The sequence below is a fragment of the Helianthus annuus genome, chromosome 1, assembly GCF_002127325.2.
Source record: "Helianthus annuus cultivar XRQ/B chromosome 1, HanXRQr2.0-SUNRISE, whole genome shotgun sequence".
Taxonomy (NCBI): domain Eukaryota; kingdom Viridiplantae; phylum Streptophyta; class Magnoliopsida; order Asterales; family Asteraceae; genus Helianthus; species Helianthus annuus.
The window spans coordinates 996,886-1,068,010 of NC_035433.2; the positions used below are offsets into that span (position 1 = coordinate 996,886).

The 71,125-nt window shown below is 34.7% G+C and overlaps 8 protein-coding genes across 10 annotated transcripts in view; 4 read left to right on the plus strand and 4 right to left on the minus strand.

Annotated features, from left to right (window-relative positions):
* The window catches only part of LOC118481187 (replication protein A 70 kDa DNA-binding subunit A-like), a 2,743-nt gene extending 1,162 nt beyond the window's left edge, over positions 1–1,581 (plus strand). Inside the window, exons 5-10 of the mRNA XM_035976478.1 lie at positions 74–158; positions 260–398; positions 483–694; positions 800–1,112; positions 1,216–1,293; positions 1,389–1,581. Coding sequence (XP_035832371.1) covers positions 74–158; positions 260–398; positions 483–694; positions 800–1,112; positions 1,216–1,293; positions 1,389–1,556 — 995 coding nt within the window. The 3' untranslated portion in view covers positions 1,557–1,581. The remainder of the gene's footprint in view (positions 1–73; positions 159–259; positions 399–482; positions 695–799; positions 1,113–1,215; positions 1,294–1,388) is intronic.
* Positions 1,582–21,219: 19,638 nt separating this feature from the next.
* LOC110941987 (serine/threonine-protein kinase AtPK2/AtPK19) lies at positions 21,220–24,967 on the plus strand. The gene is made up of 7 exons (XM_022183687.2): positions 21,220–21,325; positions 22,253–23,100; positions 23,195–23,277; positions 23,793–23,913; positions 23,994–24,167; positions 24,267–24,374; positions 24,507–24,967. Exons 2-7 carry the CDS (start codon positions 22,516–22,518, stop codon positions 24,807–24,809), a joined length of 1,374 nt encoding a protein of 457 aa, XP_022039379.1. The 5' UTR covers positions 21,220–21,325; positions 22,253–22,515; the 3' UTR covers positions 24,810–24,967.
* A 261-nt stretch (positions 24,968–25,228) lies between these two features.
* LOC110941996 (mannan endo-1,4-beta-mannosidase 6) lies at positions 25,229–27,163 on the minus strand. The gene is made up of 5 exons (XM_022183698.2): positions 26,995–27,163; positions 26,411–26,915; positions 26,192–26,314; positions 25,897–26,108; positions 25,229–25,811 (listed from the first exon to the last, which is right to left on the minus strand). Exons 1-5 carry the CDS (start codon positions 27,138–27,140, stop codon positions 25,379–25,381), a joined length of 1,419 nt encoding a protein of 472 aa, XP_022039390.1. The 5' UTR covers positions 27,141–27,163; the 3' UTR covers positions 25,229–25,378.
* A 4,573-nt stretch (positions 27,164–31,736) lies between these two features.
* Positions 31,737–34,957, minus strand: LOC110941971 (thioredoxin H-type). Its single transcript, XM_022183676.2, has 5 exons — positions 34,781–34,957; positions 34,195–34,251; positions 32,368–32,490; positions 32,152–32,274; positions 31,737–32,077 (listed from the first exon to the last, which is right to left on the minus strand). The coding sequence occupies exons 2-5, from the start codon at positions 34,213–34,215 to the stop codon at positions 31,925–31,927; spliced, it is 420 nt and encodes a 139-aa protein (XP_022039368.1). The 5' UTR covers positions 34,216–34,251; positions 34,781–34,957; the 3' UTR covers positions 31,737–31,924.
* Positions 34,958–39,934: 4,977 nt separating this feature from the next.
* LOC110941957 (M protein, serotype 24) lies at positions 39,935–44,636 on the plus strand. 3 transcript variants are annotated; one of them, XM_022183667.2, is made up of 11 exons: positions 39,935–40,310; positions 41,080–41,353; positions 41,478–41,522; positions 41,629–41,691; positions 41,794–41,856; positions 42,024–42,086; positions 42,164–42,226; positions 42,781–42,840; positions 42,917–43,054; positions 43,800–43,895; positions 43,960–44,636. In XM_022183667.2, the coding sequence occupies exons 2-11, from the start codon at positions 41,144–41,146 to the stop codon at positions 44,416–44,418; spliced, it is 1,260 nt and encodes a 419-aa protein (XP_022039359.1). In that variant the 5' UTR covers positions 39,935–40,310; positions 41,080–41,143; the 3' UTR covers positions 44,419–44,636. The 3 variants fall into 3 exon arrangements, with proteins under 3 accessions (XP_022039359.1, XP_022039350.1, XP_035833556.1); XM_022183658.2 differs by having other exon boundaries at positions 40,096–40,234; XM_035977663.1 differs by having other exon boundaries at positions 40,102–40,306.
* A 975-nt stretch (positions 44,637–45,611) lies between these two features.
* Positions 45,612–49,487, minus strand: LOC110941951 (integrator complex subunit 6 homolog). The gene is made up of 5 exons (XM_022183651.2): positions 49,112–49,487; positions 48,234–48,339; positions 47,833–47,956; positions 46,852–47,679; positions 45,612–46,075 (listed from the first exon to the last, which is right to left on the minus strand). The coding sequence occupies exons 1-5, from the start codon at positions 49,302–49,304 to the stop codon at positions 45,725–45,727; spliced, it is 1,602 nt and encodes a 533-aa protein (XP_022039343.1). The 5' UTR covers positions 49,305–49,487; the 3' UTR covers positions 45,612–45,724.
* An 11,703-nt stretch (positions 49,488–61,190) lies between these two features.
* Positions 61,191–66,033, plus strand: LOC110941941 (histone acetyltransferase TAP1). The gene is made up of 8 exons (XM_022183643.2): positions 61,191–61,348; positions 61,422–61,498; positions 61,710–61,773; positions 62,311–62,494; positions 62,669–62,777; positions 62,928–63,037; positions 65,518–65,611; positions 65,789–66,033. The coding sequence occupies exons 1-8, from the start codon at positions 61,308–61,310 to the stop codon at positions 65,866–65,868; spliced, it is 759 nt and encodes a 252-aa protein (XP_022039335.1). The 5' UTR covers positions 61,191–61,307; the 3' UTR covers positions 65,869–66,033.
* Positions 66,034–69,245: 3,212 nt separating this feature from the next.
* LOC110941935 (serine/threonine-protein kinase Aurora-3) overlaps positions 69,246–71,125 on the minus strand; it is a 5,800-nt gene continuing 3,920 nt past the window's right edge. The window contains exons 3-6 of the mRNA XM_022183631.2: positions 70,598–70,693; positions 70,157–70,371; positions 69,987–70,059; positions 69,246–69,527 (exon numbers count right to left, since the gene is read on the minus strand). Coding sequence (XP_022039323.1) covers positions 69,426–69,527; positions 69,987–70,059; positions 70,157–70,371; positions 70,598–70,693 — 486 coding nt within the window. The 3' untranslated portion in view covers positions 69,246–69,425. The remainder of the gene's footprint in view (positions 69,528–69,986; positions 70,060–70,156; positions 70,372–70,597; positions 70,694–71,125) is intronic.

Sequence of the window (71,125 nt, forward strand, 5' to 3'; positions counted from 1 at the left end):
CATAACTATACTGTTTATTTCTGGCAATATAAAGACAGGTATACATTAAATATCTATATACTTTTCCATGTAGGTGAATATACTGTTCAAAGTGACAAGTTTGCAACACGAATTTTTCTGAATCAAGAAATTGATGAAGTTGATGAGCTAAGGAGGAGGTAATTGTTAATATAATTTCTATTATATATAGTTGGTAAAGTCAAATACTTGGTTTCATGTCATTTGTATACTAATTCTAATCATTTGTGGTATTCAAAAGGCATATATTGAAGTTTGGACAAGGGAGTAGTTCTACTTCTCAGACGATACTATCGTCTCAGAGTATTTTTCCATTACATAAAGAATTTGTAACTGAAGGTGTGAAGAAACATGTTGATGAGATTAGCGAGATAGAAGAGGTTTCACTTCTTTGTATATAGTTTGGTTATTTGTTTGGTTTGTCACCTGCGTGTTTTTACATGAAGTGTGTTGTGTTTTTACAGGAAATGTCTTGTGTTGTGGTTGCGACAATTAAGATTGTGCAAGAAGAGTATGGTTGGTTTTATGCTGCCTGTCGTAAGTGTTTCAAGAAGGTGATGGGTAAAAGTGAATACTTGCAGAATGTTGAGAATGTTTCAGATGATATTCTTCGATTACCTGCGACTTCTTTGGTTTGTATCAGATGTCATACTGAATGTACATCGATCACCACAAAGTAAGCAATGATGATTATTTAGAGTTATATTTATATAAGTAACATTCTAAGACTCATATTTGTATATAGTTTTGCAGTTTACTTAGTTAGTTGTGTATATTTCAGGTTCAAGGTGCAAGTGCGGGTGCAGGATGAGAGTGGTAGTGTTTCTTTTGTTATGTTTGATAGAGATGTTCAGAAGCTTATTGGATTAGCAGCGAGTGACATAAGAGAGAGGCAGGTTAAGGCCAATGATACTGGATTCCCTCATGAGATATTTCGATTGGTTGATAAGAAGGCTGCTTTTAAGATTGATGTTTCAGAGTTCAATCTTAAAAATGACTATCGTGTTTATACTGTGCAAAAAACAACTAGGGATCCAGTAATAATTGCTGAGTTGGTTGGTGGAGATGGTAATGGTGATGAAAATACTGATGAGGTAGCATATAAAATTACTCTTTCAATCTATTTATTTTTCTTTTGAGTTTTAAACACTGGATTGTGTACTTTTTTATATGATATCATATATTATGATCCTTTAGGTTACTCAAGAGGTAGCTGACGTTAAAGACGTTAACCTTTCAGACTCTTCTCAGGTGTCTGCTGAACGAACTTCAAGGGTGAGTATTTATTTTTAAAGTATGTTTAGTACGTTTAAAAAGGGTTCATTATTTTATTAAATGAGATCAATAGTTGTTTTGTGATCTGTTGGAAGGATGCTGTCTCTGTTACGACCGACTCTTCAGTCGTTGAAGTTGAAAAGGATTCTGGATCAAGTCCGAATGGAAAGTGGATGGCTCAAGATGCTGATGTTGCCAACGTTGGTGAGCTATCCACTAATGTGAGAAGAACCCGGAAGAAGCTGACTAAGGTTAACTATTAGATGCTTATGAAAAAACAATTGTTATGAGAGACAAGTAGAAACCACTTATTTTTGAAGAATCCTTGTGGTTTTTATTTATGTCTGTTAACTGTTGTTTTAACAAACTGTGGTTAAAAGTTTTGTTTGTAATGGCTACAATGATGAATATGTTATGTAATGTCTATTGGTTGAATATCAAGTAAGGTTAACCTTTACTATACATGTTTGGTGATATTGATGGACTGGATAAGTAGTAGGGTTGTACATTATTGTAAGATTGATGAATGAAAATTTAATCAATTGTTTAGTCGGAAAACTGTTGGGGTCTGAGATACATTAACATCTATTAGAGGCTAAGCACTGTTATAGTATGCTAACATCTGTTAACCCTTAAGCAGTGTTAAAGATCTGTTAAAGGTTAAGCATTGTTATAGGGTGATTCAACAGACTATATGAGCTGTTGATCATCATCCGTTAAACATCTTATATTATAAATCTTTTGTTCAATTGTGTAATATCTGTTGGTGCATAGCAAAACTTAGGTTCATCATACATTTTGCTTCATCAGCAGAGGTTATAGCGTGCTATAACGTGCTAACATCTGTTAACCCTTAAGCACTGTTAAAGATCCGTTAAAGGCTAAGCACTATTATAGCGTGCTTCAACAGACCTTATGAGCTGTTGATCATCATCTGTTAAAGATCTTATATTATAGATCTTTTGTTGAATTGTCTAATATCTATTAGTGCACAACAAAACTTAGGTTCATTATACATTTTGCTTCATCAGCGGAGCTTATCTTTAGCAGACTTTTGCTTCAGCAGTCTTTGTGTTAACAGACCTTTCGGTTCATCGGCAGAGTTTGTTTGCCTCATGTGTTGAGGTTGTTTTGTTTAAGTAACAAACTTTTCTTTTAACAGTGGTTGTCTTCAACAGATGTTTTGGTTTGCAAAGTTTAGCGAAACAGATGTTGAGTTTGTCCCTTTGGTAGGAGCAGTTTTTAAAACACTGTTATTTGTAATTCCAAATTGTATACTATTTTATTAATTTTGAGTGTTATATTTCTTTTTGTTGAGTGACCAGGAAATGTAATTGAAAATAGTAATGTTTAGATGCAAAATATAGTAATTTTTACTTAAAAAATATAAAAAGGTAAAACCACAGTTTTGAAAGTATATACTAAGACTACATAACTTCATTCCTAAGTTAGTTTCCAAACAAGAAATTTGTCCATCAAACATGTCAACTAAAACATAAATTATACAAGGCTGAAAAGGTGTTCAAAGATCATGTCAAAAAACTTCAAAGTGTATTTTATCTCCTCTTACACTTTTTTCTTCGACTATCTCAAACCTCAGCTTTTTCCCCACAGATATTCCCGTTTCATCCATGATACGCTGCCAGTCTGTATGCATCACTAGATGGTTGTTGTCGTCAGGTGTTCTAGGATCTCTCCTAACAACCAGCTGTACCAAAAACTTCACATGACCAAATGACAGCACAACTTTACGATAATCATTTAGCTGGTGTTCTCGAACAAAGTTCCTCGGTATTGCCTGTAAAGGAAAATTTTTTCTTTAGTTATTCATTCAAAATAGCATATACTTTAAGTAATAACAGATAGATCCAAGATTATAAGTAAAATCAACTATATTAAAAGTGGATATGTAAATACCAAGTTGTGTGTCTGTAAAACATGGTATTCAAACTGTTTTTTATAATGTGGACACCTTTTGCGGTGTTGGTGATTGGTACAGCTGCAGTGATGTTTTGTCTCTCCGTGAAGTGCAATCTCGTCTTTGTTAAAAACCTTCAGAGTAAAGTTAAAGTCGTCTTCAGGAGTACTTCCCATTCATTGAAACAGCAGTTGGTAGCTTTCCTCAATATCATTTTCGAAGCAAAAAGTTGTCCATCCTGGTCCCATAAAACCAGCAGCTAATCCCTTTTTGTTTTCAGGAGAGAAAACATAATGGACATCAACTTTACTACTCTGCTTTGGTCCATGTACTTTGGCAACCAAGTTATCAATTTTTAATCTCTTTTGCGACAACAGCTTCAGCAAATCGTGTGGTAAATGCTATAATTTTCATAAATTTTAGAAATGTCATATTCGATTTTATATAGGATACAAAATATAAATTAGAAGTTTTGGTAACAGTTCAAAAGATACACTGGCAATATATAAAAATAAGTATGAATTTTTAACCTGCTTGCAGTATGTTTCTTCTTCAACCTGTATCAAGCATCCATGAACATAATCTCTGTTCGATCCATCTTTTCTAATCTCCAATCCCTCATTGTCCAAAATATTTATCTCAAATTTTGCTTGCTTCAATTTTTTTAAAAACATCTTGTCTATGTTGTTATTTCTATGAGTTTCAACGAACCGGGTCCATTCTGGCCCGTTTATCCTCTTACTTTTATGACCAATGCTCTGTACTGCAATCTTATACTTAAAACCCGTATAATCAACCAACCTTATCACTTCACACTTTCTTGGTAATTGGTTAGCCATTATCTTTGGAAGTATCTATGTATATAAAATACACAATATTTAATATATATTTAGTTATATAAATACATTTTTTAGCATACAATTGTGATTTGAGCTAATTTGTTCTAAGAATATAGCTTACCAATCCCTCATTTAGGTTTGCCAATTGAGAGATGTTGATAATTATCATAAACTCTATCTGAAAGTAAAAAATACAATAACAGTTAAATACTATAATATAAAATCAATTGTAACTGAAAAGCATTCTATTTAAGATATAAAAAATATCCAACACTGTCTATGACCAAATTTATATGTTGTGTATTTCAATATGGTCCCTACAACCAACAATATGAATCTAACACTATGTACTTAAATGGAATGAATCAAAATGTAACTAAATAGGTTGATATAAATCTTATTATAAAATAAAGAAAATAAGTTCATATAAGTTTATCTATTTTAACATCAGTAGATTATGATTTTGATGTTTATATAATTTGAAATGAGGAAACTGAAAGGAACATGTTAAAGCATACCTATAAAATACACAAGAGAACAAAAAAATACCTGATCTAAAACTTCAAACTTCTGATCGTCAAGTCTGAGGAAGAAGAAACTGTAGAGTTTTTTCGCCAGAGAAGAAGAGGTGAGATTGTATTGGGATTGTTGAAAATAAGATATTTATCTATTAACTTGTAATTGTTTATTTATTTAACTTATAATAATCTTTAATATATGGATTTAAAAACTATTTTTAATTATATATATATAAATATATTAAATTAATAGATAAGTTTTTCGTATTTACCAATATAAATTTATATTCAAACAGTGGTTATTGTTGTCTAAAAATTGCGATGTTTCAATGTAAAAGGGGGTAAAGTATAAATTTTACAAAATTTAATTTCAACCAACCAGTATAAATGTAACATCTGTATTAACTCCATTTAATATACTTTTCAACTCCATTATTGAATATAAGCTCCAGAAAAGATATTCGGAAGTTTTCTCAAATAACTTTCTTATCAAAATCGGTAAGGTTCTATTCCATATTATACATTACATGCTATAAAATCAAGTATTGTTTTTTTTTTGAATTTATTGTTTGTATTATATATGTTAGATTAATCATTATTTGATGTTATGAGTATGTGTTTGTCACTGACGGCTTTTCATATTCTCTCTTGAAGCAAATAATAGTTTCTGTAATCAGGTGTATTTTTATTGATTAAGTATTGCATTAACTTAAATGAAGTTACTGATAGCATTCTCTGTCACAATTTGTGCATGCATCTTCGTGATGTTGTCTTCTACTATAACGCCCATTTTAAAATTTTCCATATTGTATGATTAAAGATTTCTTAATTATATATAAAGCACCTAGGGCTACATAAATACAAAATAAAAGTTTTCAAAGTAACACCTACTAGTCATCTACCGACTAGTTTAAACATTCAAAACATGGTTAACAAATTCATTTATAACAAAAGTCATTGTCTAGACAAAGTTAAGTTAAAGCGGAAGCTTTCAAAATGCGTGTTCGGTTCTTGATAGCATGCTTGATCATCATCCGGATAGTTCCCATCATCACCTAGAGTCAAAACCAGTCAAAATGTTAGTTTTGACATTTAAATGAAGAGCATAAACGAGATTCAGCGTCAAAATTTAAGAAAAATAATTATTTTTCAAAACTAGTCCTGCCGCGTGTCGCGGGAGATTACCGGTAAACCGTCGCGTATCGCGACAGCTTCCGCGTGTCGCGGGGTTTCTAATGGGATCTTCTGCGTGGCGCGGGAGAATCCCTTTTCCAGCAGGTGCAGGTCTATTTCCTGCACATCTGCCCAGCTCCGGAAATTTACTATTTTCCAACTTTAAACTATCATAACTTTTTACTCGCTAGTCCGTTTTTACCGATTCTTTTTCCTATGTGTCCGTAATAAAATTTTGGATCTAACCATATAACTTTCACATCACGGAAACGGAGATGTCAACTATTTGTCCCCGATTTCCTTGTTTCGTTTATCCGACCCATTAACAATGGTCGCATTGTGCCACTTTTAGTCCCTTAATACACTTGGCATGCTTACCCATTATCCCGGGCTTATAACCTTAGTGTAGTTGCGCCATTCATGGCTTTGTGTTCTCTTAGAACTATAGGCTTATTTCTTCGGAATCCAAACATTCCGTTTTAAGTGACAATTGTACTTCTCTTTGTTTGATCCAATATCCCGGATTTACAACTTTAATGTATCAAGGCTGAATTCATAAATGTAATGTAATCCAACACTTAACAATATATAAGACTTTCAAGCCGTTACTTTCACAATTCATTTTATGACCACAATTTAATCCGTTGGGCTACATAGTGAAAACCATCACTTAACTAGTAAGCCAACCTAATTTCTAAGCCTTTATTTTGACCCGTTTGATGGTCGGGTGAACTTCGTCACTTTAAAGACACATCAAACGCATTCATTTCACTACGACTCCATTACACATTAGACCCAAACGAATAAGCATAATTCAACGGGACTAAAGTCACGTACCTTTAAAGCACACCTTTTCCACGAGTATCCCCTCCGGCGTGTCCACTTGACATCCCGGATTCCTTGCCTAAAGAGTTCAATTCATAACAAATTTAGAACTCTTTTATAAGCTTTAACGCATTATTTCTTAACATAGTCAAATCTGCGTTTTCACCCAACCTTTAACATTTTAACCCTCTTTTAGGCGTTTTATCAAACACCTAGCGGGTCAGATTTCTACATGATTTAAACCAAGTTCATGACTTGAAATTATCACTCAAATTAACTTCAATTAGACCATATACACATATTTTAACATCAATAAATTTTAGATATCATCTCATAATTTCAATTTACTCTAAAACAAGAGTCTTAATCCTAGTGTTTATCAAGTTTCTACCAACACATTAATCACCTAAAATGGTGATTATGAATCTTACAATTTGCACGCAAGGCTTTAACAAGAATTCACCTAGGGTTTATCTCTAGACATCATATTTCCTCTATTTTCATCATTACAACGTCAAAATCAAGCTAAACATTCGATTTTCATCATATGCTAGAGATTTGAATCGAATCAAAACAACCCAATTTTACATACCTATGATCCTCTTGACGAGGTGATCATGATTCTATGTTCAGATTTCGATTTTGACTTGGTTTGAGCCTTCAATTTGAAAGATTAGTGAAGGTTAGGGTTTTTGAGAGTGGGGGTCGCCCTCTCCTGCCTTTTGATCGAACCAGGGACTCAAAAATGGGGTATTTTGTTTTTTTATTTTTACTAACTTAGTAATTTAAGTTTCAATTTTGACAACCTAGGCCCCTACATTCTTGTTTAGTTAATATCTTTGGCTTTTAACTCATTCGTGTGTTACTACAAGACTCCTAACTAACTGGGTTATTTATCCTAGTTAGCTTATTCTTGTTTATTATACACTCTATAATTCTTATGTAATGTTTTATATTTTCGGGGTGCTACATCTACATACGATTGATAAATCAACTATATAATTTTTGGTTAACGCTCATTTGCTTAATTTTTGTGAGAGATGATGAAGAAACACTAGATAAATGGTCGGAACCGAAATATCTAGGGGGTTTGAATCCGCATAAAAGGTTAGTTTCCACTCGACTGATTCAGATCCGATTGACCTTCTTCTCCGATAATTCTGCAAAAAAGAGCACCGTTAGCCTCGCCAAGGGGAGAAAGGGGTTCTCTCCTTGACCCGACTCCGTGTGAGAATAAGTATTGGTATTGAAGAAGGAAATGTATTTAGTAAGTGTGTGTAACGTGTTTCATACCTGGGTTTCATCTCTTATTTATAGTCGGTAGTCATTTGGGCAGGAAAACCTGTTAGTGAAAAAGTTAACGGAAGATGCTAACCCCGTAAGCGGTTACATTTCCTTCCGTTAAGCTTTCTGATCTGACGTGAGAGCACACGGATTGTGACTTAGATCGAAGGATGGGAATCTGCCACGTGGAAAGTGATCAAGTGGAGATTGCTCTTCATTTGCATGCTTCTGTTGTGACTTCAGGGACGTATGAGATGACGACACGTGTCCAGTCGGTTGTAACCGTCTTGGTGGTGCACGATTGTATTCCTTCTAGAAGATTACTGCTGTAATCCGGTGTGGCACCTTATCGTGTGGAGACAGGTGGATAAATAATTCTCAAGTCTGGGTAAATAATATCCAAGTCTGGATATAAAGGCGGGAGTATTTATCTCAGGATTTTCATCCTTTGTTTATGGGAGAAAGCGCAAAGGTTTATGATTTCCTTTGGGCGCGCGGGTGTTGATAGTTTGACTGTTTTTTAGATCTCTTGTTTGTAAGACCAATGTGCGGTCGCGCAAGGTATAAGGTTTGATCAGTAAGGTTTTGGTATGGTTCCCAGCACCTTTTATGGGGTTTTTGGGACCTTACCCCTTCAGATGATGATTTTCGTTTTGTGCTTTGTTTTTATAATACCTTAAGTGTGTGAATATACCACTTGATTTTTATAATAACTTATAAGTTTAAATTGTTTATTTGCAGATATGAATCTATCCAATCAAACACCATCCTTTTTACAATTCTTTAATGAAGATGATATTATACTTTTGGTATGTTTTCTAACTTTCTTGCTACTATTAGGAATCTACGTTAATTTTTGATGTAATACTGTTGCAGAATATACCACTTGATTTTCAGACTCTGTTGTGGGGCAAGGAGGTCCCTTATGGACGACTCGTAGAGTTACTTGATGGTGACAAATCATGGTTAGTACGAGTAAAGAAGAGAGATGATCATTGTATATTTACAGATGGATGGACAAAGTTTGTTAGAGATTGTTGTTTGAAAACGAAAGATGTTGTATTGGTGAAAGCTATTGGACATTTGTCGTTCGTTGTCTCCTGTTTTAAAGATAAAGTGTACGAGAACTCTTACATTTAAGCAAATATTAGCCTTGGAGTTGGAATGACTGTAAGTAACGATATATTATTTTGTTACTTACTCTAAATATTTTATGCTATCTCAACAGCTTGCTAACATCTATTTGCCCTAAAACGTCTGTTTCCTTATAATCTTAACATCTATTGACTAACCTTTTTTAACTTCTGTTGACTAAGTCTTTTAACCTCGGTTGACTAACATCTGATATTTAAGATCTGTCCACGTTGCAACATCTGCTGGACATAATGGATGACAGTTGTTACGAAACCTCTGTTGGATAGCAACAGAGGTATGTAATAGTTGATAGCCAAACAGTGGTTAGGTTGTGTGTAAATACTGTAACTACTGTTGACTAACCCTGTTGAGTAATTATCATTTTAACTTTTGTTGACTAATCCATTGTAACTTCTGTTGCTCAATAGTTCATATCAAATTTGCAAGTCTGTGCTAAATATTCCTTTGCTTATTCTATAGCTAATTGCTGACAAATTTTGGAAACAATTCTATGGTAAAAATTACGAGTATGGGATGGCAACTATCTATGTTGGCGAAAGGTTTTGGAATGTGATGATGAAAGGATGGACTGATGGATGCGGATTTACTGATGGATGGTCAAAGTTGATTGAAAAAGTTCCCATACCAGTTGAATCTTGGTTGGTTTTCACCATGATTGCATCTAAAACATTTGTGCTTTCCGTTTTTCATTCCGAGACTGGAACTGAGGTTTCTTTCAAGAAGATTGATGTAGTTGTTTTGGATGATTCAGTTTATGGAGATGATGGATTTGATTTATTGGCTGCGGTATAAAATTTTGATGATATAATACATTGTTTGATAACATGATGGTGATAAGTGACTTTTATTATATTATGCTAATAACTTTTGAAATCTCATTTTGTAGGTTAAACACAAACAGCTTTTGGATTCAAGGGAAGTTGCTTTGGATGATGAGGATGCTGGAGCTTTGGTTGGTAATCCTAAGCAACTTACGAGTTTTGAGGATATTTTTAATGTATATATACACATGTAATATTTTTATATTATTATGATTTAAAATATGGTTTCTTATATATGATTCTTTTTATAAATATAGTTTGCTGATGATGGGCTATTTGATTCAAAGATTGCGTGTCTGGTTAATGAGTCAGATGTTAAAAATGTTGTAAATTTATAATTTTCTACGCATATATTTTATTGTATTATAAGTATAAGAAGATTTTTTTTAAATTTTGTTGTAGCCTGAAGATTAATCTGTAAAAATAGCTGATGATGTTAACGATCGTCAACTACAGTCTAAAGATTTTTCTGTTAGTGATATTTCTGCTTCTTCAAGTGTTTCGAAAGGTTCGTTTAGTATCATCCACTTCAGAATCAGTTTACAACATCTCAAAAAACCAATACTGGATTCAACTATGCTGTTGTTGGATGGTCTTCTTATCTGAGATCTTGCAATATTGCTTTTGGTGATGAACTTTCGTTAGAGTTTCACAAGTCTACTCAATTGCTGAAATTAAAAAAAGTTGTACATATAGTGACAAAGATAAAGTCCTCTTAGTTTCATGTCATGATTATTTGTGGTTGTACATTTGATTCGTTGCTGGTACTAATTTTGCTTCTTAGACATGTTCTATATGTAGTTATGTCTATAAACAAGTTTCATTGTCAATGGGTGGGTGCTACTTTTTTTTATGGATAGTACAATGGAAATACTCATATGTATATTATATATTAACTGATGATGCATGTCTATAGTTGTCTTTTACCTATAATAGATGTCTTTTAGCTATAATAGATAACACGTTTTGGTACAAAATCTACACATATGTATATGTTCTATCAATATTTGTTTATCTATCCATCTGGCAAGCTCTGTTGGAGATAATGGAAATACTCATATGTGTATGTCCTATCTATCCATCTGGCAAGCTCTGTTGGAGATAATGGATGACAGTTCTTATTAAAGTCTGTTGTAAAGCAACAGAAGTTTTTAAAAGTTAGTAGATAACAGTAGTTTGCTATCAATATAATGGAATTGCTGTTGAATAAATCTATTGACCATTAGTGTATATCAATTTTATAAGTCTGCACTAATTATTTTTTTACTCTCTGTTGAATTCTAAATGAGATGTTGACCAAAAGTCTAACAGATGTTTACCAAAATGTAACACCTCGAAAATTCATGTCCAATAAAATAAAGACACATGTCATGTAAGACAAACGTGTCAGGAACCCGGATCAAATAAAGATGTATGGTAGGATTTAAAAGGGGAAACATGTTATTAAATTACCTCTGAGCGACCCAAGGGCGACATGTTATTAAAATACCTCTGATCGACCCAAGTTATGAATCCCAAGATCCTTGAATCGTTTTGATAAACATCTGATATATAGCCGGTTGTTCTAAATAAATAAAATTCCATTTTTATATGGAAAATTGGATTCTATGAATTATTACTACAACCTTCGGTAAATAAATTCTGGATTAAAAGAATTACACTTGAAATGTTATTCATGTCCAACCCTCAAGAGAATCCAAGATGAATTCTTGGAAATTCCGTCATTTCAAGCTTGCCACAAAGATCCAAATGTGAAAGTTCATGCAAGGCATGCAAAAGCCTGCCCACATGGTCCCCTATTGCAGAGCATGCATGAGAATTCGTCACTACACAATTGCATGGTCAAATTTTGGAAGTTTGCATGATTTTTGGCTTCTGGCCATCGGTTACGGACCGTATGGCTTTAAGCTTACGGTCCGCAAGGAGCATACCTGGGCACATCAGACCAGGGTCGATTACGGACCGTATCCGTATAAGCTTACAGTCCGCAAGGGGTGAATACGGACCGCAAGGCATTTTGCTTACGGTCCGTAAGGCTGTCGCTGGCAGCAGGTTTTGGACAGCTGCCTGTTCAACCTGTTGCACCGCCTTATTAACATGGTTTTCAAAATCAGGGGCTTGATAGGTAGTATATAGCCACATAGGGGCACCTGGGATCATCTCACAACAATTGTAGAGTTTCTTGGCAAAATCTTGTGACCTTGGGTGCACTATATAAGAGCTTGAAGTTGTGAACTTGGGACTTGCTCATTTGCAATTTATTCAAGCATCTCTGGAGCTTCTCTGGACAGCAATCAAGTCTATCTTAAGTCCCTAATCATACTTAGGACCATTGTAAGTGTTCCTAATCCTCCTTAATTCATTTTAGCTTAGTTATTTAGCTAAAAGTCAAACCGTCGTAATTAAGGTTTGACTTCAAGATTAGTCAATAATTATCCAGTAAGATCTTGAATTAAAAATACCTATAAGTAGGTAATTATGTGGGTAACAAACCCTTAATAGGGTACTTTCAGATTCCCACTCTAACTATGTTAATTGTCGAGTCAAAGCTTACTTTAAAAAGTCAACATAATGCTTTATTCAGTATTAATGCAAAATTAGCAATGTAGGATATATGCAACCTGTTTGATCACTAATATAACTTGGTAATTAATGTAAGAACATGTCTAAACATGTTCAACTCGACAATTTTCAGTTTAGGCTCGGTTTGGAACCGAAAGTCGCATAGTTTGACTTATGCTTTGACTTTCAGTTCTGACCCGTTTAAGCCAAGTTTAGGATTTTCTTAGAGCTTCTTTTGGACCTAATTACATGTTAGTATAACCCTCTGTGATTATACAACTTGGTGCATTAGACATCTAATTCACATGCATGTTTCCGTTAAATGCTATTATGTTGACCATTATGCCCAAATGACTTTAAAATACGATTTTTGGAAATGTAAAAGGGTAGACACCTTAGCTACTGATTCATAAAATTGTATCCAAAATTTGAGATCAGATTGAGGTCTAGAATTGAAGTTAAGCTCATTAGCGTAATTAGAAGCCTTTTTAAGGAATAAATGGCATAATTAGCATATAGCCTATCTAAACCCAAATTTTTGTACAAAACTTTTTACCTACTGATATAAATTAATATTTTGGGATTTTTAGAAATTTTTATTTATTTTTAGGCTGAGCATAACATAGAGTTCTTAGCTTATTCGGTTAATGCCGGTTTTGCCCTTTTGGGCTATAAAATGAGTTTTATGAATCCTTTTGACCTCAAACCTTTTTCTACTGATTTATTATGTTAAATAAATTATTTTGAGCCTTCTAGAATTATAAAAATATCAGCTTTCTATACCAAACCCGGAAATGGCTCCAAATCGCCTTTTTAAGCGTTTTTAACACATAGTATGTAATAAAACCTTTTTAAACATATGGGGTTGATACCTGCTGATGTATTCAGTAAATTTTTATGTTTTTAACAGTAGACAAATGTTTTAAACTCAGAATTACAGTTTTGACCTTTTAGGCATATGTGAAATTACCAAAATGACCCCTACGGTGCATAGTATGGTTCTAAGTAATGAATTTCACATATATTTGATACCCTACTGTTATAACTTAATAAGTTAAGTATACTTACTGATTTATTCAGACCTGTAACTCAGGTTACCAATTTAGCTGTTTTATATCCTTTAAAATGACCAAAATGCCCTTATGAGGCATAGTTTGAGTTTAAAATCATTTTGGGCATAATAGGAGACATCTTACTGATGTCACAACATATTTGAGGCATACTAATTCAGGAAACTTGTATACGACTCTTATGGTTACTCGTTACGCACTTTTCGCGTTCGGATCGGCTTGTGTAACTAGTTTACACATATTAGCCGAAACGGGTCAAACCATATCATTTTTGTCTCAAAATCCAGAATGTGATTAAGTTACCCATATTAAACAAGTATACAAGCTTGTCGGGTCAAAACCACATTCTAATACGGTATTCGCTTATTTATGCGGTTAAACCGTATTCGTTCTTTAAAACTAACCGGTCTAAGCTTAGGCTAAACTAAAGACCCGTTAGGATTCTAATAGGTTATTATAAACCTTCGTTCCAGAATAGGAGATCCAGTAAAAGATACGTGCACTTGCTTATTGTGAATTATACTTGCAAAGGTAAATACTTTTAACTTATTTTCCCTTATACGGGCTTGGGGTACGGTATATAAAATACCGCTTGGTCGGGCATTTGACCTTAATCGATTAGTGGTTAAGTATTATCAAGATGACCCGTTTGAAAATTTGTTTTGTTTGTTTTACGCCTTTGGGAGTTTAATGACCATGTCCCGGATATCCTTGGCATCATTCATGTAATGGCCACGACCTTAACACGCGGGTGTAGCCATACACCCGACAGTGTGTTTATATTTATTAAGGTATACCCGCTGGTTTCCCACCACGGGACTATACTATGTGTTGTGTCTATTAATCTTAAACCCGGCACGCACCGAGCGACTAAACGTATAACAAACATGTAATTCTTTTACAAGTTTAAATTTGATTAATTATCCCAAGTTATAAAAAGTTTTGTGCCATGTGCATTCAAATCAATTTTTAAAACATTTTCAAAATGAGTCAGTTAAATTGTATTTACCAGTGTAAACTGACGTATTTTCCCCAAAAAGATTAAGTGCATGTACTACACGTAATAGGCTGGCCTCTCCTTAGCATCGTTTAGAGTCTCGCAAGCTTGGATGCAATAAATCTGTTGGACAATTCTCCTTTTTATTTTGATCCGCCTGTGGATCTGTTTCAACTACTTTGTGATACTTGAATATTACATTTTGTTTGGTTGAAATAAATCTTTCTTTGCTTCCGCTGTGCATTTATATATTGTGTTGTTTGACTATGACGATATCAACTACGTCACTATACCCCCACCGGGCCCACCGGTGACACGTGGAAAATAGGGGTGTGACACAAAAGTCAAACAGTTGTTAACCGAAAATCAAATAGATGTTGACCAACAGATAAACAGATGTTGACCAAAAATGAAACAGATTTTGAACCACTAAGAATCATAGTTTTGCCAACAATGGTTTGACTTTGGTCAAACAGAGTTTTTAAAAACAGTAGTTTCACTTTAATCAATCATCAATGGAATTGGTCAACTTTATTTGCAAAAATTGGTTTTAACTTTATTTGAATTTAAATTACAAATACCGTATATTTCTCATTCTTATTGCAAGAATTATCTTCGATCTAAAGTTAATAAAATATAGTATCTCAGATGGTTTTGAAAACAGTGGTTTCACTTTAAGCTATCCATCTGGAAAACTCTGTTGGAGATAATAGATAACATTTTTTAGGAAAGTCTGTTGGAAAGCAACTGAAGTTTTTAACAGTTAATAGACAACAGTAGTTTGCTATCAACATAATGGAATTGTTGTTGAATAAACCTATTGACCATTAGTGTATATCTCTTTTATACGTCTGCATTAATTATTTTTTTTACTCTCTGTCAATATGGGCTATGCATGGTTTTCTAAGAAACGACCCGTGTTTGCACACGGGTCTTACCGCTAGTCTACTATAATAAAAGAAAACCAACATTTGGACACGTGTCATTCATTGAAGCTATCTATTTTTATAGATAATTAATATCAATTAAAAGATAATTATACAATTAAATTTAAAATAAATTTAAACAATTCATATAGGAGATAAATATATATAATATTTTAAAATAGAGTAAATTACAAAAATCATCCTTTATGTATGTCACTTATTGCAAGCTGTGTCCTTTGTCTTCAATAATTACAGAAAACGTACTCGATGTTTGCAAACCCTTGCAAGTTATATCCTTTAGCCCTAACTCAGTTAATTTAAATGATTTATTTATTTTATCGAACTAAAATAGTTAAGGGTGGAACCTATTTCAAAAATGTTTAAAATGTGTTTATTGGTTCTATACTTATATTTTCGTGTTCAATTCTCAACTTAAATACGGTAATCACTATGTTTACGTGACATTTATAAGAACAATCACCGCAATCACCCCATCCATCGTATATCGAGTATATCCGTTAGTTTTTTTTAAGATATAAATTTTTATTAGATTCATTCAACCCCTGCAATAAACGAGTTTTTTAAAGATATAACATTTTTATTTTTTACTATACAAAATTACATTTATGCAACTCGTGTAATACTCGGTGTTTTAAAAATATAACTTTTTTTATTATGTAGTATATAAACTTAGAATTATTCAATACATATAATACATAGGATTTATAAAGATATAACTTTTTATTGTTTGGTATATAAAATTACATGTGTTCAACCCGTACAACACAACCTCCTGCGTTAGTCTCCCTAACGGTCGAACTTAGTCTCGCTCCTCAGCTCGACGAGGTTCTTAAAAATGTAACTTTTTATTATTTAATATATAAAATTAAATTTACTCAGCCCGTACAATACACGGGGTTCTTAAAGATATAACTTTTTTTATTATTTAATATATAAAATTACATATATTCAAACAATGTAATAAACGAGATTTTTAAATATATATTGTTTTATTGTTTGGTATATAAAATGGCATTTATTCAACCCATGTAATAAACAAGATTTTTAAAGATTTAATTTTTTTATTATTTGGTATATAAAATTGCATTTATTCAACCCATGTAATAAACGAGATTTTTAAAAATATATTTTTTATTATTTGGTATATAAAATTGCATTTATTTAACCCGTGTAGTACACGGGGTTCTAACCTATTAATAACGTTATAAACAAGTTCTTGTTAGCCCATGCAATTGATAGAATAAACAAAATCATTATCTAATCAATAGCAATGAACTATAATAATAAAAAAAAAAAAAAAATCATATACCTAAAAAAATATCTAAAATAGGTTCAAACTAATCTAAACCAATGGACAAAGGCAACCTAATATTGGCTGGAGAAAAACTAATATTAAGAAATAAGTGTACATCTAACCAAAAAGAGAAAATGAATTATAAATATTGATATGGGAATCAAAATATTATTCTCATCAAATTGTTTTTGATATTGGTAATCATAGTGTTCTTCTCATCATATTCTAAATTCTTCATAAAGCGTTTTTGGATCGCCTAACAGATCTTGAATCTTTCTATTCCATCCTGTATAATACATGTTCGTCGAGTGCTATAAAGACGATTATCGTGTGCCTATAGTTTCATCTCTAAACATTATTTTTATAACTATTTTACTCTTCCTTTTCTACCTTGTGTTTTGAATCCATAAAACAAATGAGAAGAACTATCATTTAGTATTTCATAAACCGTCTTAAAATTTAGTTACAACTTACAAGGAATAATTACCGTCTTATAAGTATTATATAATTAATAACAATGCAACCTATCTATATCTAGCGATGTAATTCTAAGTTGGCACAACATGAGCAACCTGGACCAACTCATTAAAAACTCAAATCATATCAAGATTAAATGACCCCAAGCCAAACTTTAAAAGTTAAGCTTGCTTAGGCTTTTGCATTTAATCAAGCTTATACTTATGTAATACGATAATATTTTTCGTAACATAAAATATAATTATACTTTTTTTTTAAAGAAGGCAATATCTCATTAAGATGAAAAACCTCAACAAGTTGCTTAAGGCATTAGTACAGTACAAAAAAGAAAATTACAATAGCATTACTAAAAAAACTAAATTCACCCCAATCTTTCCATTCAAGATCTTGGATTCCATCCCTTATTTTCATCCATAAGAATAAGAATGAGAGTATTTTGATGTCTCCAACAGCTCTTGATACTTGTGTTATCTTGTTATTAAAAATTAGATTGTTTTATATCCACCAAATAGTCCAACATGTTGCTGCTACAATGACATATACCGCCTTCTTTTTCTCTTTTGAAGAACTACAACTTTGAATATGTTCCATTAGTTCCACTAGACTGAGCAAATACCTTGAAAGAGGTATTTTTAGCCATAATGAAATCGCAACCCATACCAAATGAGTGTATTGACAGGAAATCAGCAAGTGATCAACTGATTCGTTAGCCGAGTTACATAATACACACATTACCGAGGGTATTGTGATTTTCTGATTGCCAGCGCATCCCTTGTGGGTATCCTATCGAACACCGCCCTCCATAGAAAACAATTTACTGTTTTTCGGTATCCAGTTCAACCATATAAGCACTTTTGTTTCCGGGATAGTTTGTATAGCATCCATTTCTGACCGTAAGTTGCATGCTTTGAATTCCTCGCTAGTTTCGTTGCTTTTCCATAACCAAGTGTCTGGTTTCAGCCCTACCACTCTGCTTTCCAACATATTAATGCAATTTCCCCATGCATTTGTGGCTCCATATTGCGTGAGGGGAGAAGCGCTACCCCATACCCATAAAATCTGCCCATTATTAACACTGCAACGCTACTGAACCGTGCAATATTTATTTGTTTCCAAGGTAAATAGGTTAGGGAAGCGTTCCCGTAGCGACATGTTGCCCACCCACCTATTTAACCAGAAAAAAAGTTTATCTCCACAACCCAATTACACCTCCAACATGTTTTGTACTTGTGTTGGTGCGAGGTCAGTTCACCTCCCGAAATTGACAATATTTTCCACACACCACTTATCGAACTCATTAACGGTATAGCGGGATAGCTTCGACTCCTACTATGTATTGCCGTTATAACTTTAGTCCAAAGGTGGGTATTTTTCATTTTTAAATTTCACGATCCGCTTCACCATTAATGCCTTGTTTATTGATGCTAGGCTGCTAATCCCCCCCCCCCCCATGCTCTTTTGGTGCCACAACTTTATACCAAGGTACCCAACTAACCTTATTTTTATCAAGGCAACCCCCCCCCCCCCTACAAAAAAAAAATTACATCTAATTTCTCCAAATATTTAATAACATGTATTGGTGCATTAAATAATGATAAATAATATGTAGGTAGGTTACCTAGTACCGCCCGATCAATGTCGTCATTCCGTCAAAAGAAAGTGACCTAGCTTTCCATATGGAGAGTTTATTTTCAAACCTTTCAATGACGGGTTTCCAATTTTTTACCAAACCCATATTGGACCCCACCGGTAGACCTAGATAGGTAAACGGTAGTAAACCCTTTTCACAATAAAGGATCGATGCCATTCGTGTGATATCTTCATTTCCCACCCCAATACCAAACAATTTGCTTTTCGAGAAGTTCACCTTTAGGCCCGATGAAAGATGAAAACATATCCAAAGTCTATCAAGGTTATGAAATTTTGAGTTGGACCATTCACCTACAAATAATGTGTCATCCGCATATAGTAGGTGTGAGATTGTTGGACCCAAACCAGGTGTTTTAACTCCTTTTATGATACCCGACTCAACCACACTTTTCGTAGCAACATGTAACGCCTCCATTGCCAAAATGAAAAAAAAGTGGAGATAACGGGTCACCTTGTCGGACCCCCCTTTGGATGTTGAATTCCAAAGTTGGCGACCCGTTTACCAAGATTGATGTTCTAGCCGTCTTTAAAATTCCCATCACCCATTTCCTCCATAGAGCCGGAAATCCCATTTGAGACAAAATCGAATCTAGAAACTCCCAGCTTAAAGAGTTAAAAGCCTTCTCAAAATCGACCTTGAATATCATCATTTTTCTTTTGCTATTTTTTGCCCAAGAAATTAGTTCGTTAACAATCAAATGACCTCCTAGAATGCTTCGTCCTTCAATATAGTCGGTTTGCACATCACTAACCAATGAGCCCATTACTTTTTTTCAGTTTATTTGCCATAGCTTTAATTACAACCTTCGAGATGCAACCTATCAAACTGATAGGTCGAAAGTGGTTGATATTCTGAGGGTTATTTATTTTGGGAATGAGTGTTATGAAGTTAGAATTACATACCCGATTGAGTTTACCTTGTACATAAAAGTAGTCAAGTGCCTTCACGAAATCATTTTCACAAAGGTCCCAGAAATCCTTAATAAACAAGAAGGTAAAACCATCCAACCCCGATATCTTGCCTCCTCCACAACTCCACACCGCCTCCTTTATTTCCTCTTTTGAAAATCTTTTCACCAACATGGCGGATTGAGGCAAGGTGAGTACCTTAAAACTACTGTTGATGAATTTGGGTCTATTATGATCATGTTCTTTAAAGGTAGATTGAAAATAGTTGTGTATTTCCGCCCTGAGTTCATCGGGTTAGGATATCCATACGTCATCGAAGTTCAACCTGTTGATTCTGTTGTTTTTTATGGCCTTTTATTATACCATGGAAGAACGTTGTATTTTCATCCACATGGACCGCCCACTTTACCTTAGCCATTTGTTTCGAATCTTCGATCCTATTTTCGTCCAACTCATTAACCATTTTCAGCCACGATTCTCTATATTTATCTTCTTGTTTAGTTAAAACAACCGGTTCAACTTTTAAATCCAGAATATCCACTTTCTTCCTTAATTCCGACATCATTCCGTTATTTACTTTTTTACCTCTTTGCACCAAGGTTTTAACGCGGCTTTAACCGCCTTTAATTTTAGTTTATATGGAGGATTGAACCCTATGACCTCTTCATAAGCCTTTTTCAAACGAAAAGGTGTCTTTCCAATGTAAACGTCTAAGCATAGTAATAACAATGGTCTGTGGTCCGATTTATATTTCGCTAGCCCCAGGAGTTTCGCCAAGGGCCACGAAGATAAACAAGAGTGACAAGACCTGGTCTATTTTGCTAAATCTATGTCTATCATCCGTCATATATCATGGAGTATTCTGATAGACCTGCTTTATTGATAAAGGAGTTAAAATATGATAATATTTTTCGTAATATAACATATAATCACACAATAAATATAAATATAAATCTATACTATATAATAAAACCAATGGGGTGGTGTTTATTGTTTAAAGGCAAAATCTTCAAAACACCTAGATTGGAAAATGAAAGGTTTTGAATTCAAGTCTCAAACTGGGATTAAAAAAAATTAGCAGTTAGAAAAGGTATAGCCCATGGCTTTATAGCCTAGTGGCATCTTGGTGGTGGGATAAGGCTTTGGGACCAATAGGTCCTGAGTTCGATTCCCACAAGGGGGGTTTTCCCATGTTTATTGGGTTTCCTCCTGAATTGGTGTGGCATTATGCCTAGTGAAGATGGATATGATCGGGTGGTTCCTCTAGTGACACGTTAATACTCCAGTGGTCCGTCAGTGATCCAAATTTGCCATTCAAAAAAAAAAAAAAAAAAAGTTAGAAAAGGTATAATAAAACAAATAACCCGTCAATATAGGCGTGTGGAGGCAATCATTTATTAAAAAGATAAAAGGATTTTAATTTCACATAAATCCAACCAACCATAACCCGGCACGTGGAAAATAACACATTCTTCGAAATTATTATCCTCCATAACATAAACTGGCGGCCGAAATCTTCGTTTCCCAACATCTTTAACAACACAACACCCCCAAAATTCTTCTCCCAAAAACCATCTTCAAACCACTTCAAAGGTACCAAATTTTCTTCTTTAATCTCTTTTTCTTTATAAATTCTTCTGATTTAATCTTCATATGCACAATTGGGTTCTTGTTTTGGTGCATGCATTAACGCAAAAAAAAAAAAAAAAAAACCCTAGAAGATCCGATCTGTTGCGTTAATCGTGTGGTTAAAATAAAGATTCTGGTGATGATTTTTTCTGTAGAATTGGATTTTTTTTTGTTTTTTTTTTTGTGGTGATTTAGAGTTTTTTTTTTTTTGTAAGATCTGAGATCTTGTTGGTTATTGGGATTGAAAATTGTGTGATTTAATGGGTTTAATGTTGTATATTCGGATGCAAAATTTTGTGTTTGTTTGAGATTGTGAATGGATTCATTGTCATATTGATTAATTAGATTTGTTAAAAAGTGGTCAATTTTGACCTTGAAAGTCAAAATTGGATCACTTGATATAAACCAGGTTGATTTTAGCTTTAGAGGTGGTGGGTTTGACTTTCTTGTGGTCTCATAGATATGTAACTAACATTGGTTTGTTTGGGAAAATTGTTTGTTCATCATGTTGTTAGATCTTGTAAATTTCTTGTTAATAACTTGCTGAGTAACCACCGATACCGTTCATTCATAGTTGTGTAAGTTTGTTGATTGTCTGTTTTTAGATGTTAATGGAAGTAATTATCCATCAGAAGTTTGACATTTGTCTTTTGACATTTGTGTGATAGATTGAGTTACCTTTCTTATCTTCAAAGTTTTAATTTCTGGATAAAACATAACTGTTGGTTCTTGTTTACCTTAAATATGACTCTGGAACATTAAAATATAACAACTGTTTATGAGCTAGTTAATTCCCTTTTGCGGTATGGAGTAAGTAATATGAAATAGAACCTGAAGAATCATATGATTAGAAATAATTTCTGTTTTGGACTTATGCTTTCATGTACACAGAATTGACGACAGATCTTCATGAGTTCAAAAACCAGCGCAGCAGCATCCAACGTTTCCTGCACCTCGGGAAACAACAACAACTACTCAACTTACTCCGCTTTCCTTTGCATCTTCTCAAGCTTCTTCAAGAACCCAATCATTTACTTAAACTTTCTTCTAATTAAAGCCATCGGTAGAACCCTTTCATCCGCTCGAATCTTAGTATCTTTCCATCCATAGTGACGCTAGTAAGTAATCAGAACCCGCTTGCGAGATTTTCCATCATGGTTTTTTCTCAATTAACCGCTTTAATGGAAGACAAAACATGCAAACCGTTTGCACCATCCAAGAACTATTTGCACCTCCCGTTAAACCCGCCCGACGCCACGTCAGATAGTTTCGAACTTGATTTCTCCGATACATTTGGTCCTCTACCCACTCACGGAACTTCTGAAATCTCAACCGAAACTATATACGATGACCCGGTGGTCATCTGCAACCGATCACATTCTCTAGTGGGCCCTACGCCACGTGTTAGCCACTTGCTAAACCTAAAGAAGCTAACCATATGTGAAACAGAGGAACTAGAGGATTTTAACGATGTGGCGGTTGAAGGAGTTGAGGAAAGCTGCGAGAAGGTGCAGAGTGTAGGGCTTGAAGATTTCGAGGTTATGAAAGTTGTGGGCCAGGGGGCGTTCGGGAAAGTTTATCAAGTTAGAAAGAAGGATAATTTGGAAATATATGCGATGAAGGTTGTGAGGAAAGATAAGATTGTGGAGAAAAATCATGCGGAGTATATGAAAGCCGAGAGGGATATTCTAACGAAAGTTGATCATCCGTTTATCGTCCAACTCAGATATTCTTTCCAGGTAGTTATTCTAAACTACCTATTTTTATTTTAACGATGAATTTCTAGCGTTTAGATATAGTGATTTTGATTTTGGATTGTGCTTGTGTTTGCAGACTAAGTATAGACTTTACCTTGTGTTGGACTTTGTGAACGGAGGGCATCTCTTTTTCCAGCTCTATCACCATGGGTTGTTTCGGTGAGTTATTTATTTATGAGTAAAATGTTTTTTTCGTCCTTGAGGGTTGGCCAGTTTTGCGACTTTCGTCCAAAGGTTTGTTTTTTTCACATCTGGGTCCAAAAGGTTTGAAATCTTGCCATTTTTATCCGGCCCGTTAACTCCATCCATTTTCCCGGTTAAGTCAGGGGTATTTTTGTCTTTTTTGTTAACTTAAAGGGCAATTCGGTCGTTTGAATACTCGTACATAATGCTAAATGCTTCTACATAAAGTGAAAAAGACCGAATTGCCTTTTAAGTTAACAAAAAAGACAGAAATACCCCTGAATTAACAGAGAAAAATGGATGGAGTTAACGAGCCGGATGAAAATGGCAAGATTTCAAACCTTTTGGACCCAGATGTGAAAAAAACAAACCTTTGGACGAAAGTCGCAAAACTGGCCAACCCTCAAGGACGAAAATGACATTTTACTATTTTATAATCATTAATATGTTGGAAATGTAAACTAACGGTAAAACATTGGTCACGTTTTCAGTGAGGATCTGGCCCGTATATATGCTGCAGAGATTGTTTCAGCTGTTTCTCACCTTCATGCAAATGGCATAATGCATAGGGATCTTAAGCCAGAAAATATTCTACTTGATGTGGATGGCCATGTATGTACACAAACATATCGTAATAATATTACCATGTAATGTGTTTAGTCGTAAGTTATAACGCGTGTTTCGTTTTTCAGGCTTTGCTTACCGACTTTGGGCTAGCAAAGGAATTTGACGAAAATGCAAGGTCCAATTCTTTATGTGGGACGGTAGAATACATGTCGCCCGAAATTATTCTTGGTAAGGGCCATGATAAGGCTGCGGATTGGTGGAGTGTTGGAATCTTGTTGTTTGAGATGCTCACAGGCCGGGTAAACAAGTTATTATAATTTTATTTTATGAATATTACTAATACTTTAATCACATTGATAACCCTGTTTTCTTATTTATTGGTGTTTCTTCTTGAATAGCCACCATTTCATGGAGGAAATCGAGAAAAAATCCAGAAAAAGATAGTGAAGGATAAATTAAAGCTACCTGCATTTTTGACAAGCGAAGCACACTGCCTGCTGAAAGGGGTTAGTTTACCTTTTTTTTTTTTTTTTTTTTTTTTTTTTTTTTTAACTATTTCCAATATTTGAGGTTAAATGGTTTTAGCTTTTAATTAATTTGACCACTAAAGTCAAGATACCTCTCTTTGTACTTTGTAGTTGCTGCAAAAGGATCCAAATAAGAGGCTTGGAAACGGGTCAATGGGAAGCGATGAGATAAAGCATCACAAATGGTTCAAGCCAATAAACTGGAAAAGATTAGACGCTCGAGAAATCCAGCCCACTTTTCGACCCGAAGTTGCAGGAAACCAATGCATTGCTAATTTTGATAAACGTTGGACCGATATGCCGCTATTGGACTCCCCTGCATCTAGCCCAAACGCTTCTGCAAACCTCTTTCAGGGATTTACTTACGTCAAGCCTGCAGCCTCTTTTCTCAGGAGAAACAGCCCGGTCTGCTGATCTTTTCCGTTTGTTTTATGGTTTCTTAATGTGAAACTCTGTTCTATTTCATTATCATGTTGGTCCCTTTTTACTTTTTACAACACTTTCGTGATGTGTTTGGTTGTGGATGTCGGATTTTAATGTGTTTAATTACTACTTAATTTCTTTTGTGTTTATGTTCCTTGGTTTTAAAAAGCGCGAGGCGCACAAAAGCGACAAGGTCTAAAAATGAGATGTGAAGAGCAAAAGCGGGCGAGGGGCTTTTCGTACCCAAGTCACAAGGATCTTATATAAATTTTTGAGTAAACTGCAATTTTACCCCCTGGGGTTTAGGCCAATTGGCACTCTGACCCCCTTTAACGAAATAATTGCAATTTTACCCCTGACTCTGTATTTACCCGATTTTGGATTCATAGTCATATATGACGAACACCCCATAATGATCTACCAGATGTTATTATCATTTATATGTAAAAGCATACACAAAGTAGCGCATACATGTATATATATATATATTTGTGAGTTTACATGTATATACATATCTGCAAGCTGATTCCTTGGCCTGTTTCTTGAGTGAATACTGTTGTTTAAAGCTCAGCATGGTAGTCGAACTCATCAAATCCATGTCTCTTCTTGCAACCCCAACGGCATTTCCAGTTACACAAGGAATTGAAAAGCGTAAGCCTTGTTGAGTGTCGAGATATAATCTTCGTAGTTGACGGTGATTTCGAAAGAATAATTGCATACCCATCATCCATATATTCCGTTCCATCCGGAAACACTTGCCATAAAAGGCTCCCACTTCCGCTCCCTCCTTTTCTTGCGGAATCCAATAGCGTGTTGTACACCGTGCTTATCAAGCTGTCCCTAAACGATGTATTGAAGCCCGGGTCTTTTGCGGATACACCAAACTCGCTGAAAATCACTGGCATTCCGAGGTATTTCTCTGCATCGTCGATGTGTGATTGCATCCATGACTTGGTGAACGTGATATGGGTATCGGATATTGGCGGTGAAATCCTTCATAAGTGCATAAAACATAGTATTATATAACTCTAACATCTCGTATATCGTTTAAAAGGTTTGAAGTTTTGCGTTGACTTACCAAGAGTCAGCGTAAATATGAACCGAAGCGAAATCAACACCAAGAACTTGATGGTTTCTGATGAAATCAGTTCCCACTTGTTGACAATACGTATTTGGATTGATTGGAACCTTGTTAGGTGTCGAAGGACCGTAGAATCCTTCAAGACCGATCTCCACTAGATGCTTCGGATCGACTGTTTTCACGTAATACGCCATTTCTTCTATCCATTCCTAAATTATGACACACCCTTTACTTTTTAACATTTTAAAATTTCGAAGAAGAAGTGTTTCAATTCAACCTGACCCGTCAATACCTGTAGTTTATCCCCTGAAGGATCCGACGTACATCTGGCCTCGTTAATCAACTCCCATGCAAAAATAGTTGGATCATCTTTGTAGGTTATGTTTGTTATGGTATTCACTCTATTCAACACAGTCTAAATATCCATTTGCAAAAAAAAAAAAAAAAAAAAAAAAAAAAAAATTACCATACGATCCATGATCAAGTGAATGGCTAAAGGTTAGAAACTTGCCTTAATATGGGCCTTATAGTAATCTTTAAGAGTTGGGTGAGAGAAGAAATCATCATCATTAGTCAAATTTAATCCAGCTTCTTTTCCCCATCTCACATATTGAGGTTTGCCACCATAAGAATCCCAGTTATTTGTCAATGACAGTATAAGTCTGATCTTGAATTTCTTTGCTTCACTCACCACAAAATCTAAGGCCTTGAAGACATCTTCATCATAAACAGACGGTTTTTTCTGAAGAGCGCGCCACTGACCATCGTTAAAAGCCCACGTTCGACACACTGTCATTCCCACACCCGACGCTTGTTGAAACAACTCAGTGACTTTCCCTCGTGTAGACGCGTCCACAGCAAACACCATCAGCCAGTAAGTGTTGAACCCGTTTACATAAAACGGCTGGTCATTCACCGCAAATTGTTTCCCACTCTTCTGCACCATTGTCCACGGCTCATCTTCATCTCCGTCGTCCATCCGACCCATATCATCACCATCATCATCATAGCCAATCCTGCAAAACTCACAAATGATCGCGAATTAAATAAACTACAACGAAGACAAAACATCTCAAACTTTTTGTTTCCTGGTACCTATGGTTAGAGAAATGGTGCGTGGTTTTATCGAGCATTGTGTTGGAAACATGATCTTCATTGAGACCAAGTGTTAAACAGTTGGTGTTGTTAAGATTGTAAACTAAAAGGATAGACAATAACAAGATTGTTGTATGGATATCCATTTAATGTTTGGTTTAGATTCTGAATATTTATTTAGTGAGCATGAAATGTATATATAATAACAAGAACATATGATGTGACTGGGATGATGGGATCATTGCTGTATTGCTCAAGAAAAGTGCTGGAGAGGAAACCATTCTGCTACCTTCAAAGCTAAGATGGTGTTGTGCGTTTGGTATTCTCTCTCTCTCTCTCTCTCTCTCTCTCTCTCTCTCTCTCTCTCATACACATACACATAAGATAACACACAATGAATGATTCATCTATTTAATTAAGCAATCTTTGTAATGTGAATTAACTATAAAAGATATAGGTTATACATCTTTTTCAACTAATATAGAGAAAAAGAGAAAAGATGATAACAGAAGTGTCATAATAATAGCAGCAAATTGACCTCTGGAAATAAAACTGTAGTGTAAAAGTTTAAAAAAAAAATATATATATATATATATATTTTTTTTATATTGTGATGAACTATAAGTTATATAAAATAGTAAGAGTGAATTTCAAGGATTGTCCTTTATCTTTATACCCATTTTCAGACGCTGTCCTTTATGTTCAAAAGTGACTAGTTTTGTCCTTTATGTTTTCATATCATACACGTTTTGTCCTTTAGGCCTAACCCAGTTAGTTTTTTCAGTTAAATTTGGTCATATACTTTACACGTGAGGGCATTTTTGTCAATTCAAAGGTAAGTTCAACGGCAGATTTACAACTCAAAGCTTCTGCAACCTTTGAATTGACAAAAATGCCCTCATGTGCAAAGCACATGACCAAATTTAACTGAAAAAACTAATTGGGTTAGGCCTAAAGGACAAAAGGTGTACGATATGAAAACATAAAGGACAAAACTCGTCAATTTTGAACATAAAGGACAGCGCCTGAAAATGGGTATAAAAAAGAATAAATTAAATACACTATTTAAAATAATATTTAAAGTGCGGTGCTGTCAGTGGTTAAAAAAACTTGAAACTCTGTTGCTATCTGGTGTAATGAACGGTTCTTATGCGATGCTAGACTGCTAGTTTTGGAGGTGTTTATGGTCTGGTTTAAAGTGAGGGTCGATTCGTGTTCAATAATGTTTACTTATTAAATTTAACAAGTTTTATTTTCTTAATCCGACCCAAACTGAACGATGATCTTATGGATTAGCCATACAACTAGTTGTATTAACCGGACTGTTCACTTGGGCATGGTGGACTTTCGTGTATATTCAAGATTCGGAGTAGCTATACGAGTAAGACATTCAAATAATAAAATGAAAACAAAAAACTAAAACCTAACAATATCTTATATAGGTTTAGTCCCGTTTTAATTTTTAACAATTTGATTTTAATTTAAAATGATTAAAAACCGTTACTAATGGTTTGAATTAGAATTTAACCCTGTAACCATCAAATAAGGCCCGTAAAAATTTCATATTTGGTGCATATCAAAGTTGGAAATTTTATGATTGGGTTGGGTGTGAATGAATATATCTTTGGGCTATTGTTCCTTTAGCTTCAAAGGCTTCTCCATGTGTTGAGTGAGAGTGATGAAATAGGTAATCCATTTGGGGAAAAGAGTATACAATCATCCAACAAAAGAAAAATATAATCAAATACGAAAATTAAACTATATTCATGGCAAGAATTACGATCAAGTAAAAATATTGATAGCGTTAATCAACACAAATTTGCTAATTTATGAATTAAAATTACTTATCTATCGAATCATAACATTTCTTATTTTTATGATGTTTACTTAGCATCTTATGAAATGCTAATCGCATAAAAATATTAGTTATGAAATGAGGCGTAGTTTATTACTCGTCACCTGCTATCCTTATGTAATTTGGCCTGGTGATTGGAATGAAATATTACATCAAAACTCTTTTAAAATGACATTTGAGATAATAGGTTATCCACATCTTAAAGAAAACAAATGATGTATTTAAAACGACATTTGAAATGATGGGTTATACACATCTTAAAGAAAACAAATGATGCATAACATCATACAAGATATAGAACAAGAGTAAAACATAACTTTCAATGCAAATGATTTTACCTAATCAGAGTATTATCTACCGAGTTCATCTCTCTAGTTCTTCTTTCTTCTTCTTCTACGTGGATTGGAAATGCTAATATGTACACTATTATGTGATGAAGCTTGAAGGTATTTATCATTTCACACATTAGATGATGTACCATGTCGGCTATGAGATCATCATATTGTCATCATACGAGAAAACAATTTCTATTTACAAGTATATGTGGGGCCCATCTTGCATGCATTTAGTCTTTATCTATAAAGAGTGAAAAATAGTTTTGACTATGAAGCAATCTCGAATTAATGTTTGTGTTCGTGTTTATCGGTTTGCTAGTATTTTTATGTTTTCTCTCTACTTATTTTTTTCATGAATAAAAAGGTGTAACATATCAATAAAAAGGTGTAATATACGTTTTAAGGTATTGTTTGATACAAATGACGTCCGTTTTCTAGGCAATTCTGATTAACATGAAACACGACAATACGAAGGTATTTTGACACCTAGATGAAACGAAGAACTATCAAGGTTAACATGTTTTTCACATTACAAGCAATATTTAGAGAAAGATCTCTTACCATACATTGACTTACATGATCATTTACCTTAGAGATTAAAGTAACATATCAATTTGTAAAAGCTTTCTTTCAATAATTAAAGTTGAAAGGATCATTTAATCTTTTTTCTATAACATCAATCCCACCAAGAAAAAAAGTAGAGCTTTGAACAAATGGTCTAGTTTTAAATTTTTATTTTTCTGAAATAAGAATATATATATTTGAGAATTTTTTTTTTGAACGGCCAACAAAACTCTTTATTAATTAGCAAGTCGCTACACCAAAAATACATGAAATTCACCAAAAAATGCACCAAGGAAAAACAAAAACAAAGCTGGTGACAGAATCATCACAACCAAGAATAACTTCATCGTTGAGAATATACCATTTTTTCTGAAATAAGAATAGCTTATGGCTGTATAAAATATATTTTTTTTTTGAAAAAAAAAATATAACCTTTGTGACTTTCTAAAATTGAGGATTTTTTGTATATTTAAATATTATAACCTTTATGTGACTTTCTTGCTTGGACCTGTTGAGTGTTCAAGATGGAATTAACGGTTCGGGTGTAAAATAAAGAATGGTGCAGTCGGTTATACTAATAGCATGCTGGATAATATGGAAATCTAGAAATGAAGCTATTCAAATCGAAAGATGGAATAATAAAATTGGGGTTCCTTTGGGTAAAAACGGATCAAAACTAAGGTTCTTTCTTGGATTTCTTGGATTGGAGACAGAAGTGCAGCTTTCAGTTTTAGAATCTGTATTGTAAACACCTCATCCTTGGGCGTTTTGCGTCATGTGGCAGTCAAATCAGCAATGAGGCATTATGAGGCGTTTTCTAAAAGGGGTGTAGTGGGGATGTGAGCATTGTGGGGCATTATGTTTGTAATAAAATTAAATTAAAAAAACAGTTAAAAATCTTATCGGACAAAAGCAATGAAGCTGAATGTGATTGGCCAAGACAAAATCAACCAGGCGTGGAATATACAACGCCAAAACCAATTTTAGGTTAAAAAACGCCCCTGGGGCCGAACTTGGGCGTGGTTGGGCATGGTTATATGAAAAAACGCCCAAATTTTGGGCCACCACGGATGTTCTAATAATCAGTAAAAAGTAGATTAAATGTGAATATTATTGGGATAGTCTTGTATGGGGTTGGTTTGTATATATCTGATGCTGTGGTTTTCTGTTTGAATAAAAACTAGATTTATTAATCACGCATTTTTGTATCCATTTACCATTTTATGTTTTGGGTCAAGTTATTCTACAAAGGCTTCTAATTGTAAGAAGTGTAAGAAGGATTTATAGAGTGACAAGTGTCCAATAACCTAAAACTAAACCCACTACATCACCACCAAAAACCTAAACCCCCCCCCCCCCCCCACCACCCAAAAACTTAAAAAAATCTAAAAAAAACTAAACACCCACCCCCACCCAAAAACCTAAACCCCCACCCCCTCTGCAAAAAAAAAAATTTTTTTTTTTTTGGTGTGGGTGATGTGTGTGTGTGTGTGGGGGGGGGGGGGGGGGGGGGGGTTGGGGTTTAGGTTTTTGGTGGTGGTGGATGTTTAAGTTTTTTTTTTTTAGTGGGGTTTTTTTGTGTAGTGGGTTTAGTTTTAGGTTATTGGACACTTGTCACTCTATAAATCATTCTTATACTTCTTACAATTAGGATCCTTTGTATTTGATCCTAATCCTTCATGTTTTAATTGATTCACACATTTATTCATCTGTATCACACAAAATTATAAATATAAAACAGGCGTGATCATTTTTCTATCTTAGGCATATGTATAAATAGATTAATGAAATTTAGAAAAGGTTATAAATAGGCTATCCAATTCTAGAAATGTTGAAAAAATGACCCAATATTTAATTCGATTGAATTCATTGTAATAGAAATGTTGAAAAAATGGCCCAATATTTTATTCAGTTCAATTCATTGTAAACTTTGTAAAAATAAAACATATAATTGTTTGGAGTTGTTAAATTCACAGTTTCAGGTCAAATTTAACACAAATTCGAATATGACACAAACCCAAAAATCATGTCAAGAATATATCTACAGGTTCGCGCAAAAAAGAACTCGTTTAATAGGAATCACAGACAACATTCAATAGAGCAGATATGTTCATCTGGTAAAATGCAGTACTATTGTCCCATAAAACATGAAACACAAGGCATCATATAACAATGATTATGGATTTATGGTTGCTTGTGAATCAACAATGGCGGTTATCTTTTTCTGCAGTTCAGGCTTGTTGGCTCCCACAAGTTTATCAATTTGTTGACCATCTTTAAAGAAGAAGAATGTTGGAGTAGCTTTTACATCCAGTTGTGTGCTAAAATCCTGCATCCAAATTCATTTCATCACAACATAAGCTTATATACATGGAGCTTCACACAGATGTATGTAACTCTTACCGTTAATTCGTCAACGTCTACGGTCAGAAACATAAGAGAAGGATACTTCTCTGATAGCTCAATGTAGTAAGGTGCCATTGATTTGCATGGACCACACCAAGTTGCACTGAAGTTGCCAATCACCTATTTGTTCATACAACATAGATTATAATTAATTAATACTTCATAAAGAAGAATATACTAAATTACTAATTAATATACAGTTTAATGACTTACTATTTTGCCTTGAGTCTTTGCTTCTGCCAGTTTTTGATCCCAAGCGTTCTTGGTAGTGATGAGAGTCACGTTACCTCCCGCAAGCTGAGCATGACTGTTGGTCTCGTCTTCATCAGCCCGAGGCTACAAGTATCATATTACATGGTCAATTCAAAAACTAAGGATGTATTTGGTTGCAACTTACAACCAGGGCCGTCTCCGAAAACCAAAAAAAAAAAAAAAAAAAAAAATTGGCCTTGTGCGTGATAAAAAATTTGGGCCTTATTCGAAAATCTCCATTTAATATTAATTCACCAATCACTAAATTTATGTGGATGTAATTTAAATAGTTATTTTTAGCTAAGTTTAGGAAGTAATTTATTAATTAAAGGAAAAGATGCAGTTGACAAAATTAAGCATTAAATGCCACTAACATTAAAAAACCAAAAAATAAGCTAAAATAAAGAATTTGGAGACGTTGGGATTAGAACCCGCATCTCCTTGTTGTTTAAGCAAGGCAATAACCACTAGTACAAGGACTCATTTATGTTATCTCTCTATTCAGTGCATATGTATTCTATCTTATACAACGTAAATTATATACAAAATTAAAAAGATTTGTCCCTCGGATGGTTTGGGCCTTGTGCCGTCACCCACCCCGCACCCCCTACAGGCCGGCCCTGCTTACAACATTCACTCTTTTTGTGGGTCACTAGGTCGCGTACAGGGGCGGACCCACATTGAATGGATCGGGGTCCCCGGACCCCAATGTTTTTTAAAAAATTAGTAGATCCGGTATATTAAATTTTATAAGGACCCCATAAATACAATTAGGTGGACACCATATAAAGAAAAGGAAATTTAGTCTAGTGGTAAACCTCCCTCTTTAACAACAAAAGGTCATGGGTTCAATCCTTGTATAGCCTCATTTTTATGTTTTTTTTTAAATCTAGTTCAAACCTCGCTCTGACCCGACCTGAACAAGGACCGACCCGAAAATTTTAACCTTTTGTTATGAAAATTTTGAACACCGAAAAAATGGACCCCATTGGAAAAAAATCCTGGGTCCGCCACTGGTCGCGTATCAGTTCTTATTTCACATCATGTAGATGCGACCAAAAACCACATTATATAAAATGAAAATGAAAATGAAAATGAAAATGGTCAAAATGCGCAAACAGAATCTCATGGAATTCTTGATTTTTCAAAAGTTCTAAATGGATGAAATATGATTAAAAGCTATACTATTAATTTAATAATGTAACATATTTCTAACTAAAACAAAAGTGTGGACACTATAAGCAGTTGAATACAAGACAGCTTTGGATCTGTTTAAACCGTTTACCTGTTTCATTTTTAAATACTTGTATAGTTGTATGCATTTTACCAGTTGGACCCGTTTTCAATTTATCTTCTAAAAGGGTTAAAATTGTGGCCTCTATATTCAGGATGCACAAACGTTCTTGACAAAGGGATAACACAAGCAATAATTCAGGCATAACTTGCAGAAAATACCGTTGGCCATCTAACTTTAAATCCATATGACTTTGATAACAAAACTTATATATTCATGATTCACATATAAGTTTACGTATTTTCACAGTATTTGGTCTTAGATAATCGTATTAACACGTTCTTCCACGCAACCATGGAAGCTAGTCAGCAATGACCATCCTCCAACCACTCAACATACTTATGTGATTATGTCATATCTTAAAGTCTGTCATTTAACATAACAATGAGTTGTATATTCCATCACAACTATCTATATGTTCAAAAACATCTAAGCTCAAACTGGAACAAACCGAAGAGAAGAGTTTTCAATTCTTTGTTACAAGGAAAACTCACCGAAGAGAAGCAATGCCCCATTTCAATCTCTTAAAAAGTAACCGCAGTACGCTTACCCTGAAAAACAAAACCAAAAAAAAAGCAATTAACACAATATACCATAACACACCATCACACAACTTCACCTAAAATTGATAAACGGTCAAATTTCGGTCAAAATCGGTAAACTGTTGGTCAAAATTTTTGAAGTAGCTTAAAAATTATACTTATTAATCATCCAATCCGATATTTAAGTTTGAAAAAAAAAACATATATATGTATATAATTTGGAAAATAATTGTGTATATATAACATATAAATACAAATTCAGATTTAACCTAACCTAAACCCTAATAAACGTCCAATCACCAACCAATTAACTTCAAATTCAGCTCAAAACATTCAAATTATACAAATTTCATCATAGAACAACAATTAAAATAACACTACACACAAATTCAGAGCTTGAACCTAACCTAAACCCTAACAAACATCCAAAGACCAACCAATTAACTTCAAATTAAGCTCAAAACATTCCGATTATACAGAATTCAACATAAACGAGTGCAATTAGAACAAAATTGGGTCAAAAAAATGCAATAGGTACCTGAAATTTGAAGTTTCCGGTGACGATTGAAGTTAGATGCTCCTGCTAAATCACAAACCTCACCTAATTAGGGTTTTAATAAAGTTGAAAGCAACTGATCTGGAAATTTGGTAGAAGATTGATGATGAAATGATACCTTATTACATAATATGATATTATTATATACTGTTGGATTGGGGCCTTGAAAAGTCTCCTCCATGTGGATATTTTATTATTGTGGGTGGAAAGTGACAATTATAAAGTATGTAGGGACCTCTTTTGACAACTCATCATTTGGCGTGTTCTAGAGGTATCGTTTGGCTGTTTATGTATGTGAACATAAAATGTTTGACAACTTGCGTATGTGTGTTCTAGAAGTCTTGTTTTATTGTCTTTGTTTTGTTGTTTGATGCATGTGACAAAAAAGTAAAAAGTAAGAATCTATTTTGACAACTTACATGAGATTATATTAAGGGAGTTCAATAATTCATTCGAGAAGAAGTGGTCACACGGATCTTACATGGATTATGTTGAAATTTTAGTTTTCATCTTTTAAGTTTAAAAAAATACGGATAAGGTCTCTACTGTGTACTCAGTTGTAATGTGTTCGGTCCTTTTAGTGTTAAAAAACTAAGTTGGTTTTGTGTAAAATGACCTTATTGTCCTTTTACTTAAAAACAAAAAAAAAAGTTATAAAAAGTAAAATGAGTCAAATTATTCATGGACTATTAGAGTGTTTGATGATTCATCGGAAACTGATGATGAAAGAGGGCTTGACTGCAACAACATCTACCACTTGCAATCAACGTGGCCTTGTAGACTGGAAAACTCTGACAGCTGAATCGATTTTGCCAACATCCACCATTTGTGGCCAATGAACCAACACTTATAGTGAATCGATTTGGGGATTTTGGAAACTAAATAGAAACTTCGTATTTGGAGTTAAAAACGTCCCAGTTTTGTTGGTGAAACGCCTTGTACAATGTCATTGTTGTCTCTTGTTACGTCATGTTCACGAACCTGTTTCCAATCTAAATCTTCTCCTTGTAAATTGCAATATTATGAATTTAGATTTGGTCGATTGACTTTGTGAATGGTTCTAGCAGGGGCGGACCCAAGTTATGGGGTGGGTGGGCGGTCGCACCCCTTGAAAAAAAAATTAGTGGTATTTTTTCACGAAAAATCTAGACCGCACCCCTTGGAAATTTTCGTCCGCACCCCTTGAAAAATTCCGACCGCACCCCTTAGAAAAAAAATGTTAGAAATTTATGTAAAAAAAATTGTGAACACGGATTGAAGCTCGATCAAATTATGTAAACAAGTTAGCCTACTAACCCCTTTAATAAAACTTAAATTCAATCCATCAAGCCCAATAACTTAATACCCATTCAAGCCCAACCCAACTACTAGTTTTGTTAAACAAACCAGTGCACATAATAAAAAAACCCAAGTCGCTGCCACTTGCCAGCGACTCCCGCCCTCCCTCTCAGGGCCGGCCCTGAGAATTCATGTACCCTGTTCGAGCTCGAAAAAACGTGCCCTTAGGGCCGCCCAAAATTCTTTTTTTTATTAGTTTTTAGAAAATATTTGAGTATTGGGCTCATTAACCTAATGGGCTAAATAGTTTAAACAATATGATTTTTTTAAGTGGGCCTATGTTAGTATTTTTTTGGTTATACCCTATTAAAAAAAAATTTTACATATATATTATCGGATTTTTTTTTTAAAATTGCGTGCCCTACGAAATCACGGGCCCTGTTCGGTTGTCCTCCCTGCCCTGCTTTAGGGCCGGCTCTGCTCCCTCTGCCTCACTTCAGCGCCCAGCGACAGCATAATTCCGGCCGGCGACTACAAACTGGCTAATTCAGGCTGCCCCTGACAGGTACATGTTTTTTACTAGGGCTTATAATAATTACTAGGGCTTGAAAATTCAAAATTTTGGTTGGCAAACATGTTTGTTGATTATATGATTGTTGGTTGGCAAATAATAATTACAGGGGCTTGAAATTCAAAATTTTTAATTGAAAATTAAGAAACATGGGCTATGGTTGAACACTTGAAGATCCTTGTTTATTTTGTATGTGATAGGATTAGGAATGAACAATGAGTACGGAAGTTATGCCGTGATTTCTCAAGAGGAAAGAGGTTGAACCACTTTTTTTGCCGGATTATTCTAATTAAAGACCAAGGTATGTTATAGATAAGTTTTTTTGTTCTTTTATTGAATGATTAAGAGAAATAAAAGTAGGGATGGTTTGAACTTTGATGTTTTCTTGGTTTGTTAATGTGATAGGTAGTTAGGAACTAGGGTTTGATTGTTTGAGAATTGAAATGGACCCGACCCGATCTGATTCGACCCGCTATGAAACTTTGTTTGTTTTTACTTGTTTTAAATGACCCGACCCGATCCCACCCGCTATGAACCGATTTTTTTATATAGCTAGGGGTCTAAAATCTTTAAAAAATTTCCGCACCCACAGGAAAAAATTCCTAGGTCCGCCAGTTCTAGGATTATGTGTTTTGGTCAAATGTTTTTCCTTACTTCCAGACACCATCACGGTATCATCAAAACACCACCAAAAATTGGGACAGGCTATGATCGTTTAAATTTGTGTATGCATCCACACATAATAATTTGCAAACGGTTCACAATATGAGAGAGTGACAAGAGATTATGATCAGTGACTATAAATAATCACCATAGGTGATCAGAAACAATGAGAGAAAAAAACAGGGATGGGGGGGTAATTTTCCACTTATTTATGTAACACCTAAATTAAAATGTGACCAATAGTACTAGAATAATGCAACAAAAAAAGGTCCCAACTTTTTCCTTTGAAAGTTAGTTTATAAAACCAATTTATATAATTAAAATATTATTGTAACACGGATAGAGGATTCTGTGCATTATCCCCACGTAATAGGGATAGACATTACATAATTATAGTGTCTAATTTTTTTTTTTGAACGGCAAATTTGGATCACTGACGGACCACTAGAGTAACATTGTGCCACCAGCAGAACCACCCGATCATATCCATCTCCACTAGGCAATAATGCCTATACACCAATTCAGGAGAAAACCCAATAAATTTGGTATAATCGTGCCACCAGCAGGACCACCTGATCATATCCATCTCCACTAGGCAATAATGCTTATACACCAATTCAGAAGAAAACCCAATAAATTTGAGAAAAAACCCCCTTTATGGGAATCGAACCCATGACCTAATGGTCATAAACCTTATCCCACCCTCAAAATACCATTAGGCTATAATGCCACATTTTAACGTCTAGATCAAATCACTTTACAACAAGTGATTATATTTAATGAATTACTTGCACGTACAATCCATCCGGAAGACTCGGTCTTCACCATCGGGCTTGTAATCCAGCCCCGACCTCAAGAAATTACACAATAATCACTATACATGTTAACCAAGTGATTAAGATTCAAACAAAAGCATCAACGAAAACACGAAATAAAAAACAAGTAGGCGTACACTACATTGAGCCCAAAGTAGCCTGTGCCCATATATTTCGGCGTAGTATCTAGTGTATAACAAAAGGTTTTGGGTAGGCTTCTACATCCGGTGTAGCATACGCCTATGCTAAAGAGGCGTAGGCTACGCTCCTTTGTTGCAACAACTTCTCGATTTTTAACGTTAACGACCTGTTTTGATCCCGTGCAACCTTTAACGCTTCTAAACTTGACAATTAAGCCATGTAAGATATTAGTAAATCTCAAACACACATTTGAACCACAAACCTAATATCTTGATTCACATAATCCTTACAAATCAAAATGAATTAAAATTCATAACTTACCTTATCGTGCCATTTTCCAACATCTTTGTATACATACTTTAGCATCTTCATATTTGCAAATGATCCAGGCTCTCAACTTGCATGGTCCGTGTTATTAACCACACTGCACAACTCCTTTAACATAATAAAATCAACGATGTTCAAAAGTAAAAACAACCTAATTTAGATTTCAAAGTATTTCATTTTCAAACACATTCACATTTCACTCTCCATCTTTTCTTTTTCTTTATCACCGCAACTTCCACTTGACCACCACCATCGCGGATTTGATTTGGGGCTTCAAATCCATAGTCACAAGGTTATTCTTGTCAGATCAGTATGCCCACGAATCGATATTCAACCCTGCTATTAAGGTATAATACAAAGAATTACACTTTGAGCAACGAATAAGAAAAAAAGTTAAAGAGTTAAATATTCTAACATGAAAAGGCGACTGTGGGAATAAATTATTAGTTGAACAATTTATTTAAATTAAAAGGGTTGATCTATAACTATATAAAAAAAACAATGGGGGACACGTGTCATTTACTTTTTGTTGTTAGTCTATTTAAAGAGAGTTATTGTATCATTAACCAAAATAATTTAATATGAAATTTATATAATGTTAATTCGTAAGAAGTTGAACAATTTATTTAAGTTAAAAGGGTTGATCTATAACTATATAAAAAAAAACAATGGGGGACACGTGTCATTTACTTTTTGTTGTTAGTCTATTTAAAGAGAGTTATTGTATCATTAACCAAAATAATTTAATATGAAATTTATATAATGTTAATTCGTAAGATTGCATTGTGGCTTGTAACTTTGGTTTTGTTGGTTTTCATTGTATAAGACGTGTTGTTCCTTTTGTTGCTTAGTTTGTACAATTTAGGTCTTTGGGAACTTTAAAAGCTTAGCCCCTCACCACACTCACTTTAATCGTTAGAGCAACACTATTGAAACTATTTCAAGAAGGAGATCACACCAGGGTCGGTCCTGAGAATTCGTGTACCCTGTTCGAACTTGAAAAATTGTGTCCTTAAGCCTTAACGAAATTGTGTATTGAGCTCATTAGAGGTCTAAATCTAATGTCAATGGGCTAATAACTAATCTAAACTATAAGAATAATTTTTGTAAGTGAACCTATGTTGGTGTTTATATGGGTATACCCTTTTAGAAAATTCTTTTACATATACAACTCAAGATTGTTTAAAAATAACATGTTTTTCAAAATATCAGACTCTAACCGATGGTACTCCTTGTCCACCCTAGGCCGCCCGAGGATCACACACATATCAATTATCTCATAGTCCTTTACTCTCGTCTATCCGGCTTATATCACATGTCTGTCCAAGTTGCTAGACCATTTGATTTGATTGGGCTGCGTGATTGACTAAGTTGGGCTTAGCGTTCATAACAAAACACATTAGCATCTTGATACACGAGTAACCGACCATATATATTAAAAAAAATAATGATTTAAATAGATTTTATTATTATTTTACTAATAAAAGTAACCAAGAAAGAAACAAACACCCACCCACGATTAAGACACCGAGTGTGGTAAGAAGCACGATTACGAAAAAGGGGGGCAAAAGAAACAATCTCCAAGAACCCTAATTTATATATAACTATACATTTTCAAATCGGATCGGATCAGATCTGCACGTAAGTTTACCTAAATTTGATTCTTTTATTATCTTACGCAACTCGATTCACGCATCTCTTGATCGAACGCAGGCAGGTAGGTTATTCTCTATATATTATACTGTTTTCTGGTTTCGATTTCGTGATATCAGCGTCACCTAAACGCAATGTGTGATGTTTAATTTGTAATGCATTGCATTGGGTATCAATAACACGTTGATGTTTATCTGCGTGCAAGTTAGAAATTTAGGGGTTAGGTTAACCGTTTCTGTTTTAATTCACTGCCAAATGAACTGAGTTAACTTAATTTGATTCAAGTTGCATCTAAAGCATGAGGTGGTTTGATTGAATCATATTAAACAACTAACTGTTGTCAGTTTTTAATCTGTTTTAGAATTCACACCCTTTTGTTTTCTAGTTTGGGATTGGTATTATTAAATACTAGACATTTTCTTGGTGGTATCTTCTGCGTTAGGAAAACGCTCGTGTGGGTGTATTTTCGGATCAAAATTGGTCAAAGTTAGGAGGGTCTTTAGGAGGTTGATATGTAAAACCAACCAAATGAATGCGGAATTTTATGAAAGGTTTACTTGATATAAAGGCTGTTGTGTAAGATAAATGAGAGAGATGCAAATACAGCTTATTTGGTTGTACATAGAACAATGCCGTGCACGTGTGTGATGCTCACGCCTTTTTAAACCAAGCTTCTGTGTCTTCAATTCCTAGTTAGCAAATACATGTTTCTATGAAATGAGTGTAGCATTTACAACTCTGGATTTTATCTTGTTTGTTGATAAAAGTTAGGATGTGTTCATCACTTCAACTATATATGGGCTTGAATACATATTGGTTTGTGCTGTTTGCAGGTAAAGACATATTTCCATAAATTATAATCCCGCCTTTTAAGTTTTGGTCTCCGAATTTGAAGTTATGGAGCATGAAAAGAAGAAGAAACAGAAGAAAAAGAAGAATAAGCAGGGAAAGACAAATGCATCTGCTGGAGTTGGGGAATCGACTTCACAAAATAACAATCATGCAAATGTGGCAAATCCAAATCATCAGAACCTGAATTCCGATAATTCAGATGTCCCAAAATCAGTTGCGGATTCAGATAGAGAGTCCATTAGTGGAACTGAAACAGTAAGCTTGTTTATATCCAAACTAGATTTTCTTGTAATAACATGCAACTTGCGACACATGTATTATAGGGCAAGGGTATATGTGTCATCATTGTAATGATTTTCTTGAAATTTTTGCTGTACAGTCTCGTTCAGTTGAGGCTGAGAAGTCCTATTGGTTAAACAGAGAGGTAAACTTGTTTTAAACTCGGTGCATACATTAACATGTTTCTGAATCACGTGATTAACAGCAGTTAAAACTATTCTATATTTCTGTTCTTAACTTCCTGTTTACAGGCTTCCCTAGAACAAAAAATCAGAGAATTGCAAGAGCAGTTGGACATGCACGCACAACGGGAGGTAATTTGATTATTTAAAAGGCTCATATGCTTATAATTAGTTATTATTATTTTTAACTTGCTCTAAATCTTTCTTATGCGTTTTGTTGATACATGTTTACAGGTTGATCTTGACAGAATTATTTCACTGTCACAGAAAGAAAGAAACTTATGGCATCATAAAGAGGTGACTTTATTAGCAAAAATAATCTTTGATCGAAGTTTTTGGCTGTAATCCTAATTTCTAAATAATTTTGCATGTACATTCTGCTGCACATGTTTGATTATTTTTGAATATCCATTTATCTGATGGAAAATCAAGCACTCACGATTAAACTTGTGTTTGATCACCAGGCTGAGCTCGAGGCAATAATTTCACAGTTACAAACTGAAAAACACTCTTGGCTTCAAAAAGAGGTGAGTTGAGATTAACAATCGTAAGCATATGCTTTATCAATTATCTTAAGCGCGAATTTTTTAAAATTTATTTGTAGATGTGCTTTGAAGAAAAACGTATCCAGATGGAAGCTGAAAAGGTTCACTTGGAAGAAAAAGAGGCGAGCATCACTAATGTTATCTTGTGTTTGCTTTTCTAAACATCAATACTCACTTATTTTAATTTGTATATTACGCCCCGCTTGCGTGTGCCATGTGCGCATATAATGTATATATGTGTGGGCGCTCGGGGAGCAAAAGTGAAATTGCACTGATTTTAACGTTATTTTACTAGTTTCGTGAAAATAACGTTAAAAGCGACGGACGGTTAATCATGCATCGTGTGATGGTGTTGATAGCCAAAAGACATGGAGATACATGCACTAATCGGCCTTTGTCCCGGTTGCTGAGTGTCATGTGTCTTATGTCCAAGGCTTGATGCAAAGCTACTATCGAGCCGGGGGTCTCACTGGAAGCAGCCTCTCTATTCCTACGGGGTAGAGGTAAGGCTGCCTACATCTTACCCTCCTCAGACCCTACCTTAGCTTTGCTTTTGGTGGGATTTACTGAGTATGATGATGATGATATGTAGCAAAATGGGCGTGTTGAGTAACAAGAAAATAAAAGTTCTCGTTATTTTAGTCTGAATTTCTTTTTCTTTCTTTTTTTGTTGCAGATCTCTGCAACCGAAACAATAGCATCTATGAAAAAGGACAATGCAAAACTACAAGCACAGGTACATACACATCTTTACATTAAAAAAATGTCTTTTATATAACCTGATATGAAAAAAATAAATGAAAGCCTTGCAGGTGATTGAGCTGGAAACGTCTATAAAGAATATTTCCCGCCAAAATGAGCAGTTGAAAGAACATGTTTCTGATCTTCAGTCTAAGATTCAGGATCTTGAGAATTCTGTAGCAACCCATTTATCTTCTGAAAGGACGAAGGTCTGTTTTTGTATTTTTTTTTTTCGCACATGCTGGTTAGTTACTAGGGGTGTAAACGAGCTGAGCTGCTTACTTGAGATCGGTTCTCTTTAAGGTTGAAATGAATAGAGTTTAAACGAGCTTGAGCTCTAGCTTTATATACCGAGCCTATTGTTTATGTACAATAATAGTTTTTTTTAGTATAATATAGAGTAAAATGCCATTTTCTTCCCTGAGGTTTTACCAGTTATGCGACTGTCGTCCAAAGGTTTGTTTTTTCGCATCTGAATCCAAAAGGTTTGAAATCTTGCCATTTTCAGGGATATTAAGTCTTTTTACATAAAGTGAAAAAAGACCGAATTGCCCTTCAAGTTAACAAAAAAGACGGAAATACCCCTGACTTAACGGAGAAAAATGGATGGAGTTAATGAGACTGATGAAAATGGCAAGACCTTTGGATCCTAATGCGAAAAAACAAATCTTTGTACGAAAGTTGCAAAACTGGCCAAACCTCAAGGATGAAAATGGCATTTTACTCTATAATATATGTATTATTATACGTGATTATGATAAAACTAACTAAACACGTATTAGGTTATATATAAAAGTAATGATATATTTAATTAAGTAAATAATCGGTGAGCCGAGCTTGAACATTTGCATATAGAGCTTGAAATGAGCCGTGCGAGCTCGAGCTTGGCTCGGATCGCTTACACCTTTAGTGGTTACATACCCTATCTGCTGACAAATTTATTTCTTGGTGTAGCACGCTACTGAATACGAGGACATGAATTCGCGGTGGGAATCTGCACAAGCGCTCGTTGCAAAATTGCTTTCTGAAAACGAGAAGTTAGTTGAGAAGGTAATTAGTTAACATTAATGATCCAATAGTCACAAATTCCAGTGATTATGCTATGCACTTGCAGGCCGACGCCTTAAAAACCGAGCTTGACCAAAAGACCGCAACAACCCAATCATCGTCGCTTATTAAACCCGACGATCCGATAGTCAAAAATCCGAAAGCTGCTGACATGGATGAAACGTCAGCTCCTGAAACTGGTCCGATTCCATCATCAGCCGAAAAACCAGACACAGTCAGCAATGTGGGCCCGCTATCTGGATCCAAAGAAGGAATGCCGTCAGATAAACTTGTGTATCATATGAATTCACGGGGTTCTGATTTGAATCAAATTTCTCAAGGAAGCATGGAGTCTGGAGAAATAGTGCAGATTTCGTTAACCGAGAATGATGCCACATCAGCAACCTCTGTTACCGAGAACTCCGACGTGGTGCCTCTAACAGACGCTCCTCTCATTGGTGCTCCATTCAGGTTGATATCGTTTGTTGCGAGATACGTGAGTGGGGCCGACTTGGTTCAGAAGTGAGTTATAGTTTCAATCTGTAAACCAACAATAATGAATGGTGGTTTTATATGATTGTAGCAAACAAGTAGGACAATTGTGAAAACTTTTGATACTAGATGAGAGAGATAGAGTGAGGACTATATCAAGAGATAAACTACACTGGATACCTTTTTGTTTTTTTTCATTTCTGCTGATCTTTTTTAAGTTATCCATTTGGAATAAAGGACTATATTTGCTTATTTTCCTTTGATGTGCAATTAATGTGTATGCTAGATTTTTGCCATAGCCGCGCGTTGCGGCGGCGACATCTTAGTTGTTTATAGATGACAACATGTCAGCATTAACCATATAAAGTGTTTCGATGTATCCGATCTAACTCAGTGTAACCTATATAAGCATTGCGGCTACGGTGTACGATGATGACATTAATGTGTGGTGCCTGCACGTGACGTTACGTGTTTTTGAATTTGTCACCTATGTTACGTTTGTGACATTAACGTAATTAGACATAAATAAAAACAGTATGTTTCGTTCGTTGCGGTGTAGAGTCGTGAAAGTAATTTAGATAGCAATGTAAAGTCTTAAAAGTAATTTGGGCATTAACGTGTTGAGACTTAAATAAAAAATAGATAATAATCCGTGGGACATTGAGGTGTCAAGTTGAAGGTGATGTAACTTACTTAAAGAATAAGGGGTGTGAGTTTCAATTTAGAAAATGTAGAAACCAACCTTTGTTTTTATGATATATTAAACAAATAAATTTAAAATTATGTGTAATGAATTAGTTTTAGCAAATCACCCTATGAGTATCATTTTGAGAAAAAGATTATAGTTAAATGTGAGTATTATCTCAAATTAGTTTTAGCAAGTTAAATGTTTGAAGAAATAAAGGGGCCACGGATAAACAGTGACCTATTCTTTACGATCAAGTACATTACCATTTTGTCTTTTATCATGAAAATATTAGGGGTATAATATGAATTGAACAAAGGCGGTGGCTCTAGCCACCGACCTTTTGTTTAATATTATATAAATTGCCTTTAAAAAAAAAAATACGTGTATTGCCAAATAAAATTAGTTTTCATTATTTATTATATTCAATAGATCAAGTGGATAGAACTAAAATCTTTTTGTTTATAATAATAAAAGCTGTGTAAAGAAAACAAAGAATTTGATTACTTTGATCATATTAACTATTTATATAAAAACAGGTGTTACGCATCTATATAAAATTTTCAATAAATTAACTATACAGACATTTAAAAGACGCTAACATGATGAAATATAGCAGCATATGAACTAATGAATACAAAGAAGTCATATCATATCACAAGGGAGCAAAAGGTTCAGGGAGTGGCTCAAATCCATTATCAAACAACGGACTTTGATCGCTCTTTTCATCTGCACTGTGCAACCAACTTGCGTTCTTCAAGTCTTCTTTTAGTAAAATCGAGTCGTACCTCAAGCTCTCGTATACGTCTACATGTGTTAGTTTAGAAGAATACGGACTTTTATGTTCTACGCTCACGGGTTTCACTCTGTTATCTGAAAAACCGTTATTAAAAGTTCCATTTTTGGAGTTGACATTGTTGCTTGCACTTGAACCATGATTAGATCGAATGCTGTGAGGAAAGAGCGTTGATCCAGAAAGTGGACGTGTGCCTCCGCTTCTTATATCCTGCAGATAGAGAGGGTGTTCTTTGAGATCGATTTACTCACATTATGGAAGAATGTTAGATGTATTAAAAAAGTTTTAAGAATTATATATACTATAAATATGTTATTTTGTCAACAACAAAACAACTTTAGCTCCTCAACTTTAATAATGACATTTTAGCCCCTCAACTTTAATAATGACATGTTAGCCCCTTAACTAAGTGATGCGTGCTTCAATCTTGGTCAACCCATGATCTCCATGCACACCCACGAAGCCATGCAACTCATTTAGATATTCCTGTAAATTTGTTTTAATTTCCAAGTAGTGGCATAGTGGTTGGTTAATTTAATATCTTTCTGTTATTCGTATGTAAGGCTATTTAAGCCATTAGTTTCTTTGAGTTGAAGGGGAAGGAAAAATATTAAAAGGAAAAATATTAAAAGGAGAGTTATCTCAAATTCTTGGTTCCTACTATTTTCTTTTGAGCTTAATCCACTCAACGGATTACCTATCTATCCGAAACCGATTGGTTCGTATCACTAAGACAAATTTAGAGCCTAAACTTTAATATCAAACAACTTTAGCCCCTCAACTTTAATAATGACATGTTTAGCCCCTTAACTAAAACATCAAACAGCTTTAACTCTCGTGATTTGCTTATTTTTATCAATGTTTCGAACCCGCTGCGAAGCGCGGGTGGTAACCCACTAGTTAATATAAAAAATAGAATAAAAATAATTTAATGGTAACATATCTATGATTATTGTAACGGAACAATCAAAAGGTATGAATAATACCATGTGTTTTATGGCCATGTCAAGTGATTTCTTTGAGATGCTTCTCCCAAACCCGGTACCACTCTCCGAATTCAACAACTTTGTCGGTTTTCTTGTAGGTGATTCAACCACATGCCCGTTAGCATGCAACCGTCCCCGTCCGGATGGTTCTGCAAGCCTTCCCCTAGCAACAATGGGCGATGACGGTCTCCTTGTGTTTGTATTCTCTACATTTCCCTTCACAGTTAAGGCTACACCTGGCCTGGACCTACCAGCAGACACAGGCCTTTCTGGCAAACTTGTTCTAAGATTTGGTGGTGTTTCGTTTGGAAAATCAGGAAGATTGATGGGCTGGGGCGGGGCCCGGACACGTGAGACAGGAGAGCTTGGCCTTGATGCGGGTCCCACACTCCGGTTGTTAAGAGATGGAGAAACAGAATTGGAAGGTTTTGGGTTCCTACGCGTTGGAGTTGATGGTCTAGAAGCTGGCCGGACTGTAGGTGATTGGGGACGAGGAGTAGGAGTTGATGGTCTAATGGTTCTATCGATGGAAGTGGTGGTGAAGGATGGGGGGCTTCTGGACGGAGTTGTACGGGTGGAGGGTCTGGTGGCTGATGGTGAGCGGTTAGTTGGGGTGGATGATCTTATGTAAGAAGAGACGGAAGCAGAGCTGGTGTTAAGAATATTAGAGTTTCTGTTTGTGTGGTAAGAAGAGACGGAAGCAGAGCTGGTGTTAAGAATATTAGAGTTTCTGTTTGTGTTTTGGGTGGTTGAGATCGATGAGCGAGTTACTGAACTGCTTCTTGCTGGTCTTGAAAGATGGTTACTCTCAGATTGAGAAGCAGAAAGCTACAATTCAGACAGAATCACAGAATTATGAGTTCCTAAATCCTAACACTTGATGACAGTAAAAGAAAATTCAATTATTTTAAAGTTAAGTTTGTGCCATGTGACATGTGGAAAATATGTTGGAAATAGAAAAAAAAAAGATAAAATGCCCACCCTTGAGGTTCTATTTGTAGAGCCTGATCTAGCTGAACCATTTCTTCTTGGAGCAACTGATTTTGGTTGATATTCTTTTCCATTTGAAGAAGTAACTGAAGGTGTTTCGGGTGGAGTCAATAGCCTGTGACCAATAAAATGGTAAAACCTTACATCATGGTAAATTGGTAACTCTGTAAATACCTGTAAAAACCTAAACTTATCATGTTAATCAACTAGAACTCTAAACAAATCACCAATCAAATAAAGCAAAAACAGGTAAATTAATCATCAATCAAGATCCAAAATCATATAACCTATCAATTACATATTATCATGCTATAAAAGAAATTAAACAGTCTGAACTAATCAGATATTCACATTCAATTAACTTGACATGAAAAGTTTCTAGACAACATTACCAGTCATAGTCATGCTTTCCCCCTTCATTAGACGAAAGCAGATCATCTAACACACTTTTCGCAGGTTTTGTTGTTCCAGCCGAAAGGCGTTCCAATCTCACCTCAACTGATTAACATTTAACACACATGTATGATTATCAAAACTCAAAAATACTAATTAACATTGAACAATTCCAGTCAAAAACACTTTTAACAACCAAATTAGCGAAACTGCGTTTCGTATGCGGTGTAATCTCCAAACAAATCAGATGACATGCCGAAAAATTCATAGTTTTTAATGCTCATTCATCCAAAACACAAACTGAAAATCGATTAGAAGATAACTTAAACCTAATTACTAATTCAAATCATTAACAAATAACAATTATCAAACTCAAAACTAGTGATTAACATTGTAGAGTTCCAGTCAAAAGCACTTTTAACGAGCAAATTAGCTAAAACGACGCCATATGCGGTTTAATCTCCAATTAAAATAAAACAATACGCCGAAAAGTTCATCGTTTTAAATGCTTCTTCATCCAAAACAAAATTGAACGTAGAATAGCAGATAACTTAAAGCTAATTACTAATTGACATGAACAAATAACAGTTATCAAAATTACATGAAAAGGAAACCGTACAGTCAGATTCATAATTCATCGTTTTCAATGCTTCTTCATCCAAAACACAAATTGAACGTACAATAGCACGTAATTTAGACCTAATTACTAATTCAAATCATTAACAAATAAGAATTATCAAAATTATTTCATCGTTTTCAATGCTCGTTCATCCAAAACACAAATTGAACGTCGAATAGCAGGTAATTTAAACCTAATTACTAAGTCAAATCATAAACAAACAACAATTATGAAAATTACACGAAACAGAAACCGTACAGTCGGATTCATCGGCGACGGAGAGAGTACGGCGATTACGCGAGAAAAGATCTACGGTGCTGCTGAAATCCTCTGTGTTTGTTAAACTCATGACTCTCCGGTGAGATAATAATCCGGTGACCGGAGCATTGTGAATACCGTTAGTGTGAACATTTCGACCGATGAATGAGTGTTTGGATGAATTTCGACTCATGATGATTGAGAATTGTACAGCAGCAGGATACAGAGTTACACACACTATGGTTTCATGTTGAGAAAGAATGAGGTTGCAGGTAGCAGTAAGGTTTACGCCATGAAAGAGAGAGTGTGAGGTAAAGAAGATGGAGTGGGTGTGTTTTACGAATTTTGGGGGTAATTTGTTCGTGACCTCTTTTTTGGGCATGTGACCCGTCTTAAACTCACCTACATTTATGTGTTTTTATGAAAAAAACCGGTTCGGTTAAAAACCAGACCGATTTAAAAAAATAAAATAAAAAATGATTTGTACACCGCTAGGATGACCCATGCCCACGCCCTTCATCCACTATGAATGGTCGGTCTTACAGTCATTACTAATTTTCAGTTATTTATGATACCGCCATCGTGTTAATCTTAACTAACCTGGTCAATAACATACATTTCATTTATTTCACCCGTCTTATATATTAACTATATATAAGTAAAAGTTTATAAAAAGGGTCTCTTTTATATAAGTGAATAAAACACTTAACTTGAATGTTATTGAAAATGATTATTTTTAACTTGAATGTTATTGAAAATGATTATTTTTAACTTTGGTGATTAAAGTTGCATATATGATAGTTGTAACAACCAGTCAACCACAACCACTTCTTCATCATAACAGTTGCTTTCGTAATAAATTTATATCTTTTGGTAGTTATATATTCCAACTAATTCTACCCGAAACCTTAAGTGTATTTATAGGGTTTTTTGTTCATGGTATAAACTTTAAAACAAACTTCGATATTAAGTTTTTTATAACCTTTTTTAATCATAACAAAATATATAAGTTAATTATTAATCCAACACAATCATCATTGTTTGTATTACAAACTAAAGAATAAATACGTGTATTAGCCAAAAAAACTAAAACAAATTACATCATTCTTTGTTTGATGCAAACAACTTTTAGAACATGCATATAATGTTTTTTTTTTTTTTTTTTTTTGTGTGTAACAAATCTACTTCACATCACAAAATAAGTGATCTATTTAGTCTTTTCTTTCGCTTTATAAATATAACAAGTCGGGGGGTCTTACTGGAAGCAGTCTCTCTATTCCTACGGGGTTAGGGGTAAATCTGTCTACATCTTACTCTCCTCAGACCCTACCTTAGTTTTGCTATTGATTGGATTTACTAAGGGTAGGCGGTATGGTATCCGTGAACGGTGAACACCAGTGGCGAAGCTTGACTCGAATGATCGGGGGGTCGAAAACGTATATACCAAAAAAATTCTATAGAACCGGGGGGTCGAAAACGTATATAACCAAAAATTTCTATACGAAAACTACATATATAACACTACTAAGCGAAAAGTTCGGGGGGTCGGGCACTCCTCCCCGCCCCTTTTATCCTTCGCCAATGGTGAACACAATCGGGGAGTAGAGTCACCGATCGGTGACCACACCTAGTGTTTGAGTATGAGGAGTGATGGAGGAGAGAGAGAGAGGAGAGAGGAGAGAAGAACCAATCAAATTTTTTTATTTTTTAATTGAGTGGGTGTTTGAACCATACCTAGTGTTTGACATGACTTTATATCATTGGGTAGAGAAAACTCAAACACCCTAACTCAAACAAACCATACCGCCTACCCTAAGTATGATGATGTTGATGATGATTTTGCTTTATAAATATAAGATATGAATTATTACGAAATATAAGTGAGACAGTAAATATGGAATATAACATAAACAATTATTAGAAAGGTACACCTAGTAACTTGGATGTGTGATTGGATGTCGGCAAGGGTGTCTATTATTTGAATCGGAATTGGGAAAACAAATTTTGAACCAAATAAAATCGATTTACGAGTCAACAATCACTAGCTCAGCTGGTGGGTTGGCTGGTTATCTCCTTTGGAGGCACCGGCTTGATCCCTGGCTGCTGGATGAGACATCCGGGTGAAAGCTCGGCTCGGGATTCTTCCCGGGTTCGAGTCCAACAGGGGGCGAGAGTTTACCTATTGCACGGGATTCCCGCAGATCAGGGGTGTGCTACGCTTTATAGCGGTGATCAGTAGTCGGCCTTTGGACATAGCTCCGAAAGAGTGGGTTTACACGTGGAAAGCAGTTAGCCGTTCAAAAAAAATCGATTTACGAATTCGAATTTGGGTTTTGAATTGTAAAACTACGAAATTTTGAATCGAATTTGTGACTTTTGAACCGGTAATATTTAAATTCATTATTATGAGGTATATAATATATGTTTAAATTTATTAATTCAAACTCTAATTTGAAATCTTACTCGCATTTAATTTAGTTTTAAAACTTAAAGTAAACTGCCATTTTGGTCCCTGTGGTTTGGACAGTTTTGCCATTTTAGTCCAAATCTTAAACTTTTTAAATATGGGTCCCTATGGTTTGCATTTTGTTGCCATTTTAGTTCAAAACTAAAAATCTCTCATTTTTGACTGTTTTAAGGTCCTTTTTTGTCTTTTAATTCAGGGGCATTTTGGTCATTTTGCTTTTCATTTAATATTTTCTTAATTCAACCTCCTATTTTTTAATTCCTTTTTCAGTCGATTTTTTGATTTCTCTCTCTTTATCTAAAAACCCTGCAACACCGGTTATCCAGAAGCCAGAAAAATACTCGATTACAAAACCCTAGATCTTCAAAAATTCTACTCTCCACTCACACACTCTCTCTCTCTCTCTCTCTAAAAACCCTGCAATAACCCCCTTTAACCTACGCTACACAAGAAATCAAGGGTTTCTTATAAACCCCAAAAGAACCCACTTTTCTTCATCTCAATCGCCATTTGATTATTCATTCAAAGATAGCATACTCAATCTTATACACAAATGCCACAACTTGACCCGATTCTACCAGATCCAGACCTGTTTTATAACCTCCGAATTGCTCCAAAACCCATCAATTGCAGGCCGAATTTTGAAGCTTCTTTAACCTTTTGCGACATTGATTACACTTTACTTTTGTTTCAAATGTATTGAATTTCCATATACTTATTGTGTGAATACAGTAATCAAGAGCTATTGTTGCTCTTTGCCTCATAAAGTTGTGAACTTTTATTGTGAAATGGTTAGAGATGATGGGGTTTTGTTTAAACCCAATAGTTTTACTTTTTCACATTTGATTAGTGTGTGTGGTAAATTAGGGGATTTGTTGTTGGGTCAGGAGTGGCATGGGCAGGCTATGAAGGTTGGGGTTGATAGAAGTTTACATGTGGAGAATGCTTTGATTCATAGGTATGCAGGTTGTGGGCTATTTTTGGTCTGTTTATAGAATGATTTCATTGTTTTAAAAGTGTACAACAGGTCTGATATGTTATCTAGATTCAGAAATCAAGTTTAGAAACAAGATCTTATTGATTTAAAATGAAAACAGATAGGATCCTTAATCGATGTTCTGGTGGAGTGGTACTGGTGGTTGTGGTCGGCGGCAGGTGGGTTTTTAGAGAGAGGGAGGAGGAGAGGAAAGGCGTGTGATATATAGAGAGAGAGAATATGAGGTTGAATTAAGAAAATATTAATTGAAAAACAAAATGACCAAAATGCCCATGAACTAAAAGACAAAATAGGAGGTTGCAACAGTAAAAAAAAATGGGGTTTTTGAGTTTTGGACTAAAATGGCAACAAAATGCAAACCACAGGGACCCAGATTTAAAAAGTTTGAGATTTGGACTAAAATGGCAAAACTGCCCAAACCACAGGGAGCAAAATGACAGTTTACTCTAAAACTTAAAATTACTTATTTTTTTAACGATAAAATACCCCATTTTGAACCATCCCAAGAATCGAACTCCCATTATTTGGTTGGGAGGAGCACACCTTTACCACTCCACTGTCCTCATTGTGACAAAATTACGCGATTCAAATTACCTTATTGATAAACATTCTTACGTCGGACCAACGACAAGTATAGGAGCAAAAATTCCTACAATTAATAACATAATCTTTATTTAATTGTGATGTTGTTAGTTATCTTCATTCTCACCCCTAGTAAATTATTAATTATTTATGCTAACTGTATAGTTAAATTTTGTTAATACTAATAAATAACTTGATGTCTTTTAAATTCGAGGACCTGAACCTAAAGCCGACCTCTATGTATTATTACAAAAAAATAAATAAAACTATGCAATCATCTAGATAACTCACAACAAAATGCTAATATAATATTGCTAAAAGACTAAGATTTATTTCCTTCACTTTATGGGAAAATTATATAAGTTGTTTTAATGGGTAAATTCACCTTGATTTATTTCAAAGAAAAGATGGTGAAACATCTTTTAACATCGACCTCAAATGGTTACCACATCAATTCTTCATCTCTTTACTTTGGGCCTAATATATATACACATATACACACATGGAACATTTCAGATTATACAAATGTGTAGTCTAGTACAAAAGTACATGACAACAATAGTATTCGTTTATATTTTGTTTGAAATTTAATTTAATGAAAGACATTTATCCGTGTAATAAATAACAGTGAGAGGTACAAAGTACAAACCATGTCGGTACTTGATGATCAAAACATTGAATTCTAGGAGTTGGTTTGTTTGATGGATGACATATTTCATTTTCTTTTAAACTTAAAATAAGATTTCCACATGAGTGTGTAATGCGTATATCTTCTTCATCTTCTATTTTAAATTTTTAGCAATAATAAAGTAAATATAACATTACTAAATATTATAATAACACGATGCAAATTATTCATTCTATGTTATGTGTATTTATATATCTTGTTGAGAATTTACTATGTTTATATTATCCACATGTAAAAGGTTGAAATAACATTTAAATCTTTCAAGCAAAGCATGTTTACTAGGAAATTTATTATCCTCAAGACGGGCGGGACAAGGGTCAAAAGACCGCTGACCCAGTGTGATCACAGCTTGTTGGATTTGTATGAGTTTAACTCCTTAGTTATAGTTAGAGGATGAGTGAAATTATAATGACGTAGATAAAAAAAAGTACGGTACCACCGTAACAAATACATGAATATGTTGAAACATGAAAAGATAATGAAGAAATCATAATTTAGAAATGACTATAATAAGCCACACAATGATATTAAACATAAAACGTCTTTTGTATCCAAATTCACATGGTCAAATTATTCACATGCATGTGGCAAAATTAGCCCTACGACATCACAAGGAACCCACGAGATCATTCTCATTACTCATACACATTCATTATATATTAAGCCCGATCCAATCAAGTATCTATTCTTAAATTAGTCGACGATGATAACAGGGCCGTCTTCGAAAATTACAAATTTTTTTTGGCCCTGTTCGAGATAAAAAATTTGGGCCATATTCGCAAATCTTCATATAATATAAACTCATCAATCATTCAATCAAATATATAAATACTAAATACTAAAAACCCATAATACTACCATAATTGTTATGAAATAGATAAAACAAATTTAGGCCTTATTCGCAAATCTCCTCACTGCTGCCGTGCTGCGACTAAATCACCGAAAGTCTGAATCACTGCGAAATTGCGAAATTCCCTGATCTGATCGAATGATGATCGACGTTTTGTTTCCAGTTTCCCTCTTCCCAATTTCCTGTGCGATATACAATATTGTCTGCGACAGTGCGACGTTTTATTTCCTTTCCCTGATCTAGCAGACCCTTATTTTTGTTTAGACTAGTCACTTGGGCTTGTTAATTGGCCCATTTTTTAAAAACTTTTAAACATGCTCTTATTTAAAAAACTTTGGGTCTTTAGCATTCCCTTATTCATACAAACATCTAGAATTTTTTTTTAAAGGTAAAAATATTTCCAAGCCCTATATTTATTTGGGCCCTAATCACAGGCACCTCCTGCACCCCTTGATAAACGGCCCTGGATGATAACATGGAGATATGTCGCTTGACTTCTTTAATGTTTTAAAGACTTTCGATATATAGAACCATCATGGGTCATGGGTCCATTTGCCTAACTAAGCTACCATAATCATTGAAACCGAGGGCATACCATCCACATCACATCCAGTCAAACATTAGTTCTAATACGATCATTCCTATTACTTGAAAATCATCAAGCTCAAAGCATAAGTTTAATTTGCAAAGTTAATAATGTAAATCAACTTTTTATATGCTTCAAATATAAGTTAATTATCTAAGTGATAGGTGTCAAATCAAACAAGAACATCCACACATCAGATTTTATTTTGGGGAAATCACCAAAATAGCCATTGACTGGTCAATTTTTCCAAAATGGCCAACTGAAACGGCTTCCCAAGCCTTTACACAAATTCTGACACGGCTCAAAAGAGCTTTCCTCATCAGCCACTCACCTTTTGCCACGTGGCACCTCTGTTCAGTCCCTGTCTTCTTCCCCAATTTGGTTGTTCAGTCCCTGTTTTCCTGTCTACTTTCATACTACCACCCTGACCTCCCCTTTCAAAAACCCACCTGCAACTTTTTCATATCCTTCACCTTTTCCTGACCAACAATCACCACTTCACCCTCCGATCGACCACCATACCCACCGTCACCCACTATAAACTAACCTCCACCATCATCGATCACTCTACCCACCTCCGATTACCCCATCACACTGCTGACGACCATCTCTCTGTACACGACCACCGATCAACTTTTATAATCCCCGTCCGCCGGCAAACACCTCCACCACGGTCCTTCATTCCTTTTGACGACAATTTCCACCACGGCAACCACTCTATTCACCTCCGATAACCACCGCGTCGATCAATCGACCACCGATTACCATCTCTTATCACCTCCGGCCGACAACTTAGTTCTTCACCTCCGATTGACTTCCGTTAACAGCCAAACAAGTTTGATATGGGGTTTGTGTTAGATCAATGATCTTCGTGCATCCCCTGTTATAGGTTCCATCAATTTTGGTGATAAGTTTATAACAAAATTAATGGATCTGGTATGAATTTTTAGGAGTGTTTGAAATGAGGAAGTTGATGTTAAAATTTCTGAAAGTGGTCAATACACAGTGACGTTGAAGAATCAGAGTGAATGTGAGATGTGTGGTAGGTGATAGGGTTGTTTATAGTGGGTGATGGAAAAGGAAGGGGTGAAAGTGGAATAAGGTGAAGATGAAGGGGTGAAAGGGAAGTTGTTTAGTACAATCATTGGACCACTGCCATGGTGTTGTCGGATGACAAAAAAAAGAAGGGAGAGAGAAGGGGTGTCGCCACGTGGCAAAAGATGAGTGGCTGATGAGGAAAGCTCTTTTGAGCCGTGTCAGAATTTGTGTAAAGGCTTGGGGAGCCGTTTCAGCTGGCCATTTTGGAAAAATTGACCAGTCAATGGCTATTTTGGTGATTTCCCCTTTTATTTTGTTGGGAGGTAAAGTAAATTTCAATTATTCACAAAGTTGGGAATCATGTGAAGGTGGGGAAGGCAGCACATGTTACTTGTGTCTACTTTCTACTTGCAACAAAAATTCATCACTTTTATCGCATTTTTGGATTTATCATACGTTAATCTAATGTCAGAATGGGTATATGTCTTATCTTTGATGATTAGATGTTGATTTGTTTGATAACACACTAAGTACGTTGTCTAGAGTGACAGTATAACAAACTATTTTGGTCAAAGTCGAATAAAAGTGGCTAAACTCGGTTGCATTTTGTGATTAAAGTAGTTTTAAACTTATGACCACGTCACCTTATAAGATGCCATGTCGTAAAGTATCCCACTAGCCAATGTTCAAAAAACAAAATACTTTATCTTCTGGTGTGGATTTACAACATATGAATTATGCCATGGGCTTCAATCTTCGTTACAAACAAACATATGTTGAATGAGTTTTAAAGATGTGTACACTTAAAATGATTTGTCTTGAAATTAAGTACAATGCTACAAATTAGTTTGGAAAAACTATTCGACCATTATTGTGCTATGATTAATGATCGTGCAAAACAAGGTAGTCTTTTTCGCAAAAGGGTGAAAATTGCAATGATGATATTAAAGACATACAAAAGAGACGTTTATTAAAGTTCAAGTTATTTATTTGAGACTTGTTATTTATTCGTTTTGAAGCTGAAATGGTTTTAAATTAACTATTGATGTTTATTATCGAAACTAGTGTTAATTGAACTGCCATTCTCACTATAAAACCATAGATATTTATTATCGGAACTGATCAGTTATGAAAATCTAAAACCGAAGCATTAGTTATAGGGTTGAGTTGGTTTCAATCACTAAAGGTGATCAAAGGCCTTTTTTTGAGTTTTCTCGAATATATTGTTTGTCATGCAATTTCTACATGTTAAGTAACAATAACACGCATAAACACGTCCAAGAATGTCCATGGTTGTCGGTTAACACATGAATCGATGCCTACAACATGGGGCTAACCAAATAATAACAAAGAGTTCAATGAAGGCAAAATATCAAATACCAATGTTATCCCTCAATAAAGACCATTAAAAACTACATACATCTACTCACAAAGCATTGTATCTAAAGCAAAGCCGAATAAACATGTTCAGAAAGATCAATATATGAATACAACTATGGTAGTCTGGTAGATTAAGCCTTGAGGTAATTTTCTTCCCCTTGTTGAAATTCCTTGAGAATAACCCCATGCCTACAACTTGTGATCATCCTCTAGCCTAGTCTAGGGACGCATAAGATGAAACCTTAAGCAATCAAAAGAAAATGCATAAATCATGGTCATAGGCAATGGTTTTCGGTCGTAAAACTCTAGGGAATTTCTAGCAGCTGCATCCGTCATGAAATGTCAGAAAAAATAGCCCTTTGTATATGTTTCTTCTCACATCATTCCATGATATTGCTTACTTTGTGGCTGCAAGGTAAGGTAGTGAGTTGATTTCACAATGTGCTACCTTTATATTTTTGTGTAAAATCTCATCTTCCATTGTATTATGGATTGTTATTATTTAATAACATATAGTGAAATTCTTGTTGATTTATATTGACTTGAAAATTTAAAGGTTGAGCATTTCAAGCGACCCAAAAGTAAAAAAAAAAAGCTACAATATTAGGTCAAAGTTGTCTAAACCCAAGTTTTGTAATTGATGAATGAGAGTTGAAGGCATTATACTAGGGGTAGGGACCAATGTTTTCAGGACCAGACTGGAGGTCGACCCGGTCGTCTTACGGGGTCAAAGGTCGGACCGGTCTGACCGGTTTGACCGGATTTAAGATCCGGATTACGTCATAAATTATAATGGTATTGTGTTGCTAATGATAAACTAAACTTTTTTACCGATTAATATTTGTTTTGATTTTTTTATGAAAGCTTATTATAAATAATAAATCTCAACATGAAATGAAAATTCAAACGCTAACTAATTAACTAAAATGAAAACAATAAACTAAAATGAAAACAATAACGAAACAATGTAATTTATATATTTTTAAAGCTAAATCAAATCAAAGAATTGAATAAATAAATAGTTAAAAGTTGAAATTCGCTGATGTTAATATCTAAACCTAGGGGTGTTCAAAATCGGATTATCCGGTTTTCGGATATCCGAAAACCGGATATCCGAAAATCTCGGATAGTGAATATTGATATCCGAATTCGTATCCGAAATTTCGGATACGGATTCGGATATCCAAACGGATATCCGAATTTATAAAAAAATAAAAAAAAAATGTTTTGTGCATAGATTAAAACTAAACTTATATTCTATTTTCCAATTTTCTAACATTGAAAACTAAAAACATTCATAAATCCACATCTGAATCCGATTATTTACTATTTTTTTTACTATATTTCAAACTAAATATAATGCTCATATACTATATACATTTATAAAAAATTAGTTTTCGGATATCGGATAATCAGATAATCCGAATTTTTTGAAATTAACATCCGAATCCGAAAATTCGGATTATCCGGTTTTCGGATTCGGTTTCGTATACGGATTTTTTTAAACACCCCTAGGGAAAACCTCTTCAAATACCTCTTGAGATTTTATACATTCCCCAACCTCACTCACTCGCTGTCACTCACGGATTCACTCAAACAACCACCACTAATTGTCTAGCTTTATTACAATCTGAGATCAACGTAGGCATGCTCATAGTATATGTTATCAAAGATAAACGGTAATTCAAATCACATGACATTTTTGATAATCTATTTTCTCAAGTTGGCAACTCTAAACCCAACATCACAAACAAAGTGTTGGTGTCCATAAACTTTTGGAAATGCCGGAAACCGAGCCAACTTGACAAGCATGTTTAAGTCCCCGCTCAGCCGTAACCATAACCAGGTTTGATCTTGTAGCTTCTTTTCCGGAGCCGTCACTTGGAAGTTCAGCCATATGCCATGAGCAATGTCCGGGATATTGTATTTACAAGTGGAAACGTCAATGAGAGTGTGATTGTTTACCATTGTAGTAAGTGCAAAAGTCGCTAGTTTTGGATCGACCTTAAGTTTATCAGGGACCATGAAACTTAAGTTAAGCCTCATGTTTGCCTCAAGAAACAAGGTGTCCTTTTCATAAAAGCTTACCGACACTTTTTGTATGTTGGCAGTTTTAAGCTTTGGGTGCTCCGTTGTTTCCAAGATATAGCTAGCTAAATACATGTAGCTAACTAAAGAAAGCACCAATGTGATGAAGATGACCAAGGCTGATATCAAGGCTATTTTGTAACAGCGCTTGATGCCCTGCTCATTCCTCACGACGACAGGTACTTCGATTCCCAAAGGCACAATTCTAGCGGTTGGCATCTTGTTGTTGAAGAAGAGAGTGGAATGTGAAGGAACCGATGATGTTGAAAAACAGGAATTTTTGTGGAGAACGAACGAAGATGAATTGAGAGAGAAATGAACTGGGAATATGTAAGATCAAGAATGAACAAGTGTTCAATATAATCAACTGATAACACGATCAGCTAATGAACATACACAGAAATCCACACCTGAATACGATTATTTACTATTTTTTACTATATTTCAAACTAAATATAATGCTCATATACTATATATATTTATAAAAAAAAAATAGTTTTCGGATAATCGGGTTATCCAAAATTTTTTATATTAATATCCGAATCTGAAAATTCGGATTATCCGGTTTTCGGATATCCAAAATTTTGGATATTTCGGATACGGATTTTCGGATATTTTGGATTCAGTTTCGGATACGAATTTTTTTGAACACCCATAGGGAAAACCTCTTCAAATACCGCTTGAGATTTTATACATTCCCCAACCTCACTCACTGTCACTGATTCACTCAAACAACCACCACTGACTCACTCACTGAAATTCATTAGAACCACCATGGAATCAACCGAACAACCACCACTCCAAGTGCAGAACCATGAGCTGCTACCACAAAGGCCCATCTGGCAAATGTAAATTTATTTAATCCAAAATGTCATTTAGGTTTTAATGCATTCCTGAATGAATAAAATCCTTAAAACAATAGATTATTTAGGTTTTAATGCATTCATGAATAAAATCCTTAAAACTAGATAGTTTTTTTTTATTATCTATTTTTAAGAATTTTAATCAACGTGTAAGTATTCACTTTCCCATATATATTTTAAGGATTTTAATCAACGTGTAAGTATTCACTTTCCCATATATATACTAACTAACTATCAATAATTAAAACTAATTTATATTATGGGTTTGTCGTGTAAGTATTCACTTTCCCATAATTAAAACTGATTTATTTATATTATGTTTAAAAACACATACTAAATTGAATGTTAGATAGTGACTGCGGGAAAACTAGGGGTGTTTAAGATCGGATTATCCGGTTTCGGATATCCGAAAATCTCGGATACTGCCCCTTAGGGGGCAGTATCTGATACGGATGGTCTAATATTTAAAACAAATAAAAAATGAAAATGATTGATAAAATTCATTCAAATCAAATGTTGTTTGATACCAAGTGTAATAACATTTTACCATAGGTCAGTAGTCACTTGGGAGATATTGTGTAAACAAGAGGCCCCAAATGGCTCCCTCACCTCCATGAATATTCAACAACATTATCTTCTTCACGCAGATAATCGGAAATGCAGACCTCCTCCTCCTCCTCTTCATCGCCTCCTGCACTGTAAGTAATTCTTCCATAACCCTAACTATTCATTTCACACTAATTTTGTTTAAATTTCATCGTCTCCTTTCAGATGCGCCATCGTTCCTGTAGATTGCGTCTCAAATCAGCTACCCTATCCTTCCAACTTCACTTTACGCTTATCCACAGGTTCATGCTCGTATTTGTTATCTTAATCTTCTAGTTAAATATCCTATTATTCGAATTTCCCCTACGAATTAATTAGGGCTATTCGATTAACCCTAGGGTGATTGTAAGTTAAAAGAGTATGCTGCTGCTGTTTGTTGAAATAAACTGCTCTAACTCATGAAATTCAACTTGTGTTTATGTGAAAGTGATTATAATGTGCATATTTTTACAGGAGGGAGCAGAAAGCTCAAGGTTTCTAGGTTGCACGCCGGATTTTGGGAATCCATTAGGTCCGGGTAAGTCACGAGGAGTTGGTTGTTAGTCGGTAATTTATTAAGATAATTGCATAATCTGAATGAATTTAGAAATAGTAGTAAGCCTAACTAACTTGAACTGAAACAAATACTAGGAAGCAGAAAGATAGTTAGATCTTGCTTTTTGCTCATATCACCAGTCATTTGAGACGTAATCACATGTCGAAAAAGCAAGCATTAGTTAAATAACCTAAATCTGATAAGCATGATGAATTTTTATCTTGAGATTTGTCTCCATCTGAGAACCTGTTTTTTATAAGTTTCAGCAGACGTGTCTTTTATGCAGAATTAGTTTCCTACATTGTTCCGACGTATATTGTAGAAAGTTATAAATTTTAGATTTGTACAAACCACAACTTCTATAGTGTTCTTTAAAGAGGGAGATATTGTTATATAAACTACTCTCATTCTTTTACTTGTTCTTTGCTTTGCCATTTTTATGAAATGATAAAGTTTAACTCTGCATGTCTACATAAACTCTGATCATGCATCCCAACCAACTTCATTGAATCATCACAGGTTAATAAAGAACAACTCTACACAGGTTATAGAGCCAACTTCTAGTTCCCAAGAAGATGAAGAACCTCTTCCAGAAGAATTTGTACTTGTCGAAAATACGCTACCAGATGGAACAATTGAAGAAATTATTTTTTCTTCAGGTGCAGAAGTTGATGTATATGATCTCCAAGCCTTGTGCGATAAGGTAATTAATTACCTCTTCTTGTGGTTAATATAACATGTAAAGTGGGTCGAAAGCCGTATTTTTAATGCTTACGATATCCAAAATTGCTTTGTTAAAATGCATATATTATTATTGTAACAATTTAGTATTCCTAATCATATCGACTAACTACTTATTTATAATAAAATAAAATAGGTTGGGTGGCCCAGAAGACCACTATCAAAGCTAGCTGCTGCACTGAGAAATAGCTACATGGTAGCAACGTTGCATGCCGTAAAGAAACCAGCTGGTCCAGCTGGAGAAGGTATATTTTCCTTGAAATTTGCTCAAACTAATTGGGCACACGTGAAGTATTTGATATCATACATTTGCAGCTTAGTCTTACTTGTTTATGTTAATTAATATCAAATTATAAATGACTAATCTTAATGTATTTTGGGAAGTTACTTCACAGAATTAACAGAACCCAATAATGAAAAGAAGCTCATTGGTATGGCTCGTGCCACATCAGATCATGCATTCAATGCGACAATATGGGACGTCCTTGTAGATCCTAGCTACCAGGTATAACTATTTTGGTTGATACAGTAAGATCTAAGAATCTAGGGTGGTGAATAAGTTATTTTTTAATTTCGTGACCATCTTTTTAAAAACTCTTTGTTTGTTAAGAAAGTATATTTGTGAAAACATGTAGATTGACTAACAATAAATAATAAGCTAAGATTTGAGGGATATTACCACAAAAACACAAGTATTAATTGCAGTTTGGGTCGATGTTAACTAATCCGCCTTACGTTCCCTCCCCGATTCTTTTGTCAAGATTTTCTTCACTATATTCTCTAAATTGATAGTCTTCTGTCTAAACTCAAAAGTTGGTAGAGATCATCAAGTACTTCTATCTAGTTAGGTAGAGATCACTATTTTCTCTAATCATGGGGATCTTTACTTACAAATACATTAATCTTTACAAAGATAATACAATGACATTACTCAAATGCGTCTTCTCTTGCTAGCCTATGATTTCTCTTCTAATATGGATTAGGTAAAGGATCAAATAAAAATAAAATTATCGTACGAAACGTACGAATTGGGGGAAAAAGCAAAAAGTGGCGGTGGCAATCTGGTAATTATCAGCAACTTCAAAATTACTCTAGTAGAGTAATTTTGAGCATCAGTAGAGTAATTTTGGGAAATGTAGGGTAATTATCAAATTACTCTAGTAGAGTAATTTTGGAAAATGTCTTGTAGAGTAATTTTGTTAGCATTTAGTTATGGGGTTTAGCTTTATGGTTTAGTTTTTAGCTTTTAGTTTGGGGGGGGGGGGGGTTAGTGTAATTTTGATAATTACCCTACAATTTTGATAATTACCCTACACGACCAAAATTACTCTACATGAACATTTACAAAATTACTCTACAGAAGCTCAAAATTACTCTACTAGAGTAATTTTGAAGTTGCTGATAATTGCCAAAATGCCACCGCCACTTTTTGCTTTTTCCCCCATTTCGTACGCTTAGTACGTTAATTTTATTTTTACATGAACTTAACTCTATGGATTATGGAAAATTGTTAACACCCAAGGAGGGCTCGCCTGTCACCTAGGTGCAAAAAAAGTGCACACATAGAAATAATAATTAATGATGTACTATAAATATAATAAAAAAATCTTATATAGTTTTCTGTTAAATCAAAGTCACTGGTTTTTTGAATTAATTACATGGTTAGTACCTGGGGTTTACTTATTTTGCCATTTTGATACCTTTTTTTTAGAAATTACACTATTGGTACCAACTTTTACAAGTTGTTACACCATTAGTACCTGTGGTTGTAGAATTTATTGCATGGTTAGTGTGGCTGATGTACTTATGGTGAAATGATTTGGTAGAAGTTGGTACCAATTGTGTAATTTTCAATAAATAGGTGTGAAAATCGCAAAACAGACAAACCACAGGTACTAACCATGTAATTAATTCTGATTTTTTTTAATGTGGTTTTCATCTCACATTGCTTCATGTTTATAAAAGATATGCTTATAAACTCCATAAAAATGCAGTCATATTAAGCAATGTTAAGCTCAATTTAAACACACTAAATTAGTCCTCGAATTAATGCACCTTGTATAAACAAATACGTGTGGGCTTGTCATGTCCAGGGAAAATGAATTTCAACTTTTTATTTGAACAACCATGGTATTCATCAATCATGGTTCTTCAATTTTCAATTCTTTAAATTTGATCAGACCTTGGCACAACCGCACTGTGCATCGACTTTCTTCCATTAACATTTTTTAATTGATTTGTTTTGCTTGTTTGATATTTTGGGCATTCTTTGTAATGATTTAAAAATGCAGGGAAAGAACATATGTATAATTAATTAATTATAATATTGATACCGTTATCGAAATAAGGAGTGCATTTCACTATGCATGACCATATATACAAATAGTTTCGATTGACAAAGAATCCTAGTGTTTTAGTGATAATATGATTATTTAAATAAGAGTAAATTACAAAAATCGTCCTTTATGTATGTCACTTTTTGCAAACTGCGTCCTTTGTCTTCAATAATTACAGAAAACGTACTCGATGTTTCCAAACCCTTGCAAGTTATGTCCTTTAGCCCTAACTCAGTTAACTTTGGTGGTTAAATCGGACCAAATGGACCCCACACATGAGTGTATTTTTGTGGTTAAATCTGAACAAATGGACCTCACGTGAGAGTAAATGACCAAAATACCCTCATGTGTGGTCCATTTGGTCAGATTTAACCACAAAAAATTAACTGAGTTAGGGCTAAAGGACATAAGTTGCAAGGGTTTGCAAACATCGAGTATGTTTTCTGTAATTATTGAAGACAAAGGACACAGTTTGCAATAAGTGACATACATAAAGGACGATTTTTGTAATTTACTCTTTAAATAATAGTAAGTATTTTGATTTACAAGATAAAGGTATGCGTACTCAATAAAATATTCATGGTTGTCTAATATGGTTAATTGTTTAGACAAAGAAGCTGAATTGTTAAATTGGCTTATTCTATGATAGGGACAAGGTCTTGGAAAAGCGCTAATTGAGAAGCTTATAAGAGCTCTACTTCAGAGGGACATTGGCAACATATCACTATTTGCAGACAGTAAAGGTATGCAGTCTCCTCATTGTTGAAAATTCGATCCCTTTTAGTCACTTTTAAACCATAATTATATATAGGGTATAATTATACATATAGAACTTGTTTTGACATGTTACGTTCCCTCCTTGATTGTAAATGAGTGTCGATTTATGAAGCTAATCTCAAGTTGGTTTATTATTATTGCAGTTGTGGAATTTTATAGGAATCTAGGATTTGAACCCGACCCAGAGGGCATCAAGGGTATGTTTTGGTACCCTAGGTTTTAGCACGCGGATACATGAAATCCTGTATATGTAGAATCTTAGCTCAAAATGTATTTTCCCATGTAAAATACATTAAAGTGCTTAATCTTATTATTTACTACCAACTTTTTTTTGTAAAATTACATATTTTTCCTTATTGAAAGATATATTCCAATCGATTATTGGCAACACGTTTCCTGATTACTATAATCGTTCTGTTGTTTCTTTTGTACGGTCCAACAAGCAAGTACGAAGGTATACGCGTGTTCAGTGGCGGATCTTGCCCGTTGAACATGCCAGGGCCGAAAGAGACGGGCACTAAAAAAAGCCCGGGCCAAACATAGTATATATAAAAAATTTCGATCGAAATGCGGAAAATTAGCACTACGCCCGAAAAACTTGCCCGGGCCGTGGCCCTGCCACGGCTCTTCTAAGAACCGCCCATGCGCGTGTTGGTTAGCTCCTCATTGATCAATGTCGCCGACAATATTTTGTGTTTTTGGTTATATCAATGATCTCCTTCTTGCGTTCAACTTGCCTGATGGGAGTTGTTAAAGTGTCGAATATGGTGGACCTGGCCTCGGCGAAGCTAGGCTAGGTCCAAATCATTTTTATTTTAATTTGTTTTGTAAATTTCTTGATAACCGATTTTTATTAAACTTTTTGTTTTTATTTGTAAATTTAAAATGATTTTACAGATTCTTTTTTTCTTATTTCATGGCTGATATTAAACTTAAAAATAGTTTTTATAACAAGTCTTTTGAAAATCATGTTCTCTTCTAGCTCTTTTGTTCGTTTTTTTTTTTTAATATTACAAAATTGAAATGCTTTTATACTATTTAATACCATCAAGAGATACCATGCTGTATGTACTTTACATCATGTGACTTGTTTAGCAAATAACCTTTCACACCCAGAACAAGCCTTAACAATTCACTCGATGACATCAAGTCCCCTTCAAACAACTTTTCATAATGAAAATGACTAAAATCACCACCCGAATGTGTTTGTGTTTGCAATTACTCCCTCGACACTCGAAATATCTAAGGTTTGGAGTGATGACGGTTGACATACTGACCGTAGTAAGAGATGGTTAACTCCAAAGCGTGTACATTCAAAGTATTACTTCCATCTATGTCAAGATTACAACACACACACCAATGTTAACTTCTTCAATGCGGGAAACCCCGAAAACGGATCAACATCAATAATAATCTCCCTTTTGAGATACAAACTGTTTAGATTCTTAAACGTTCCCCCAAAAACGCGCAACCCATGTTACTGTTGCTCTCTAGTTTTGGGACCAAATCGGCCAACTCTTGTTTTTCCTATTGCGTGTGAAAACGCGTAACCAAACACTTTGTTTAAAATCTTGGCGCTGCAGTTTGAGGGTCAGTTTACCCGAAGAACAGATAATGTGTTGAAGACGAACTTATCGAAGTCATTCTATATGAAGTGAAGTTGAGAGATGGAACACAAGAAGCCCATGATTTGGATAAAAGTGATGTTTTAAAGGCATGTTATGTTTGGTTTCAAGAATGTGAAGTTGCTGCAGGGATTCTGGTAAGTCTGTAAGCCTGTCAGCCGTAGTTTCTTGTTCTACACGTTTTCTTTTGATCCAAGACATGTTTGAAGCTCTATGCGTTTATCGATCTAAAAAGGGTTAGGAATTTATGTATTCAATATGACTAGGCATTTCACCACATAAGTAGAAGCCAACCCATAACATAACCCTAAGTCACTCGCTAAGTTGTGATCGTCACGTTTGACGAGTCACGATGCGTCTTTGTACCTCAAAGTCTCAGACCCTCCTATATCATTGTAGAGTGTCCATCCCTCGAATCAAAATACATTTATATGAAGCTATTATTAACTCGAATAAACCCGGTTTAATACACATAAGGACATGATTCGGTTCATTTGATTCGATGAACACATAGTTTCAAATGTTGCTCGTGCAATCAACATCCATGTTTTCTTGTCAAATTATTTAATCTTAAATGTGTATTAACGATTTATCTTAAATAATTAGTTTTGCACAAATGTGTCCCTATCACAAACACAAAAAGCATTAAAACATCAATTCATTTCTCAACTTAATATGAGTTCTGTAAAATATATCTATGTGTGTGTTGATGTGTATGTATAAATTACAACATGCTCATCGTCATTTGTATCTTCCAAGTCCAACTCGTTCATCCGTCAGCAATAAATATCGTGAAATCTTTCTATTATTGGTTCGGCTATGCTTATGATCTTTGCTATGTGATCATTACTTGAACGGTCGGTTTCAAAACCCATTTCCTTGTCAAACTTCTCCTTAACGTGAAGTCGAAAACCAGGACCACATTCATACCTCGTACCCTCCCCTCATAAGTCTTGGGTCCTAATGTGTACAAAAGCTAGCCCCAAGGCGTACTCCTCGTCATCACTCCAAGCTTGAAACATTTTTGTACCCAGGTAAAAACGGGTGGGGTAAGAACCAGTTCGGATAGGACCTGATTTTCAAAAACAAACCAGAAACCGGGTAGAAACTACCAGGTACAAAAGGGTAAAGACCAGTTCCTCCTCATACCATGTAGGAACCAGAGTCGATTCCAAATCGGGTATTTTGTGCAAGGTATCCTTTTTGATGGAGAACAATTAACTAGGATCGAAATGGTGGCCCAATACAAGCTGTATTTTAAAGCTATTTAAGATCTCAATCAGTCAACAGAAATATGCATAAGATTTGATTAGTAAATTTAGATTGCAAGAATTGGCTTAAAGCTCTCTAAAGATACAAAAGAAAGGAATTACAAGCAAATCAGTTAATAGATTTAGGGCTTTCTTTCTTATTAACATTGAATATGAATTTTTTGTTTTTTTTTTAACAAACGATCCACACTGAATATGAATTGATTACAAGAAGGAAAGAAAAAGATACAGTGAATGAATCTAATCTAATCTAATCTAAGCGAACCTAGCCGTTAACCCTGCCCTAACGACCTGAACGCTGCTCTAACTAACAAGTTCTAAAAGTGACACTATCATCCCTGAACTTCTATAAAATGTAAGAAACAGAACTTAACTTCTTTAAACACAAGTTATTCTACCCTGAAGCAAACCATCTTCTATGCAGCAGCTTGTTTAACCACCTTTAACGACCACTTCACTTTATTGACCTGCTGTATGGTTGATTAATCATCCCCCTCTTTTAACGTTATTTTCACAAAATTAGTAAAATAACGTTAAAATTTGTGCACTTTCACTTTTGCCCCCCGAGCGCCCACACATATATACATTATATGTGCATACCGCAAGCGGGGCGAGATTAAAATAAGCCAGACATTACTAATTATTATCATCATACCATTTAAATAATCAAGAATTCTGCCATACTATTTAGCATTGTGTTCATCTTTTCTCCATGCAAATGGGCAGTATATAAATTGATTTGTTAATTAAGTTATAACATAAAGAAAGGATTATACAGATTACATAACAATATTCATACATTCTCTATATGAAGGCAACATAAAGAAGCAGCAATAGGCTACCAAATTCACACACGTTTGGGCTACGGTTCATTTCTGTTGCTTCTATTTAGGGAAAGTACCATTGGGATCAGCATTCATGATGATCCAAGGATGCTTCAAAATCTTGTCAAGGGGGAGCCTTTTTGCAGAGTCTTTCACTAAAAGCTGCATTTGTATTTGTTCAAATCATATTATATTATAGAGTTAATTGCTCGGATGGTCCCTGTGGTTTCAACTTTTTTCACGTTTAGTCCCCACCTTTTGAAAATAGCAGGTATGCTCCCTATGGTTTGTCATTTTGTTACTCGGATAGTCCCTGAGTAGATGTCAGTTAGTTTGAAAATAGCAGGTATGCTCCCTATGGTTTGTCATTTTGTTACTCGGATAGTCCCCAGAGTAAATGTTGGGGGACTATCCGAGTAACAAAATGACAAACCATAGGGAGCATACATGTTATTTTCAAAATGTGGGGACTAAACGTGAAAAAACGTGAAACCACAGGGACCATCCGAGCAATTAACTCTATATTATATTATAAAATATGGAATAGAATATTCATCTTCAAACTTAGCACTCAATCTCATAACTTGATCAATATTTGGTGAATCTAACAGCACAACTTACTTGTATTATGAGATCTTTAGCTTCGGCAGAAACATGAGGGGTAGAAGGAAAGGTGAGGTCAACCTTCATAATCCTGTGCAAATAACAAATGTTTCATTATAAAGTTGAAGGTGTCAATTTTGACCCGTTTACTTTTAAACGGGTCAAATGCGTCGATAAGCGTTTCTTACCTTCGAAATGTATCTGCTTGGCTGTCTGCCTCGAAAGGGGGGACACCGTATAGAAACTCATAACATAAAACACCTAAAGTCCAATTATCGACTGCATAATCATGAGCTTTATTTTCCACCATCTCTGGTGCTAGATAGTCTAATGTTCCACACATTGTGTGTCTCTTGTTTTTTGACTGAACAGACCACCCAAAATCCGCTATCTTCAACCGACCCTGCCATCAGATCTCAAATTTTAAAATTAAGGGTTTTTTTTCTTTTCATCTTTTCATTAATTTGATTTATAAAACTACAGAAGAGACAAGTTTCACGTTGCGTAACTCACAGAAAGTTTAAGAGTTTCAAACGATTTTTTTTTTAATCTAGATTGCTCAGAATTATTTAAAAATAAAGCAAATGAAAATACGCCATATTCAACAAGTGATTGTTATCTTAACTTACCTCGTGATCAAGCAACAAGTTCTCCGGCTTGATATCCCGATGGATAACATGCTTCTCATGACAGTATGCTAATGCATGCGTAAGGCTGGCAATGTACTACATTCAGAAAAATGTTAATAAATTAAAAAGCATCGCCGTAATTGATACTATTAGTTTCCATTTAAATACTAATTCTATTATATGGCATATGCATCTATACTATCACATGATTTTTTTACCTCATTTACCAAAAAATGAAAGCATTTTAGAAGTTCTAAACCGAACGAAAGCATATTATGAGACCTAATGCAAGCATGCATATAAGCTCTATATTGAAACAGATTTAGATAAAATGGATATAAATTATAAAAACATCACCTTGATTCATATTAGGAGTTGTTGGTAAAAGAGAGGTATTCGAGGCAATTGCAAAGTATTTTATTAATAACCGAGAACCAGCTTATATAGTGCAGGTTACAGCAGACTCAAAGACTCAAACAAACACTCCTAACAACCTTCTACTAACAATCCGTATTATCCAAAATGACC

Coding starts and splice junctions, on each gene's coding strand:
- LOC110941987 (XM_022183687.2), top strand. CDS start 22,516: ATGGTTTTTTCTCAATTAACCGCTTTAATGGAAGACAAAACATGCAAA. Junction 23,101..23,194: donor AACTCAGATATTCTTTCCAG/GTAGTTATTCTA, acceptor TTGTGTTTGCAG/ACTAAGTATAGACTTTACCT. Junction 24,375..24,506: donor CACACTGCCTGCTGAAAGGG/GTTAGTTTACCT, acceptor TGTACTTTGTAG/TTGCTGCAAAAGGATCCAAA.
- LOC110941996 (XM_022183698.2), bottom strand. CDS start 27,140: ATGGATATCCATACAACAATCTTGTTATTGTCTATCCTTTTAGTTTAC. Junction 26,109..26,191: donor CTTCAGGGGATAAACTACAG/GTATTGACGGGT, acceptor GTCATAATTTAG/GAATGGATAGAAGAAATGGC. Junction 25,812..25,896: donor CATATTTACGCTGACTCTTG/GTAAGTCAACGC, acceptor GCACTTATGAAG/GATTTCACCGCCAATATCCG.
- LOC110941971 (XM_022183676.2), bottom strand. CDS start 34,215: ATGGGGCATTGCTTCTCTTCG. Junction 32,275..32,367: donor CAAAGACTCAAGGCAAAATA/GTAAGTCATTAA, acceptor ATGAACAAATAG/GTGATTGGCAACTTCAGTGC. Junction 32,078..32,151: donor TAGACGTTGACGAATTAACG/GTAAGAGTTACA, acceptor ATTTGGATGCAG/GATTTTAGCACACAACTGGA.
- LOC110941957 (XM_022183667.2), top strand. CDS start 41,144: ATGGAGCATGAAAAGAAGAAGAAACAGAAGAAAAAGAAGAATAAGCAG. Junction 41,523..41,628: donor CCTATTGGTTAAACAGAGAG/GTAAACTTGTTT, acceptor TCCTGTTTACAG/GCTTCCCTAGAACAAAAAAT. Junction 42,227..42,780: donor TTCACTTGGAAGAAAAAGAG/GCGAGCATCACT, acceptor TTTTTGTTGCAG/ATCTCTGCAACCGAAACAAT.
- LOC110941951 (XM_022183651.2), bottom strand. CDS start 49,304: ATGAGTCGAAATTCATCCAAACACTCATTCATCGGTCGAAATGTTCAC. Junction 47,680..47,832: donor CTACAAATAGAACCTCAAGG/GTGGGCATTTTA, acceptor TCTGAATTGTAG/CTTTCTGCTTCTCAATCTGA. Junction 46,076..46,851: donor ACATGGCCATAAAACACATG/GTATTATTCATA, acceptor CTCTATCTGCAG/GATATAAGAAGCGGAGGCAC.
- LOC110941941 (XM_022183643.2), top strand. CDS start 61,308: ATGCAGACCTCCTCCTCCTCCTCTTCATCGCCTCCTGCACT. Junction 62,778..62,927: donor AGCTGGTCCAGCTGGAGAAG/GTATATTTTCCT, acceptor GTTACTTCACAG/AATTAACAGAACCCAATAAT. Junction 65,612..65,788: donor ACTATTTGCAGACAGTAAAG/GTATGCAGTCTC, acceptor TTATTATTGCAG/TTGTGGAATTTTATAGGAAT.